At 36.1% G+C, this 60948-nt stretch overlaps 2 protein-coding genes, 2 long non-coding RNA genes and 1 pseudogene across 8 annotated transcripts; 3 read left to right on the top strand and 2 right to left on the bottom strand.

The window, feature by feature from the left end:
• Window positions 1-6144: 6144 nt before the first annotated feature.
• On the bottom strand, window positions 6145-9667 carry LOC114273201 (uncharacterized). The gene is made up of 3 exons (XR_003632970.2): window positions 9111-9667; window positions 8826-9008; window positions 6145-6637 (listed from the first exon to the last, which is right to left on the bottom strand). It is a non-coding gene; the product is annotated as an uncharacterized LOC114273201 (long non-coding RNA).
• Window positions 9668-11549: 1882 nt separating this feature from the next.
• Window positions 11550-16224, top strand: LOC145822070 (MDIS1-interacting receptor like kinase 2-like; annotated as a pseudogene).
• A 5849-nt stretch (window positions 16225-22073) lies between these two features.
• Window positions 22074-24286, top strand: LOC114273200 (uncharacterized). Of its 2 annotated transcripts, none has more exons than XM_082921584.1 (3): window positions 22074-23009; window positions 23104-23287; window positions 23370-23837. In XM_082921584.1, exons 1-3 carry the CDS (start codon window positions 22868-22870, stop codon window positions 23380-23382), a joined length of 339 nt encoding a protein of 112 aa, XP_082777710.1. In that variant the 5' UTR covers window positions 22074-22867; the 3' UTR covers window positions 23383-23837. The 2 variants fall into 2 exon arrangements, 1 of the variants encoding a protein (XP_082777710.1); XR_014364840.1 differs by lacking the exon at window positions 22074-23009 and adding an exon at window positions 24195-24286 and having other exon boundaries at window positions 23027-23287; window positions 23370-24024.
• Window positions 24287-28642: 4356 nt separating this feature from the next.
• LOC145788784 (uncharacterized) lies at window positions 28643-34066 on the top strand. 2 transcript variants are annotated; one of them, XM_082921583.1, is made up of 2 exons: window positions 28643-33183; window positions 33384-34066. In XM_082921583.1, the coding sequence occupies exons 1-2, from the start codon at window positions 30384-30386 to the stop codon at window positions 33407-33409; spliced, it is 2826 nt and encodes a 941-aa protein (XP_082777709.1). In that variant the 5' UTR covers window positions 28643-30383; the 3' UTR covers window positions 33410-34066. The 2 variants fall into 2 exon arrangements, with proteins under 2 accessions (XP_082777709.1, XP_082777708.1); XM_082921582.1 differs by having other exon boundaries at window positions 33338-33997.
• LOC114273176 (uncharacterized) lies at window positions 30168-45155 on the bottom strand. Of its 3 annotated transcripts, XR_014364839.1 has the most exons (4): window positions 44986-45154; window positions 37208-38187; window positions 34943-35075; window positions 30168-32012 (listed from the first exon to the last, which is right to left on the bottom strand). It is a non-coding gene; the product is annotated as an uncharacterized LOC114273176 (long non-coding RNA). The 3 variants fall into 3 exon arrangements; XR_014364838.1 differs by lacking the exon at window positions 30168-32012 and having other exon boundaries at window positions 34745-35075; window positions 37208-39645; window positions 44986-45155; XR_003632965.2 differs by lacking the exon at window positions 30168-32012 and having other exon boundaries at window positions 34745-35075.
• Between the last annotated feature and the right edge of the window lie 15793 nt (window positions 45156-60948).

Below are 60948 nucleotides of genomic sequence, written 5' to 3'. Positions count from 1 at the left end.
TGGTAACCCGATCTCAAGTCTATCTTAGAGAAACAACGGGAACCCTTCAACTGGTCAAACAAATCATCTATACGGGGCATAGGATACTTATTCTTAACCGTAGCCCGATTCAACTTCCGGTAATCAATACACAATCTCAAGGCACCATCTTTCTTTTTAACAAAGAGGGCCGGTACTCCCCACGGCGAAACACTAGGGCGAACAAAGCCCTTATCGAGCAATTCCTGGAGCTGAACTTTCAACTCAACCAACTCTGCTGGTGCAAAACGGTAAGGTGCCATAGAAATCGGCGCCGTGCCGGACACTAAATCAATAGAGAACTCTATCTCTCAGTGAGGTGGCAAACTAACAAGATCTTCGGGAAAAACATCCGAATACTCACAAACCACCCTCGGCAACACAATCTGAGTCTCAACACTCTCACTACTCTCAAAGCTAGCAAGTAAACCACTAAGCTCACTTCGCCCTCGCGAATCATACCCCGGTGGCAAAACACTACCAACCCGGTCTCCCAAGAAATGGAACCACTCCCCGCTCAAGGTACATAACGTGACCCTCTGGCGGTAGCAATCGATAACAGCCCGGTATGATGATAGCCAGTCCATACCCAAAATAACATCAAAACCCTTCATAGGCATGCCAACAAACGGAAAAGGAAGCCTATAGTCGACGACCTCTATATCACATCCTTTAACACCCTGTTTCAGAATCAACTCACCACCCAAAGGCGATACCACACAAATAGGAGATGCTAACTGTGCTAACTCCAATTCCAAAACAGATGCAAATGCAGCAGATACAAAAGAATGAGATGCACCCGTGTCTATCAACACACTAGCAACCGAGTTGCAAAACAGAAAAGTACCTCTCACTACTGATGGAGCTGGTACTAAATCCTGCGCGGTAACAGCATACACGCACCCCGTAGGCCCCTGGTCTACCTGCTCACCTCTCGGAGCAAAAGACTGCTGCACAGACTGGGATGGCGAAGCTCCCGGATTGGCCCTCGAGGCCTGCACAGACTGAGCTGGCTGAAAACCCTGCGTCTGCTTAGAACCAGACGCTCCCGAAGTGGCACTCAACTGCGGGCAAAACCTCTTCAGGTGCCCAGGCTGTCCACACTGATAACAAGACAAGGGCTGCCCCCTGCCCAAACTCTGACTCTGCGGTCTAGCTGAAGAAGAAGCAGCTCTCTGACCCCCACCCTTCTGCGGGCAAACAGAAACCTTGTGACCCAGCTGGCCACACTTGTAACAGGTGAATTCCCCCTGACCACCTCTCCCGGAGCCTGCACTCGGCACTGGGAAGGTCGATCTAGCAACACCACCCTGCGACTGCTGAGGGTTAAAACCCCTCTGCCTCTTGCCATCACCCTGGCCATCTTGGCTCCTCTTGGAACCTCTCTGCCCCTCATCCTCCTCCTGCATCATGAGCTCCATATGAGCTGCAGCGTCCACTAGGTGTCTATACTCTCGGGTGTAAGACCCACCAACCCTCAACTTGAGGCCCCGCCTCAACTTCCGCTCAAACTCATAGCAACGGCGTTCCTCAGACGCCACCAGTTCAGGTGCGAACCTGGACAGACTAGTAAAGGTAGCCTCAAACTCGGCCACTGACAAGCCCTGCTGATTAAGCCGGCTAAACTGATCCCTCAGCTTCTCCCTAGCTGCTGCAGACAAAAACCTCTCCTAAAAAGCATTTATAAACGCCTCCCACGCACCACCAACACGAGTCTTCTCGTACTTCCACCATTGACCCGCATCTCCCTTCAGTTGGAAGGATGCCAAGGTCACTTTCAGTGCTCCGTCCTCGATGCCAAGCATCTCGAACGTCTTACTCATTTGCTCTAGCCACTCATCAGCCTTCAGTGGCTCTTTCGGATCCCCAATAAACTCATCCGGATTAGACCGGAAGAACTCCCTCTTCAAGAAAGAAGGCCCTGCCTCAGCGGCCTGATTCCCAGCTCTAAGAATACCCAAAGCTCCTGCTATCTCTCTGGCCAAGGCACCCATAGCCTGCTGACCCACTGGCTCGGCCACATTGGCCTGGCCAACTCCCTCCTGCACTGCCGGAATCTCACCCTGTAACGGTACTTCCTGCCTCGCAGGTCTACCACGCCTAGCACCTCTTCCTCGTCCTGACATCCTAATAAAGGTAACACAGAACATTAGCACATTCACAAATGTGCCAAAACTAAACACTCATGTCCTAATGTATGGACAACTGTAATTCACTCCACGTAAGCATATAAACACATAAACACTTACGAATTTCATTTCCGGATAATGATAGTCCCGAGGCGTTACTAGAGTTCCAGTTAGAAATAGCATTGATCAAGTGCTTTTCCAACAAGACTCCCAGAAACCCAAGGATCCAATCAACATCCTAGAAATTAAATCCCATACCCACATAGCCACATAAACAAGTTATCAATTAAATACATAGCATATGATACTACATCTAAGTCTCTATCAAGCGAGACAAACCCATTGTGATCCTAATCACTTCCCACGTACCCAAAGTATTCGAACCCGGTATGCTCTGATACCAAGTTGTAACGCCCTCAAAATAATAACATTAAACCCAACAATTAAGACATGCCTTGATATACAAAAGTTCCACATTCTTTCATTCATGAGAGTTTCATTACATAGGTATTACATGTTAACAACAAAAGCGAAATGCCCTACGGGCTTACAGCTTTCCAAGTTAACACTTGGTTACAACAAAAAGAGTACTAACTCATACACCTTAAGCCCTTGGCTTGAATTTACATGTAATACATCAAAAGAACAAAATAACAAAAGTCCGCCTGCCTCTAGCCTCCCAAGCTACGTCCTTGGAGGTGGCATGCTACCTGTACCTGAAAATGATATTCCCATATAGGGTGAGCCACAGCCCAGTAGAAATATACTAAACCAACCATGAACAATGACTAAAATATTAGCAATTGATAGATGGCCAACACCGATACATTCACATAAATCACACATTTATGTCATACGACTTATGAGTCCAAATTACTTTTCATTTTCCCCTTTTCAACAGATAGGCATATAAGCACTACCCACATTCTCATCAGATATGTATAACAACAATATCCACAGATAAGCATATAAGCTATATCCACATTCTACAATAGATATGTATAACCACAATATCCACAGATAAGCATATAAGCTATATCCACACTTCACAAAGATAAGCATATAAGCTATATCCACACTTCATAAAGATAAGCATATAAGCTCTATCTTCACTTCTCTAGACAAGCATATGAGCTGTATCTACGGAGTTCATCCCCTATCTTCTCCCAATACTATCCGGTTTAGAGGTACATCCCCTAGCTTCCCCTAAACCGCGGAGTACATCCCCCATCTCCTCCTCTACACATAACGTATACAAACACATTGGTTCTATATACATTCACACAATACATATAGTTAATGTATTCTATCAACCGTCAAATTCCATGACACATTCCATTGATTAGTTTCCGTTTGCCTAATCATCATGCATTGTCTACAACAATCACGACTATCCTCCACCGATAGCCCAAAGCAGTTATTTCTAAACAGAAAATAAATGCACAATGGATATTCAATCAACATTTCATTTTCCTCATTCATCACAATTAATTATCCCAATTAATTAAACAATGTAATTATGTCAATTCTCATAATTAACATTTCAACCCTTAGGTCCCATTTTCATCAATGACTTAACATTTATTCCATTTCTCTATGCCAAACATGCATTCAGGTGTATTATGAATAAAACCCCAACTTTTGTAAAATTACACAAGAGCCCCCAAACTTTCACAAAATTACCAAACCAACCCCAACATCTCAAAATGCCAAAATTTAAAGACAAAACCCATAGAGAGGAGTAGGATATCCCTACCTCGAAGTTTGAGCCAAAAAGGAGATGAAGACTCGAAGATCAACGTACTCCAAATCCCAACTTTTTCAGATTAAATCAAAGCCCTCAACGCCCTCTATCTTTTTAACAAAAGCCCTAGGCTAGATTTATACTCTAGAGAGATCAATTCTTAGAGAGAATATAAGTTTAGAGAGAGAGGGTCTCGGATCTAGGGTTTGATCAAAAAAAGAGAGTGAAAAGTGATGTTCAAAAACGCTACTGTCCGCTGATATAAAACACGCTCGCTCGAGCGAAGCCTTGGTCGCTCGAGCGACCAGACACAGAAAACTCTCGCTCGAGCCAAGAAGCCCTCGCTCGAGCCAAAAACTCAAAAGTGTGCTCGAGCGAAAGAATGCTCGCTCGAGCCAACAACTCAAACCTTCAGGTCTGCAACCAGAAGCACGCTCGAGCGACAGACCTCTCGCTCGAGCGAAGAACAAACCAGACCGCTCGAGCCAAGAAAATCTCGCTCGAGCCAAGAAATACAACTCTCAGGTCCAGAACCAGATGCAAGCTCTCGCTCGAGCGAAGCCACTCTGGCTCGACCCACCAGACACGAACTCAACTCTCGCTCGAGCGACCAACTCCTCGCTCGAGCGAAGGTCTAAAAATCTGGGCAGCAACACTAGGCTCCCAAACACAACCAACCTGTAACAAACCTGCCCAACACATCCTATAACTCAATACACAAAGTAGAGAGGATGCAAACAAAATAATAAACAACTACCAACATCCACAGACACATGTCCGGATCACTGTTCAACAAGGGTAAACCCGGGATCGCTATATAACAATTCACTTTTAATATCCTCAAATTTATTTAAAATCTTATTTCTAGTAGTATTTCTTGAAAAACTTTGATATTGCGGTGCAAAACTTTCGTAAATCATTTGCACAAAATCAGGACATTCACTAGTAGTAAAAGGTTGTTCTTTTTAAATAGTATAATTAATTACATAATTTTATGCACATATAGGATTATATGAAAATGTTTGCAAATGATGACCAGTTGATGAAGCCCCTAATTGCATTTGATTTCTAATATTAGGTTGTTAACTTTGTAAATGTTTGTTAGCATACCTTCTTAGATGGCTAGTACCCCCTATAAATGCAACACTAAGTAAATATGCACAATATTTACATTTGCTTTAATTGTAATTGTACCATGAAGATTATTTACAAATATTTTTTTGAAATTATCTCAAGCACTACTAGTCGTGCCTTAGATGATAATACAGCTGTTGGAAAAGAGATATTAGGTACATTAGAAGAATCAACAGATTTATGTTGTTTAGTATATGCATCAATATCGACATAAACATTAGGAATATTAAGATCCATAGTAATATAAGTAAAATAATATATAAGAACTAACAATTAATTTAATTAATGAATAAACAATAACAACTAATATATGTTAAGAAATAATTAATGTAAAAAAAATGACTAACTAATAAAAAAAAAATTTCTTACACAATTACAATTGCAATTACCACTTAGGGATGAGATTTTAAAATTAATTGAGAGAGTTGAGAGTTGAAAGAATTTGAGAGAGAGAATTGTTTGCGAGAAATAAAATAGGAGAGGAGGGATGTTTATAGGAGTTTGGAAGGAGGGCGGTATTTTTTTTTTTGGGTGGGTAGAAGGAGGGGGGTCAATTTGTAAAAAAAGTCAATTTTTTTTGCCGTTGGAAGTTAACAGTTATTTGATTGTTTGAATATTATTATTATTTTTTTGAATTGATAGTTAGTGTGGTAGAGAGCCGTTGGGGGAGTGGGTTGTGGGTGGGCCAATAGCCTTCCCGGCAAAGTTTTTTTTGTGTCGGGTCACGCCAATGGACTGGGATGGGCCTCAAAATGACAGTCCAGGCCCAGGGTCCCGATTGGGCTAGAGTTCGAGCCTAATTGGGCCGGGCCCACCCTAGGCCGCTGTTGGACTTCGCGCCACCAACGGTCTACGGACCATTTTTACACCAGTAGCAGTAGCTTCTGGCTCTGTTACAACCGTCATCGTAAATATTAAACATTTGCAGGGAATTTCAAACGATAACTTTCACAAATTATTTTTATTTAGGGAAAATTACACTTTTGGTTACTTTCATATTTCAGCATTAATTTTTTTTTTCTTTCACTTTCACCCTTCATATTTCAAGTTTTTCTTAATTTACTCCTAAAGCTAACTTCTATTCAAAATTAGACAGAAAATGCCACAATAACTGTCACATGACATAAAAAATATATTATTATATTAGAATTTAGAGAGAAATTAGTCTAAGGTCCTTATCTCATTTTTAGTAATGGATAAGGTCCACAATATTATTTTGTGATGTCTAAGGTTCCTTAACCTTGACACCCATATATCACAGAGAAATTCTGGTTGTAATCTTTGTAGCAGTATCCTACAAAGGGGGATAATGGTTTTGAAAGTAGTTCTAGCCTTGAAGATTCAGTAGAGATCTTGAAATCTGAAGGATAAGAGGGCATTCTGAATAGAGCCTTTGAAGTCTGCCTCTGACAACACAAACAAAACCATGTAGTAGTAGTAGGGCAGACCTGCATGGAAGCAGCACACCGGAACAGTTTGTGGCTCAGACTAACTCCATCGCTGCAATTCACACCTTGGCAGAAAAGCATCCTCTGTAGATTCAAATGGAACAGATGCTGAACAATAGCTGCATTGCACTTCTGCTACAAATTGGTGTATGGAGTGGAGCCCGCTGTTGAAGAAAATACAGATTATAAGATTGTATTTAAGAATAAGAAAATAATGTGTGTCAGCAGGAAATATTCAATCAGATAACAAAGCCTGGCACTTCGAAAGTGCCGTGTTCTATAATCACTTAAACATTCAAAAAAATTGTAGACCGTCATTACAACCATGTGTTTGACTTTGAAAGAACCATGCGTCTCACGGGAAAGGATTTCCTCTTGAAATTAGAAGAATATTACAAACACACTAAACTACGGAATGCTTCATCAAGCAGATATTGGATATTGACGATATGGTAGGCAGCCTTGAGTTACTGCTATCAAAATTGTTATAAGGCTCTAAAAGTAGGTACACAACTACTTATCCAAAGGTTGTAATAGTCTTGAGTCAGAATACTTCTTGAGCTACCAGACAACCTTGAAAGTATTTACTTCTACCAAAAAAAATTTGTATAAAATGGTGAACTTTCAAAATAATAACAATGTTTAATTCATATAATATAAACAAACAAAAAACACTAAAATGCCTCTCCACAATTATAGCAGATATAACTCCTTGTCGATGGAGGGGCATTTAAGCAATCAGGTGATACAAGTTTAGTGGAATCCCTGAGCCAGAATGTAATACAAACCAGATTTGGCTCTACAAGGAGCATACATCAAAAGATGCAAACAAAATTCTTCAAATGGTGGCACCAGATGAGAGTGGGGTAGACAAGAGAAAGAGAGGTGGCAGTAAGAAGGCCAGAGGATCATGAATTCCTCATGCTCAAGAGTGGCTCTCCTAGGTGCAATGAAGATCAGCCCATGAAAGTGAGCCCTCTGATATTACATAGTGCCCAACTGGGCTGAAGACAATGGATGATGAGACCTATGTCAAAAAAAGACTACTCAATCTGCCAACCTGCAGTCCTATGTTGTTGGGCCAACAGGATTGGACCAGGCATGTCATTAACAGATGATTCATCATAACGTAGATCATTATTAAGATTGGTATAGGATGATTTTCACTTTCATTGTCCATGGAGATGTCTGTTTTCAATATATAGTTCTATCAAAAGGACAGATCTGAAATCATCAGATTATACAAAAAGCAGAACAACATCATTCCATTACACTGGACATCTAAATATTAGCCAAGAAATTGTTATCAGAGTCATCTCTCTTAAACTTCCATTTTGCAACCTTTGTAAATCAATCCTAGCAATATAACTCTTTAGAAAGGTTTAAACTTGAAACGGGAGAAACAACAAGTTCTAAAGGTTAATAAAATAAATAAATAAAACTAGAATGTTCAGATGAAAGAGTGGTAATGCAACAAAAAATTGAATTATAGGTGAAACAGTTGTGGAAAGAAGCAACAAAGTATGCTGGGGTATGTTCATGGAAAATGTGTTCGCCAGTGAGGAGAAAATATTTGATTCAAATGACAAGAAGAAGAACCAGGCTAATTGAAAATATGGTCTTGGTAAAGCTAAGCAGCAGAAAGGGTTGTGAAGCAATGAACTGTTGTAGTAAGGCTTTCTTACAATTGAGTTTTCTCTTTCTCTTTTTTTATCTGTGAACTCATACTTCTCTGTCCTTTTGAGAATGTCTAATTTTCCTAAACATCCAAAAGATAGCTACAAGGAACTTTGGAAAACTCAATGGTGCCAAGGTTTATGTACTAGGATTTGAGGCATGATAAGGATTATAAGCACTTGCTTGTCAAGCTGATCAAAGTTTGTGGAAGAAGCAGAAAAAAAAAAGATAAACCTCAAAAGCCTATGCTTGCACTGGTTTGATGCTCAGATAAGAATATACCTTAATTTCTGTAAATCAGCACTAAAGCACCTAAAAGGAACAACGATATATGTAAAAATGAGATGAATGTTTTGAGAGGAATCATGCTTTAATTAAGACATGACTTTGAGGCTAGAGCAATTAACAAATCTTTCCTTCAAATAACAGCAAATCTCAATACTAGAATCATCACGATGACCTTGAACAAGAATATGACAATCAAATCAAATGCCTAATTCCAAAAAAGTAAGAACAGAACGTGTAGCTTTCAATTCTCTGGCCCCATGAAAATCCAAATCCCATCATATGCTGAGTGTTAAAACAACTACTAACAATACGATCATCATCATCATCATTAGGCAAATAAAGTCATCATCATTAGGCAAAAAGATTGATCAACAAGAAGAAACTTACAATATGATCACGTGCACCATATGGGCCAATTTTATCAGATTTGCTGGTAGTGGTAGATATGTCACAAATCAACACATCAAAAGACCTGGATCCTTTGCCAATAGCTAAATGCATTTCCTGTGGGGACTATATGGGCACAATAAGAGAAACCAAGGAGACTGGGACCGAATCAACAGTTACAACCTATTTAAAAGTATAAATAGCAAAATGAAAAAATTAATTAATTAATTCCCTCATACTATGATATATGAACAAATGAGATACAAATTTATATAAAATATCGACCTCCTTCAAAAGAGAAAACGGAGTATGATTAACTTTGGAAGACTTCAACAATTCCCCACTATATCCCAGCCAGATCTTCACACTGGGAAGAACAAAAAAAGAAGAAACAAACTAAGCATTTTTGGTTAAAAAAAAAAAAAAACTAAGCATGCTAAAAATGTTGAAAATTAATCTCCTAATCTAATGGGTTCTGAAAACTTTCTTTGACCACAGGAGCAAGATAAGCAGCTTCATTACTACAGACATTGAAAAGATAAGCAATTACATCTGGATTATTATTCCAGCTGAAGCACCATTCTCCAACCCATCAATAACATTTTTATTTTCAAAATAAACATAAATGTAATGCAGCTGTGATCTTATATATGATACCCCACCAGATTCACCTTGGTCAAACACCTTAAAAATTGATAGCCATACACCATTTCCCTCTTATTAAAAAAAAAACACACTATAATCTTCAAGAAGAGTAACAGATTTGCCAAATCATTTTCACGAAGAAAAAAACCAATGGACAAATAGAAAATTAATTAACATATTGACACTGGTCAAACAACTTCAAAAACAGATTGCCACATTGTTTTCCTCTGGTTTAAAAAATAAAAATAAAAAATACGAAGAATAACAAATCCACCAAATCAGTTTCTCCAGGAAAGAAGCCAAAGAACAACATTAAAGACCAATAATAGACATCAATAGACTTGTAACTAAACCAAAGAAAGATTAGGAAAATATACCTCTAATCTTTTGGTCACCAACAAACTCACACAACCCTTCAAAAAGATATCTAAAAATACCAGTGAGATTTCCAAATTTACAAGCCATAATTCGCCAAAAAGAAACTAAACTATTACGATACGAATGTGAATCGAACAAATCTCGTTTTGAAGAACACATGTCCTTTGAAGGAGCCAGGCTACCAGATAGCTTAGCTGGAAAAAATCACTTGGTAATCACACTGGAGACCTTTGATCAAAGCCTACTTCCATCTAGATTTGTGGGTTTTATGGCAGAGGAGCAACCCCCCCCCCCCCTCATTGCCATTAGGCCCAAAAAATATCAAGAAAAAAGATAATAATAATAATAAAGAGTGCAGGTTCCACATTTAGGAACTGAAAGAAGTCCTAAATGAATAAGACATGTTTGTAAGATGTTAAAATTTCATGTTTTTTAAGATCATATCCAGGACCAGAATAAAAAATCCTAAAGTTACATACTGTACCCAAAAAGATATCTAAAACTGAATTAATTAACCAAGTAAAAGAAAAGCAAACTTTTCTTAGAAGACTATGCACATAAATAGTGTTAATTACATCCAGATCAACCATAAAACATAATGAATTTGTAAATACGTTGCTAGAGGATCCAGGGGAGCATCTCCCATGGCTTCAAAGTTAACGAATTTATTAGCAAACGAAATCTAAGAATTAATTGATGTACCTGAGATAAAGAGCAAGAAAGATCGATCTGGTTCAAGAATGATAATGATCTGATCTGATCTAATCTGACAATGAAAAAAATAGAGAGTTAATCAGCAGATTTGACAATGAGAAAGTAGAGAAAACGATAGTTCACACTCGTACACCGATTAAGAGAATGAAAAATGTACCTGAGATAAGGGCAAGAGAGATTGATTTGGTTCAAGAACAGATTGATTTTGGATCTGCAATTTGATGAAGAACAAATCGAGTTCGAGTTCGAGTTCAATGAAGAACAGCTAAAGCAAAGCCTCGAGCGACAGAGATCGATGAAGAACAGCTAGAGAGTTAGATTGTGAGAGATAAGAGTGGTGTGTGGGAGAGAGATCTGTGAGAGGGACTGCAATTGAGCGAGCGAGAGTCAGTTTGTTTGAGAATGAGAGTGAAAGTGACAGTGACAGTGACAGTGAGAGCGAGAGCTACATGTCACGGCCTGGGCGGTTGTCATCCTCCCGAGAAGCCGACTCTACGAGTGGTACTGCGTACCCTTGTGCATTATGCCCAAGGACCAATTCAGGAGATGCGATAGGGATCTACCCTGCCTGCCTTGCCACTCACAAACTAATGCGCTTGCAAGGTGCTTGGTGTAGAACTCGCATCCCCAATGAGGTGGTACGTGACATGCTACCACCGCTAGTCCCTGACACCCTCGTCAGGGGGACATTACCCTGCCTACTTCCATGCTTGTCCGTTCCCCTATCCAAGGGAAACCCGCCCCGCGCAGACACCACCCTCGGTGTGGACGCCATAATGGAGGTGCTTGGTGTAAGTCCTATGTACCGTCCCCATCACAGTGCCCCTAGGCTGGCTCTGATACCACTTGTCACGGCCGGGGCGCTTGTCATCCTCCCGAGAAACCGGCTCCACAAGTGGTACTACGTACCCCCGTGCATTATACCTAAGGACCAACCCAGGAGATGCAATAGGGATCTACCCTGCCTGCCTTGCCGCTCACAAACTAATGCGCTTGCAAGGTGCTTGGTGTAGAACTCACACCCCCAATGAGTCGGTACGTGACATACAACTTCAAATCAAGGGTTTTGGACTGAGTTGTGGAAAAGATAGAGAAAGTGAGAGACATTTTGAAAGAGACAGAGCTTTGGACGGTCAATCAATTGACCTAATACGACACCGTTTAACTGAGATGAGAGAAAAAGGTTTCTTCAAAACGTTGTGTTTAATTAATCTATAATGGTGTTTCATAAACGCCACAAAAGAAATGCTGCAATACACCCTTTTTCCGGTAGTGTGTTTTCAGAAAAGTACCAAAGCTGTGTTATCTGAAACACCTTGTCTGGATGATTGTGATTTGGTTGTTTTGGGTCATTGCATTAAAAGATATGAATTTGTATGTTAAAATTTACAGTTTGGATTAGTGATGATTGCACTTTAGATATTATTTCATAATTTATCTCACAATTTAAGTAAAATGATTTGACATTTTGTTTGGTTCCTAGGGAAAATGTGCAAGTATGGATAAACAAAAAATTTCGAAAGAGAACTTGGGCTTCGAAAAAATTATTATTTTTTGACGTAATTGCTCTTCATGATTTGGATATTTATTTTCTTTTGTTAGGGTTTGCCCTATTTTTCTTGGCAATCAAACAAACTTTATGCTTTATGATTCACTTGAAATCCAGAGAAAAACCAGAGAATTTCTCTGGAAATTCAAAGAAAATCTCTAGACTGGAATCTAGAGAAATTCTCTGAGAAGTCTAGAGAAATTCTCTGGGAAGGTTAACTTTTGCTTTTTTGTGTGCATTGTGTGTTGAAATTGCTGGAATTGGGAAATTTGACGCAAGTATAGTTTTTGTGCTTGTTTGTAATTGTGGATAGTTTTAATTAATTTTGTAGTTTAGATTGCTAAGTGGCAAGCTATGATCAACAATGAGAATACCTCTTTTCTCATTCTCTCTCCTCTTCTTCTCTCTCTCTCTCTCTCTCTCTCTCTCTCTCTCTCTCTCTCTTATCAGGGAAAATTTCTCTAGTTTGGTTAAAACAATTTTCTCTGGTTTAAAATTGTGAACAAACACAGAGAAATTTGTACTAGAATTTCTCTAGATTGGTTAAAATAATTTTCTTTGGTGATCTTATATATCTTGACATATGCACGTTAAGTATTTCTATAAATGTTTACTTTTCTGATTAGTTAGTATTGTTTTCATTGATTTTAAAGTAGCTCCTTTTGGTTTGTAAATGATCTTATGTAATAGTAATCTGCTTGGTGATCTATATGGAATGATAAACAAGTATTAGAATGAAACTGAATTTTGATTTGGATTGTTCATAGAAGTGAATTTCACCTAATTTACGTACTAAAGAGAGTAATTTTCTCGGGCTGGTGATGATAAGGTATTAGAGCTTGAGATTGTGAAGAATTTTGAGAAAGAAGTGTTTTTCTCTGGGAAATCCAGAATTTCTCTAGAGAGTAGGAAATCCAGAGAAATTTCTAGAAATTTTCTGGAGTGGGAAGTCCAGAAAAATTCTCTGAATCGAATTTTCTTAGGATCGATGTTGAGGGACCTTAAGCATTATGAAACTATTAGATGTCATTCATCCTATAAAATCTTAATACTAGGGATCCTAAAAAAAAATCCCCTAGAATTTAAGTTTGTGTTAGAGGTGTGAGTCATATATAATAAAATATTTTTATACTACATGACTGTCAACGTATCAGTTTTTGTCTAATTTTTAACAAAAATTAACTTTAAGAGTAAAGCGGAAAAAACATAAAGGGCCATAGTGAGAAAAAAATAAATTTTAAGGGCCAAAGTGAGAAAGTGACTAAACATAAAGGGAGCAAAGTGTAATTTACACTTTTATTTATTGATGTGATATTTATTATATCATTATTATTAATTGATTTTAAATATTTGTATTCTATCATTAGTAAAAAGATACTACAATGATTTGTTTTGATTTTTAACATATGATTAACTAAATATATTGGTGAGAAGTTCAAATCATTATATAATTTTTTTTTTTTTTATTTTTTTATCCTTGTACTTTTTTTTAAATTTTTATTTTTTTCTCTATTCTCACATATTAATATGAATCGCCTCCCATTATCACTACCAGTGTCAGAAAGTCGCCAATTTGCTGATGTTGAAAAAGTCATCAGTGGCAACCACGAACAAACAAGTGGACAAATAAACAGATAAATAAATTATTATTCTTTTTGTAGACAAAAAAGAACAAAATTTGTGACAATTATCTCAAAAATTTTAAATTTAGAGTTATAGGCCCAGTGCCTTGAAATGAAAACAAAAGTTGTAGTGAACATTAAGTACAAACTCCCAAAATAGAATAAAAAAAACATTATAAGCACCCATAAATTATAGAAGAAATATAATTTTTTATTCTAAATTTTCATGCAGTTTTCAATTTGACCTCAGACTTCGTATAATATCAATTTATTCCCTACACTTTTGAAATTTTGATCAATTTGGCTCCCACCGTTACATTCCGTCTACAATCAAATGTGACTTGCTGACGTGGCACCAAATCTCATTTGGAACTTCATTTTACCCCAAAACTATATCTTAAAAATCAATTAACCCCTAAATATTAAAAAAAATGTTTAATATTTAATTAATAATTTTTTATCTCAAAAATGAAAATTGTAAATAAAAAAATTTGTTGAGTATTCTTTAAACAATAATTGAATTTTAAATTTTTTGTCTCACTCAATTTTAAAATTACTATTATTCGATCAACTCTATTAAAATTAATTTGGAGAATAAACTAGTTACAATTGCATGCCCGCACACACATAAAGTAACCAAGAAATTTTTGGCTCAATAAGTTTCTCGAAGATCTACTGGAGATAATTTAAGACCTATGAAGCACATGTATGGGTATGAGTATTGGTACTGGTACGATAAAAGTTTGTCAATACCAGTACTCATACCTGTAAAAAAAGTAGGGTACGGATACGATTTGATACAAATTTATGTAACCACATTAAATTACTCATATCAGTAGTTCTGGATATTAATAAGTGGGTAAACATTAAATTTTCATTCCTCTTAGGCCTCATTTGGCAATTACATGTTTTAGCCAAAAAGTCAAAAAAGTTACTATAAGTTGTAGCATCACTCTCTCTACTTTTCTGTAAATCTTTTTGTAAAAAATCAAAAAATTACTAAAATAAACAAGGCCTTAGTGATGCTATTAGAAGGTATAATACTTTTTTATTGGTGATTGTAGTCCACAAGTATATATATTAGAAGGTATAATACTTTCTATTGGTGATTGTAGTCCACAAGTATATATATTAACTGTGCTGATTGTTTGGTCACCATTTTTGTCCATGTTTGTTTTATTAGTCTTTTTATTTATTTTTTATTTTTTATTATAGTTAGCTATTTAAAATACTATTTGCATTTTGTATTTTTATACGACTTTTGAGGTTAAAAATCTCACAGGGGAAATACCATTGGAAATCACAAATTTGCAGAGTTTGGAGAATTTAAACCTCTCCCACAATAATCTCTCTGGTCTCATTCCAAAGGGTTTTGAAGATATGAAGGGCTTGGCATTTATTGATATATCATACAATCAGTTGCAAGGTCCGATTCCCATGAGCAACGCCTTCATGAATGCATCAATAGAAGCATTGCAAGGGAACAAAGGTTTTTGTGGAAATGTCAAAGGCCTGCAGCCTTGCAAAGTTCCTTCTGCATTACACAAACACACTCTAGAAAAAAGGACACTTGTTCTTGTAATCGTGCTCCCTCTTAGTGGAGCACTCTTACTTCTAGGTGCATTCATTGGACTTCTCATCATGTTCAATTCAAGAAAGGCAAAGTCATAAGTTGAATAGGGTGACACCCAACCCCCAAGAGAAGATTTGTTATCGATATCAATATTCAATGGAAGAGCAATGTACAATGACATTGTAAAAGCTATCCATATATTGCATTGGAAAAGAAGGATATGGAACTGCCTACAAAGCGAAGTTACCATCAGTTGATATAGTAGCTGTGAAGAAACTTCATCCGTTATCTGAGAGGGCTAATAGGAAAGATTTCTTAAATGAGGTAAGGGCATTGACAGAAATTAAGCATAGACACATAGTGAAGCTTTTTGGGTATTGTTCACACGCTCGACATTCTTTTCTAGTTTATGAGTACCTCGAAAGAGGTAGTTTGGCTACAATTTTTAACAAAGACGAAGAAGCTAAAGAATTGGATTGGCCTAAGAGGGTGAATATTTTTAAGGGTGTGGCAAGCGCTGTCATACATGCACCATGATTGCACACTGTCCATTGTTCACTGAGACATTTCTAGCAACAATGTTCTAATTGATGAGGAGTACAAGGCTCATGTTTCGGACTTTGGCACTTCCAAGCTTTTGAAGCTAGATTCCCCTAACTGGGATGCATTTGCAGGCACATACAGATATGTTGCACCAGGCAAACATAGTTTTATGCTCTCCTAAATTGACATAGAATCTGAAGCATAACAAAACAAGTGCATTACCATGTCTCTCTTATTTTTTGCAGAGCTTGCTTACACAATGAAGGTAACAGAAAAGTGTGATGTCTATAGCTTTGGTGTTTGGAAGTGATCAAAGGAAAGCATCTGGGAGACTTCATCATGTCCCTATTGACCCCAGCTGTTAAGAACATATAGCTAAAGGATGTGTTGGACCAACGCTTTTCACTTCCCTCCCCTGAAGTTGACGAGGTAGTGAAGTGTAAAATTGGCAGTCGCATGTTTGCATGTCAATCCACAATCTAGGCCAACCATGCACATTGTTTCTCAATTGTTATCCACCCGAAAAATTCCGTAGAGCCTCACCTATGTGGATAGAATTGCTGCCCATGAAAATGTATAGAATTGATCCCTTTCTATTCTGCATATTTTTCCATGCACTAATTTTGTGCACTTAGCAAAACTCGAGCCTTGAAGACAGTGCAAAGGTATTTTGTTTAGCAAGAATATGCTAGATATTAGATAAAACCCAATCTTCTCTATCACCTACTAAAATATCCTTTTCATATAGGGATTTTTATTGTAAGAATAAATACTGAAGAGTGAAAATCAATTAAAAGAGAGATGTACCCTTGGAGCTTTTGCGTGCCGTGTGTGTATGGTAGTAACTGAACCACACATGTATGGTATGGCTTCTCTCTTTATTGTCATCTTATTTATTTTATTTTGTGTTGCCTTTATTTTCTTTTTCTTGAATATATACCTACCTTGTGGCACCAAAAATTGTTGGCTTCTTTTATATTGATTTGAAAGAGCAATGTTGCTTTGATGTTGGTGGTGATGAGTTTGTGGCTATGATTCTGGGTTTGATGGTGATTTGAGATTTGGTGACTAGGGAAGGAGGCGGTGGTTGGCGGGGAAGGAGGCGGTGGTTTATGATGGAAGCTGTAAAAGAGAGGGGAGAGAGAAAGAGATTAACATAGGAAGAGTGCATGACAAGCTTGATTCACATTTTCTATTACAAATATCATCATAAATTTCATCAAATGATGTACTGCAAATTTGTCATTATAAATTTAAATCTCTGTTTTTATTTGTTTTGGATTGTGAATCTAAATCTCAGTTTAGTAAATCAATTTTAACAAATTGCATTTAATATAAAGCTTGAAGACTGTAATGAGATTAGTAGAAACAACTATAGCAATACACAAGTATTCTTATATCATCTTTTAAAAGGAAATTGGATATTCTTCTTTTTCCATTTATAAGGGATCTGAAAAATCTGGATACCATTTATTCAACAAGTATAAATTATGGAAAACACTATGGTACACACCTAAGTATGTATCATATGCATCTTGTAACTTAAAAAAGAAAATAGTATAACTTTATACTTTTTGAGACATAACTAAAAAAATAAAAGAAAAATGTTATAACCAAACACAACATTAGGCATAATTAAAAAATTCATGAGTCATAATTAAACATGAGGCATAATTAAAAAATTCATGAGTCATAACTAAACATGAGGCATAATTAAAAAATTCATGAGTCATAACTAAAATAATATCATAACTAAAGAAAAAAATTAATTATTACTAAAGACAAAAATGTCATATCTAGGGGTGCTCTTCAAAAATAGTCCCATGTAGAATTTTATACGGCATTTAGGTCAAAGAAGTTGGTGAATATTTGGGAGATGTGGAAATTGATTATTCTCATTTATGTAGCTATATCTGATTTAGTATACGTGATTTTATTTTGTTGGAATATTTGTCTTTTGAGCAACTATGGCACCCATTGGAATATTTGTCTTTATTTGGGTTACATTGCTAGCATCATGGGAACTCCTCTTTATTTGGATGAGCCTACGTTCAAGAGAAGTAGACTTACGTTTGCGAGAATATGTAATGAAGTGCCAGCAAATAAAGAGATCCCTGAGTCTTTCAAAATAAATCTTGGTTATGGTGACCCATATGAGATTCGAGTTGAGGTTCCATGGAAGCCTCAAAGGTGTGATGTTTGTAAGACTTTTGGTCATACCACTAATTTGTGCCCTCAGAAGCCAAAGACCTTGAACCCTCCATCTTCCAAACAAGAGTGGAGAGTCAAGGAGACTAACATACAAGTTCCAACTAAGTGGGACGTGGTGAAGAAAAAAGGGAGAGATGGTGGGCAAGGTTCAACGACAGTGATAAACAAAGAGGGAGAGGCGCAGCGTTTCACCCCATCAACATCTAATGCCTTTGATGTCCTTGAATCATGTGATATGGGAGAGTTGGGGAATGAAAAATTAAATCAAGAGTTGTTGTGTCAAACCAAGAGCCTAAAAAGTAGAGGGAGTCCATCTCCAAGTGATCTCATTAATGGGGAGACTACAAAGGAGGATAACAGAAGAAAACTCAATGCGAAATTTCATTACTTGAAGAGTGCTAGAAGGAAATTTTGAACCCTTTGTTGTGTATGTTTTGTTTGTCGTCTATAAGCTTAGTTTGTTTCTTTTGAGGGAGTAGTTTGTTTTTTGTTTATGTTTATTCTCCCTACAAAAGATGTGTATTGAACTTCATTGTATATCTTTCTTTTTTGGTTATAATATGACTTACTTATCCAAAAAAAAAAAAACTATGACACCCATAAGTCCGCTTATTTATGGTAATTTACCAAAACCACCACCACCTCCACTATTTTACATCCACATTATTGAGGGTGTAGGTATGGCAACTGATTGTGTTTTGCATACTATTTTACATCTATATTATTTGACGACTTGGAAACTGATCATGTTTTGCATGGAGTCGTGCTCTTCCAACCTCTTCCAATACAGAGCTGCCCCTCCTCAAACTTGTCCTGAAGTTGTCATAGGGTGGGGTGGCGGAAGATTACAGAAGAGTTGGGTAGGGACAGATATCCCAACAGGTTGTGAAAGTCCTAAACTGGGATGGAAGTGTATGACGATAAATCTTATACATAACTGATGTTAGCAGTTAAAATGTGGCTTAATTTAAATTCTACACTATTGAGGAAAAATAAATTTCATTCCACATGGAAAACAACCTTGGACATGGATTGGACATCACAGCAACAGTTGTATACTTAAATCCTTAATAGCAGGAAACTCCTAGCTCCTGCTTCTGCCCTTGCTCCCACTCTTGCTCTCAATCTGAAACTTTTTATTTATGTAATATATATATATATATATATATATATATATATATATTTATGCCCAAACTCCCATAATCGGGTGTTGTTTTTTGGGGTAACCATTGGTTCAGTGGTTATAATCTCGGCTTATTAACCTTGAGGTTATGGGTTCAAGCTTGAGGACAAATTGTACATATATGCCAAAGGTTTCTTATGTACCCAATTTAACCCCTCCAAACACCCATTAATGGGTATTAATTGGTCATTTTTTTAAATCTATATTTATGTTACTATTGTAAGATAAAATTGATAGAGAGAGAGAACAAGTGAATAAATGAAATGTGTATTTCATAGATTGATTTACAAAGGGAGCCTAGCTCTCTTCTTATAGCCTGTGATACATTGGAGAGAGAGCCACCGAAAGCATAAAGCTAAAGCAAGCTAATGCTACACTAATTATGAAAGCTAAAGCTATACTAATTATTCAAGCTAAAACTAAACATAATAATATACATAATATTATACTAACATAATATATTATATATTCTAACATCCCCCCTCAAACTCAAGGAGGATAGGTAAAACCAACTTGAGTTTGGAAAGGAACAAAACATGAAGATAAACTAATACATAAAATAAAAGAGGATAGTAGACACTGTATGGTCGTGTCGGACTGTTGTAGCAGGACAGTTTACGAGGTCATGCCGGACCGATGTAAAGGCTAACCGGAATCAATGTCGGGACAGTTTACGGGGTCATGCCGGACGGTTGTAGAAGCTGACCGGAATCAATGTCGGGACAGTTTACGGGGTCATGCCGGACGGTTGTAGAAGCTGACCGGAATCAATGTCGGGACAGGTTACGGGGTCATGCCGGACCGATGTAAAAGCTGTGGTGGTGCACTGAGGAGGCGACTTAGGGAGTGCGCCATGGGGTGGCTTGGTTGGTTCCCATGGTATATAACCATGCTCACCAGCTTGAGTGGTTCGCATGGTGTGTAACCATGCTCACCATGATATATGTATAACCCCCCCTCAAACTCAAATAGGTGGGAAAATAGAAACCTATTTGAGGTTGAAACAAAGGGATTGAGAAAGTGGAGCAGAAGGTTTTTTTTTTTTTTTTTTTTGTTAAAACAAAACCGTGGCCCAGAAAGACACCAAAACCCACGTGAATCACTTCTGCAGAAACAACATCAACATCTAGCTAATCGGTCCCACGTGAGACTTGATCCACGCATACCAATGCTTACTTTTCGCTTACAAAACCAGCTGGATATATAATGGCCAATATAATATATCATACTATAACAATATAATATATTATAGTGAGGGAGTGGGTCTAGTGGAGAGAAAGGGACCAGAGAGAGAGAGAGACTGGGGAAAAAGAAATTCAACAGTTTGATTTCATGTAATCGAAGCACCACATAAGAAAAGCAAAAAAGAAAGAAAGAGAAGATTGGTTTAAAAATAAAAAATAAAAAAGGTATGGGTATGTGCAAAAGGTGGTGGATGATGGGTTGGAAAGTGGTCAAAGTGGTGGGTGTCCTTGAGTAGAGAGAGAGAGAGAGAGAACCCGTGCATGTCTGTATGCATGTGTCTGGGTGTCTTGCTGCCGTGTGTGCCTGTGTATGCATGTGCCGTGTGTATGAGTGTGTAGGTCAAACAAAACAATTTGATCAGCCTCTCATGACTAGGGAGGACTGAGAGTGAGATATAGAGGGAGTGTGTGGGTATGGGTGTGTACCGTGGTGTGGAAGGAGCTCAGTGTGTGTCTGTGTGAGAGTTGTTAATGGTGTGCATGTGTTGTGTGTGTGCCGTGTGTGATGCGAGAAGAGAACCAGCCCCGGGAGAAGAGACAGATTAGTGCATGTTGTGTATCAAATTAGGACTAGAGTGGAGAGACCGACACGGCGGCTGAAGGAGGCGGCCGGAGAGGATTTTCCGGCGAGCCGGTTGTCGGAGGAGGTGGGTTCGGAGAGGAGAGGTGATGATTTGATGTAGTTGGAGGAGGGCATGATGTGTTTGGTGGTTTTGGAGGAACTAGTTCTGGGAAGGGTGGTGAGTAGTTCATGTTTCATGGTATAGAGAGAGAGATTTTTGGTTTTCTTGAGTTTGATAGTGTGATCAGGAGGCCACTGATTAGTATTAGTACAGCAAACAAAAAAAAAAAAAAAGAAAGAGAGAGAGAGAATTGCTCAAGAAAAGGAGAGAGAGGCCTGGTCTTAGCCCATGTGTGTTGGTGGAGGTGACCAAGATGGATGATGGTGATTCGATGTCGCCATTGATGAACGGCAGTGCTGTGCTGGTTTAAACGGCAGTGCTGGGCAACAAAATATTGGTGGAAGAAAAGTTTCTGATCAGTCCAACCATGTTGATCTAGCTGGTAGTTGCAAGATTGAACAAAACCATTTCTGTACGATATGTGGAAAGGGATTCAAGAGAGATGCTAATTTAAGGATGCACATGAGAGGTCACGGGGATGAGTACAAAACTCCAGTAGCAAGAAATGTAGCAGCGGAGTGAAGGTATGTGTAAAGGTCTGGCGGGCGGCTAAGACGAGGCTGCCGCCCGCCGGTGAAGCGAAATTATTAGGTTCTTAACCTTGCTCTGATACCATGTAAGATAAAATTGATAGAGAGAGAGAACAAGTGAATAAATGAAATGTGTATTTCATAGATTGATTTACAAAGGGAGCCTAGCTCTCTTCTTATAGCCTGTGATACATTGGAGAGAGAGCCACCGAAAGCATAAAGCTAAAGCAAGCTAATGCTACACTAATTATGAAAGCTAAAGCTATACTAATTATTCAAGCTAAAGCTAAACATAATAATATACATAATATTATACTAACATAATATATTATATATTCTAACAACTATGATGAGATTCCACTTCAGAATGCTATTGAACTTTTATTTTTTTTATTCTTCATCTTTTTAAAGCTTGTAAAATACTTGGATTGAGGTGGCCTTCAGCACGAGGAAGATCTATACTTCGAAATAGAATGTTGCATAAATATTGGGATTTGAAAGGGAGATAGGTTAACACAACTTATTGTGGAAAGAGAATATACCTGGTACTTTAAATAGATACAAAACAGGGGGTGCGTTCACAACCCTGCTCTGTACCAGGTTTGTGTTACTCTCTCAAACCATTTATCATCCAATTTGGTTGTCTTCAAGGGGGGAGGGGCAGTACCTGGTAGACTGGGTTGAATCCCATCACTAATTGGGGAACTTATCTCTACAGCTGTTTTCTGGAACTTAGTAGATGATCAATTATTAATTAAGATTGTATTTTGTCTATTCTTATATAAGCTTTATTACATTTCTGGAAATTTTAATTGATATCGCAAGTGTAACGGAATCCTTTATGTGTTGTCTTCTACATCTTAATAAATCATGAATTATTATAATTAAGAAGTTAGAACATTTCTTGAGAGGGGACTTTTTTTACCTGTGAGTTATTATTTTTTATGCCTTAAATTTTCAATCTTGTTTGCTTTTCTATCTTTTCTCTCCACTCTCTTCTTTGACATCCCCGATAAAAGATTCAGGAGTATATTTCTATGTTATACTATTGACTGTTTAATTGCATGTTTGTTTGTTTGTTATTTTTTGAAAACAATTTTAGATACAGGGACGAATACAGGGACAAGGATTACAGGAGGAGAAGTCGCAGCAGAAGCAGGGATAGATATGATCGTGACGGGCACCGGGGAAGGGAAAGAGATTATCATCATCGAAGCAGGAGCCGCAGTGGAAGTCCTGATTATGACAATCACCGTGGGAGAGGCTGATATGATAATGAGAGGCGTAGTTGGAGCCGTTCTTGTGAAAGGTATTTAGTGTTCTCTCTCTCTCTCTCTCCATATTGCTCTTCATTGAATTGTGCTTTTGGACCTTTTATCTGAGGCCATATGGATATTTTGAAGTGTCTCCCCTGCTCATCGTAGCCCCATTCCTCGGAGGAGCCCCTCTCCTCACAAGACACCTCCATCTAGGGGTGGGAGTCCTGATGGACGAAATCACAAAGAACGCTCACGTACTCCAAAAAGTGTTTCTCTGCGTGGTAGACCTGCTGATTCTCGAAGCCCTTCTCGACATTCTGATTCTGATGTAAGTAGTATTGCTCAAATCTAAGGCTGATTGCATCCAGACTTTTGTGGTTTAACTGGTAATTGGCGTTTCTGTTATGTAGGAATAGGGAGTGATATAGTATGTGACGAATCTTCAGCTCGTATTCTACTCGTCATACTGTGTGTAGTTGAAACTGCTCTGGGGGAGGACATCTTGAGATATTCAATGTTATTATCAAATCCTTGAATGCTAGAATTGATTGCTCAGGGCTGATATTTAAGGTTGACTATTTTGTTGTACTTGATGCATCCTTAAGTTTTGATGGTGCTGTTGCACTCCAGTCTTCATGGGTTGGCTGCATTTTTAATCTTTCTTTGTTTGCATCTTTGTCTGGGAGAAGTTAATGTGGCTGACTTGCTGATGATGTAGCAGCTGTTGATGCTGTGTTTATTTTGTGGTTGGTCGATATCATTTCTTGTTGGTTGTGAAGTACGTTGTTTTTACAAATTTTCTCTGATGATGTCATCATTTGTAAGGTTTAAAACTTGCATGCTACTGAAGTCCCATTGGACTCTTGACTTTTGACCTGACCGTCCTTACTTTTGCTGACTTCAAATCTTGGGTCCGGAAGGCAGTGTTGGTAGCTGTGATGACTTAAAATATGGTTGCTACCCACATGCCTTAAGATGTAGCTGATGCAGTTAAACTGCTGGACCAGATATACCGTAGTGCCGATTTTAATATGAACCTGCTTGAGCTGGATATTGTAGCATGAGGTTGGACATGGTGACATAGTCACATACTTTTTACCGATGTTTGGTTAGACTTCCCCTCATTTATTCTTGGCTATTAGACTGTTGCCAATTGATGTGGCATGTATCAATGTGTTTTGGTACATGCACCGGTGAATATGGTTTGAGCTGATACCAGTTGCATATTGTTACAGCACATGAGGTCGTGAATGTATATGTGAAGTGATAGCCCATATCTTCATACATCAGTTGTTGCTGCACTTCTTGCTGATAGCTTTTGAATCTGATCTTACCATTTTTTGCGTTAATGAGTGATGCTTGGTTTGGTAGCTGTGGTGCTCCAGCAGCTGTGCTTTGTTTCATTGCCTTCCAGTACATCTTGCTGATACTGAATTTTAAGTTTTGGTTTCTTAGTCCATTGCATTGCTCTTGAATGTATTTTTTATGCAGGCATCCAATATTTTGTCATCTTTGTTGCCTGTTTCATGCATATTTGGATTATGTATCTGTTTATTTTTTAATTGCATTTTGTTGAATCTGATAACACTTCAATTTGTGTGGACGCTTTTTAGCTACGGCAATTTTATATCATTACAATAATGATGACTTATCCAATAAATATTCAGCCAGGCTCATAACCTTAACAACTCTCCGTCGTCATTGTTTTGTTGGCTTTCAGGCTAGCATTATGGTCTGTGCTTTCCTCTCCTTTCACTTGGGTAATACTTGTTACAGGGGAAATCATTTCCGGGGGAGAAATCACCAAAAAATGTTTGTGTTTACCGGAGGAACTCCTATTAAGGGGGAGGGAAAGGGTTCTGACCATTAATGAGTGAATTTACTAAAATAGCTTTTTGGACTTCTACCAACCAGCTGTCTATTTGGCCGGTCATTTATCAATGTTTTGTAGTGCAAAATTAACTGTTCAGCTTTGTTTTTGTTATTCTCTTAATACTGGTCCTTTGATTGCTGCTTGAGGAAAATATGCCAAGCCTCTTCTCAAATGAAAGGTTGCGTTGATAACCAATACCGATCTCATCTCTCTTCACAGCTAAGATGAGGAGCAAAGCAGAAACAAGCCATTCAACAGGGTTGCAATTTCTTCTCTTTATTTCAAATTTTATTATATTGTACCTGTCTGAGGTCCAAGTTGGAAGTTCACTCATTGAACTGACTTTTTCTAGGAGCAAATATTCTAGGGTCCATTCCTGCATCCCTGTATTGCTTGTGAAATCCTAGTCTTTTCTACACCTTTAGAACAATATATCTGTGATGTTCTTGATCTTGAAGCAATTGGATTTGACAAGCAGTAGGCTTTTTGTCAAAAACCTTGCTGAACTACAATGGGTACCAAAACCACCAACTGGTTTCACCTGAAACGCAATAGAAAACTTTAACTTGTTTGAGGAGTCAATTTTATGAGAATCTATTGACTAGGTTTATCCTCCCTTCTTTCTTTTTTTATTATTTATTTTAAATCAAATTCATCAAATCTCATTCTGCTTGTGTGATTAAGCCCTCTTATCAGAAATCTGACTAGTCCTTGCTAGCTTGACTAATGGAGCAACCCTTTGGGTGATGTCATATCTGCCTTTTAGGTATTTTGAATCTTTCTTTTAGTTAAGTTGGCCTATTCAGTGAGCCTAATGTATGTGTTGTTTTCTTTTTGTTGTTTTTGTTCGCTTTTGTACTCTTGCTTTGCTATGATGCAATGTTATTTATTTTTATTAGCCAAATTTTTGTTTTTTCCAATTTATGTCATGTAAGTAATTTTCCAAACCCATTAAATAAAAATTAAAGCAGACCTATGAGATTTGTGTAATGTAAGACTCCTACTAAGTTTATGTATGGCTTTAATATAGTTGATGTGACAGTCAAAGCCCTACTAACTGTTTGAAACTTGAATTTGGTTAGATTTATGGAAAGAAACTATAAAAAAAAAAATTAGCTTGTAGAAAATTTACATTTTCCTTCTATTTTGTTTTGCCATCTTAATTATTATTATTATTATTATTATTATTATTATTATTATTATTTATTTATTTATTTATTTATTTTTTCAAATTCAAGATTTAGACCGGCTGAAGTTTTTATAAAATTTGGGGCTTGAGTTGATCTGGTGAAATTTGAAGAATCCAAGTAAATTTTGGGTAAAGTTGGGGGTGAACTCTTTGAACTTTTTGCGTCCAAGATGGAAGTGGTGATTACAAAGGGTTGGCGTTGAAAAGTTGGCTAAAATTACAAGAAAATATTTTTAAAAATATTTTGCATCTTTTTGGATGTTTGGTATGACAAATGTTTTTTTGTGATAAATGGAAAATAAGCTCATTTAGAAAGAAAATCTTTCAATTTTTAAAAGTGAAAAATATTTTGCAAACTAAAGCTTTTTCACCATAACCGCTACCACAACCTCTATGATTCGACCATCACCAGTATTGCCATTACCATCCTGCCATCTCCACTACCAGACCATTATCACACCAGCATCACTACTACCACCACCACAACCACACTAGTGCTACCACTACTACAGTTATGGTACGTTCACAAGAAAATGTTATGGATAATGTTTTTAGGGTGCATAGTGCAAATTTAATGTGCTCTAAGTCTTTTATTAAAATATTCATTATGTCAATGACATAATTTTTTTTAATAAAAATTTTACACTAAAATTCTGTTTGTTTTGATGTAAAATGTTTTTGTCAAAAATATTTTATTATTTTTTGTTGTTGGGTTGAACAAGAAGTAAGAAATATTTTTGAAGAAAAATATTTTTGCATTATTTTTTCAAAAATAAATTACTTTCAAAAATTTATAAGTCAATTTTTATAAAGTTGACTTTCACTTGTTACATTTTCACCATATTTAGCATTTTCAAATAAATATCTTAACTCACTAACAAGTCATAAATGATTATTTATTAAATTAAAATTTCTTATTTGGGCAATTAAATATTTTTTATTTCAAGTGTCAACCAAACGCTGAAAAACAAAAATATTTTTTTATGTGTAAAATCAATTTACAAGAAAAATATTACCAAGTTTATTTTTGAAGGACTCAATAATAGTAGTTGTGGAGGGGAAAAAATGAGCCCTGGCCTAAATCCAATTACGTTAGCCCAAGTCAAAAAGTGATAAATCCAAATCCATCCCATACAACCCATGAAGGACAACTAACAAGAACTTGGCATCCAATCAAGGTATGTGAAGGGACAGACAAATATAAAAGATAATAATTTAGAAGGCAAATCTATAAATATAAAAGAGAGGCGTAGGATTAAGTATCATCCAACGGTGACGAGTATAGAATAGACAAGATTAAGACATAGGTTGGACTTAGTAAGAGACAGAGTTGTTCGATAAATTTAATCCTACGAACATAATGCTCAGCAAACTAGCCACTAACATTTAACATCATCCAAGCCGTCCATGCACCAGAGATCTAATGATCAAGGACAAGGCACACTTGGCAAGTTGCCCAACCAAAGCCAGGTATGGGCAAAACCGTTCGATCAAAACAAGATTCGATGAATGAGATTTGAGTCAGAATAACTATAAATGGGTAAGCTAACAAAGTACAAAGGAACGAATAATGAATCTAATCTAAACCAATTAAGGTTGGGTAAAATACCGTCCAATAGACTAAAACTGCACCGATCTGCATCAATTTGCACCGTTCTATTCGCTAACCGCGAATTAAACTTTAAAATTTATAATCCATGTTCTAAACCGTTCTGCTCCACTATAATTAATACATATATATTTTTTAACCTCTAATGAAATATCAAAGTAAAAAATAAGTGTGAAAAAATTTAAGATGTGAAGTTTGTTATAAATTAATAGTTATATATATATATATATATATGTGAAACATATTATGTAAAATTACTTTGTGTTGTATATATAAAAAATATTATGCAAATTTGTATTATATATTATACAAATATTTAATAATTGGTTAAATATTTTTTATTTCGTCAATCCATCCAAAACCACCCAAACCGTTATTTGTCAATCTGTTAATCCGTCAATTTGCCATTCGATTTGTAATTTTACTCTCAAACCATCTGAACCGTACTACGCACACTCCTGAACCCAATCATGCTCAATCTTAATCAATTTCTACTTCAAAAACATTTCCTTTCTTATATTTAAACACTCTGGTTGAATAATGAATCATGAAACATGTCTCAATATAATCTTTTTAATTATAGTGGAAGTGGACAAACTGCCAGTGATAAAAGTTTGATGGCTTTTTTTGGGTGTTTATTTACTTTCTTATTGACTTATTTTATTTTTAGTGAATATTTTTTTAAAAAATTTAGAATTTTAAATTTTACTCAAAAAGACTAATTGATTTTTTTTTTTTTTAAATCTAAAAAAGACAAAAAAAAAAAAACCAATAATAGTAACTATTTTGGCTTTTTATAATTTTTTTAATAAAAAATTTCATATTTTTTTTAACTTTTTAAATTTGTCTACACAAAATATACCTAAAAAGTAAGAAAATTTGATATAATTTTGGAAAAAAAAAAAACTTAAAACCAAAAAATTCGAGAAAAAATGTGTTCCAAGTTATCTCAAATAGTCTCTAAACTTCCATTTCTTTTGTCTGGTGATAGTTTGGTTACATTTGCTTTTTTTTCTTTTCTTTCTTTCTTTTTTGAACTAGTTCTGTTAATTATATTCTGAGATAGCTATGCCTTAGTAATCACATCAAAATTTCATTAAAATTTTCCCTGTTTCAAAAGAAGAAAAAAAATCACATCAATTTTTTTTTCCCTCCTTTTATAATTATATTGTTTGCTGATAAAAAAAAGAAGCTAAAAAACACCATCATTGTGGTACATTTGATAGGTCATTTACATTTGTTGGTTGGCATTGGTAGTCCAAATTTGATAGCTGTGCAACAAGAACATTTATAAACTTCATATAGTTAAATTTCATTTACGAATGACAAAACAAACACAACCTAATCAGATAGACCCGGTCCGGAAGTGACTTTTGGTCAGTCTTAATTTCAAACTCGGTCCAGATTTCTTTCCACAGGGACATGATTCTTTTACAGAAAATAATGTGTTGAGTTGGTCAATCCAAAATTTCCTGTCTCATATAGCACTTTTTCCTAGTAGTTTTATATGATTAAAAGTCATTGACTTGACTGGAGACTACTACGTAGCTACAAGATAAACGAAGACCATTGCCCAAGTCTATACGCCATAAACAAAGACCATTGCCCAAATTTATACGCCGGAGTTAGTGTGCAATTTGGGCAGATTTGATCAAATTGATAGATTGTTTAACTTAACTCGAATTATGTTGAGAATTGTTCAAGTTTACTCCTGCACAACTCAAACAAATTTTCTTATATGTTCCATGTTCGTAGTTTTTGAGAATTTTTTTTTCACCCTTTCTATTTTTAAAAAGTGCAATGAATTGATAAAGACAACTCAATGCACACCACAATAAATTATTTTGTGTTAAATTCGAGCAACTTGAGCTAGAGCTAAAGTTTTGAAATAAACTCAGTGTTCAGGCTTGGATAAGGGAATTAATAAAGGTCGGACTCGAGCCAAACTAGAGCAAATCCATCTACACTTTGGACCGGGCTTGTACAAACCTTTAATCCGACAGATATCCCTAGTACAATGAAGAAAAACACTCAAACCAAAGTTCACATATAACAAAATACAAAATGCCCGATCTGCAATAGAACATCCATGTTTTGTACTAGCTGCTTTAACCATTAGCATTTATTCCTAAAAAGCATTAGAATTGAGTGGAGTTAGGTCCAGTCGAGCAGAATAAACGCTAATGATTAAAGCAGTACTTCCCCAAAGCTAGTGATGGAATGGAAGAGAAGGAACACTTTGTCTTCAGTAAATAGAAGCAATAGACTTGCCAAAACCGCTTAATGAAAAAAAGAAAAAAAAAAAGAAAAGAAAAAGAAGACGAACAAGAAAAAAGAAACATATAACAAAGGGCTGCCCTCCTAACTCTAGAACAGGCTCTTGCGCTAAAAAATAACCCAAAACCTGCTTGTTTAGAGAATCAAACTGTTCTTATCTGGTTTTTCTATTTTTAATTTTATGACTGATACAAATGGAAACTCTTAACATTCTACACAAAGACTGCTTTCAAAAAAATTCAAAATGCTATTGAGAAGAATTGAACCAAGAACCATGTGTAAACTATGCATGTACTGAAGCCACAAAGCTAAAACACTTCTTATTATTACATATGCTCTTCTTTTTACTAATTCTATTGTACATCTGAACAAAAAGACTTCCATTTTCAAAGTCTACTACGACAATAGACCAGTGGAAAAATGTGTATATAAATTAGAGCCTTGAACTACCCATTAGTTCATCAAAGGGAAAAACAATGGGACTGTTAGAGAAACAACTCTGCCTTGTTTCCTTAGTTCTGTTTGTTACACTCTTTTCTTCAACCATTAATGTTACTTCTGCTTCTGCTAAAGAAGCTAATGCTCTCATCACATGGAAAGCCACCCTGCAAAGCACAAACCATTCCCTGCTAACTTCATGGGTCCTTCCACCTCATGATCATATCTCAACAAGTGCCGCCCCATGCAGCTGGTTTGGAGTTACTTGCAACGTCGATGGAAGTGTCGATAGGTTGAACCTCACAAATTCAAGTCTAAATGGTACGCTCGACAACTTTACATTTTCATCATTTCCCAATCTTGCATATATTGATCTCACCATGAATAACCTCTTTGGTGTCATCCCACCTCTAATTGGCTCCCTCTCAAAACTCATCTATCTTGATTTGTCCGTCAACCAGTTCTCGGGAAACATCCCACCAGAAATCGGCCTGTTAACAAATCTTGACACTCTCCACCTAGTCGAAAATCAATTGAATGGCTCAATTCCTCAAGAGATAGGCCAGTTAAAGTCTCTTACTGAGCTTGCTTTGTACACCAATAGTCTTTCTGGACCCATTCCTGCTTCTTTAGGAAATTTGAGAAACTTGGCTCATCTATATCTTTATGAGAATGATCTTTCTGGTCCCATTCCTCCCGAAATGGGAAACCTTGTCAATCTTGTCGAGCTTTACATGGATACCAACAATTTCACTGGTCCCATCCCTTCCACTCTTGGAAAATTGAATAAGCTAACTGTGCTGCACTTGTACAACAATCACCTATCCGGTTCCATTCCACAAGAGATAGGAAAGTTGAAATCACTCCAGGACCTAAGCTTTGAAATCAACAATCTTACTGGCTCAATTCCAACATCTTTTGGTGATTTGAGCTCCCTAACACTCCTACATCTTTGGAATAATCAACTCTCTGGTTCAATTCCTAAAGAACTAGCAAATTTGAAGTTCCTCACCGATTTGGAATTGAGCGAAAATCAACTCAGTGGTCCTATTCCTGCTTCATTAGGCAATTTGTCTACGTTAGAAATTCTTTTCCTTCGTTCCAACCAACTTTCCGGTCCCATTCCACTTGAATTTGGCAATTTGACAAACTTGCTTGTACTAGAAATGGATGACAACCAGTTTTCTGGCAATCTCCCAGAGCTTTGCCAAGGTGGTAAACTTGTAAACTTCACTGTGAACCACAACCAGCTCACAGGTACAATTCCCCAAAGTTTGAAAAACTGTTCAAGCTTAGCCAGAGCTCGCTTTGATGAAAACCAATTCATTGGAAATATATCCGAAGATTTGGGTGCTTCTCCAAACCTGGTCTTCATGGATTTGAGTTACAACAATTTTTCTGGTGAATTATCAGAAATTTGGGGAAGGTTTCCAAATTTGACACTCCTCAACTTAGCGAGGAACAACATCACTGGTAGCATTCCACCGAGGCTTGGAAATTCAATACAACTACATCGACTTGATCTGTCTTCAAATCGTTTAGTTGGGGAGATTCCAAAGGAATTTGGGAAGTTGACTTCTCTGGAGAAGTTGGTTTTATTTGATAACCAACTTTCAGGTAGTATACCTAAAGAACTAAAATCACTAACTGGGCTTTCATATCTTGATCTGTCCACAAATAGATTCAATGGGTCAATACCGGGTATTCTGGAGAATTATCAGAATCTATTTCACTTGAACTTGAGCAACAACATGTTTAGCCAGAAAATTCCATTTCAGATGGGTAAGTTATTTCACCTTACCGAAATGGATTTGAGTAATAATTTTCTTACTGGAGAAATACCATCAGAACTCACAAATTTGAAGAGTTTGGAGAAGTTGAACCTCTCCCACAATAATCTCTCCGGTCTCATTCCAAAGGGTTTTGAAGATATGCATGGCTTGGCATTTGTTGATATATCATACAATCAGTTGCAAGGTCCTATTCCCATAAGCAGCGCCTTCATGAATGCATCAATAGAAGCACTGCAAGGGAACAAAGATCTGTGCGGAAATGTCAAAGGCTTGTTGCCTTGCACAATTCCTTCTGCATTGCCCAAACACACTCTAGCAAAGAGGACACTTGTTCTTATAATCGTGCTCCCTCTTGGCGGAGCACTTTTACTTCTTGGTGCATTCACCGGACTTCTTAGGATCTTCGATCCAAGAAAGAGAAAGTCACAAGTTGAAGGGGGTGACACACAACCCCCGAATGGAGATCTGCTATCGATATCAATATTTGATGGAAGAGCAATGTACAATGACATTGTGAAAGCTACCAAGGATTTCGATGCCACATATTGTATTGGAAAGGGAGGATATGGAACTGTCTACAAGGCGAAGCTACCATCGGGTAATATAGTAGCTGTGAAGAAACTTTATCCATTATCCGAGAAGGCTGACAGGAAAGGTTTCTTAAATGAGGTAAGAGCATTGACAGAAATTAGGCATCGAAATATAGTGAAGCTTTTCGGGTTCTGTTCGCATGCTCAACACTCTTTTCTTGTTTATGAGTACGTCGAAAGGGGTAGCTTGGCTGCAATTTTCAACAGGGATGAAGAAGCTAAAGAATTGGATTGGCCCAAACGGGTCAATATTATTAAGGGTATTGCAAGCGCTTTGTCGTACATGCACCATGATTGCACACCGCCAATTGTTCACCGAGACATTTCTAGCAACAATGTTTTGATTGATGAGGAGTACGAGTCTCGTATTTCAGACTTTGGCACCGCTAAGCTTTTGAAGCTAGATTCCTCTAACTGGAGTGCACTTGCAGGCACATACGGATATGTTGCACCAGGTAAACACAGTTTTATGCTCTTGTAAATTGATGTAGAATCTAAAATGTAAGAAAACAAGTGCTTGATCATGTGTGTGTGTGTGTGTGTGTGTGTGCATGTGTGTGTGTTTTTTTTTTCATTAATTTTTTTGTTTTTGTTTTTGTTTTTGTGTAGAGCTTGCTTACACAATGAAAGTTACTGAAAAGTGTGATGTTTATAGCTTTGGTGTGTTGGCATTGGAGGTGATCAACGGAAAGCATCCAGGAGACTTCATCACCTCTCTGTCAACCTCAGCTATCAAGAACATAGAGCTAAAGGATGTGTTGGACCAACGCCTTGCATCTCCCTCCCTTGAAGTTGAGGAGGTAGTGATGTTTAGTGTAAAATTGGCCATTGCATGTTTGCATGTCAATCCACAATCTAGGCCAACCATGCACATTGTTTCTCAATTGTTATCCACCCAAAAAATTTCGTAGAGGCTCACCTATGTGCACAGAATTGCTGCCCATGAAAATGCACAGAATTGATCCCTTTCTATTTTGCATATTTTTCCGTGCACTAATTTTGTGCACTTAGCAAAACTCGAGCCTCAAAGATAGTTCAAAGCTATTTTGGTTAGTAAGGATGTTAGATATTAGATAAAACCCAATCCTCTCTATTACCTGTTGAAATATACTTTTCAAATACGGATTTTTATTGTAAGAATAAATACTGAAGAGTGAAAATAAAAAAAAAAAAGAGAGATGTATGCTTGGAGCTTTTGTGTGCCATGTGTGTATGGTAGCAGCCGAACCACACACATACGATGTGGCTTCTCTCTTTATTGTCATCTTATTTATTTAATTTTGTGTTGCCTTTATTTTTATTTTTCTTGAATATAAGCCTACCTTGTTGCACCAAAAATTGTTGGCTTCTTTTATAATGATTTGAAAGAGCAATGTTGCTGGGATGCTATTTTCTATTGAATAATTATGTATGAATTACTAAAATGGTTCAAATTGGATGTTGGTAGTGATGACTTTGTGGTGGTGATTCTGGGTTTGATGGTGATTTGAGATTTGGTGAATAAGGAAGAAGGCGGTGGTTTATGATAGAAGCTGTAAAAGAGGGGAGAGGGAGAGAGATTAACATGTTAGGAAGAGTCCATGACAAGCTTGATTCACTTTTTCTATTACAAATAACATCATAAATTTCATCAAATGATGTACTACAAATTTGTCATTATCAATCTAAATCTCTATTTTTATTTGTTTTTGTTTTGTTTTGGATGGTGAATCTAAATCGCAGTTTTAGTAAATGAATTTTGACAAATTGTATTTAAAAGAAAGTGATATACAAGCCCATTTTCTAGATCCATTTTTTAAACCCAATGATGTGTAAGTGATATGACTGGTTAATGATTAGAGAAGATATGAAAGAGAGTATTGCTTTTAATATCCTAATTGAATGCCACATCATTGGGCTTGAAAATTAAATTAAATTTTTTTATCTTGAATAGCAATGCTTTTAATATAAAGATTGGAGGTTGTAATGAGATTATTAGAAACAGCTATAGCAATACACAAGTATTCTTATATCATCTTTAAAAGGAAATTTGATATTCTTCTTTTCCATTTATAAGGGATCTCAAAAATCTGAATACCATTTATTCAACAAGTATAAACTGTCCATCTATAAAAACTGTAAATTTAATAATCTCAAGTCTTTTTAAAGTAGGGATAACCAAATGATAATTTCAAACATGTAGAGATTTATCACAAGAATATTATTTGTTATTACCTGGCTATGAGGTTGAGATTCTGAACGTGGTTTGGACAAATTCATCCAAAGAGTCAAAACGACATCGTTGTCATAATAAATTGGTGAGCTTCTCTTGTAGCGTGGTAGTTTCTGGGCACACATTCTGCAAATGCTACAAACATTTGGAGAGGATCCAAACACATAAATTAATAAGTGTCGTAAATTATTTTTTATGTATTAATGTGATATTTATTATATTTTTATAATTAATTTTATTTTAAATATTTGAATTTTATCATTATATGTTTAGAAGTGAGTAAAAAAAAAAAGGACAAATTATGCAAATGGTCCCTGTAATTTACCTGTTTTATCATTTTGGTCCCTGTTGTTTCAATTTGATCAATTTTGTCCATTAATTTTACGGATTGTAACATATTAGTCCAATAAATAACGGCGGTTAAGTTTGATGGACGGAAAATCAAATGATGTGTCAAATTGGTCCCTGTAGTTTACAGGATGTGTAAATTTAATCCCTATAGTTTATAGGAAAGTCAAAACAACAAGGACCAAATTAACACATCCTGTAAACTACAAGGGCGAAATTGACACATCATTTAATTTTCCGTCCATCAAACTTAACCGCCGTTATTTATTAGACTAATATTACACAATCTGTAAAATTCATGGGCAAAATTGATCAAATTGAAACAACAGGGACCAAAATGATAAAACGGGTAAACTACAAGGACTGTCGCTGTAATTTGCCAAAAAAAAAAAAACAACGCTTTGTTTTGATTTTAAAGATATGGTTAACTAAATATATTAGTGAAAAGCAATGTTTTGAAAACCGGACCAGTGAGAGAACTGGAAAAAGGACCGGTGGACAGGTCCCCGATTCAACCGTCTGGTCAAAACGGTCAAACTATGACGTCATAATTAATATTATATAATTATAAATTATAAATAAATAAAAATATATATAAATACTCAAATAAAAATAAAATTTGTTGCATAGTATTTATTAATAATATTTAAAAAAGTCATAATTGATAAGAAAAAGTCACTTGTTTTAAAGAAATTAAATTTTTTTAACATTCCCTCCAAACAAATAGATTGAATGCTAGATTTAATAAGGAAATGAAATTTTCAACTCTCCCTTCAATCAATATGATTCAAATAATTTGATTGAATCCCACATAGAATTTTGTAAGTTCTCTTTGAAAAATCTTTTCCTATAAATAGCAATAGACTTTCATAATCTCCTCAAGCTTCAATGAGACTCCTCCTTTAAAATCTAGAGACTTTCATAAATTCTTCTTTAAATAGCTAGAAACCCATTAGCCATAAAGCCCAACAATCACTATAAGAAATAGCCAAAACTCGAAAAGAAATAAACTACATACAACTCTGAATATAATCAATCTTTGTCATTGACTAGTATGGACTCTCTGGACATTGGAGCGTGGTTCAATGGTTTAGTAGCCACACCTTAAGGTGTAGTGAGTGAGAGGCCAAGGTTTTGAGCTAATAGAGTAGCGACAAATCGTTTAGTTGTAATCTAATTGTACTAACATACTAACGCTATCTTTGACCCAAAACAAAAATACTAGGATTGACCCCTGTGATCTCATGAATAGACGTATACAAAAATGGCCAATTAAGCTATCACAATTGGGTAAAATTCTACAACCCACTTGTACCAAAAATAACTAGATATTGTAATTAACTTTTTTTTAGTAACTTTTTATTTATTTTTATAAAGTGAATACCTAGTGTTTGACTTTTTTTTAATGATTTTTCAACAATTTTTTTAGTTTATTGACTTTTTAGCCAAAAAACTTAGGTAAATTACAACGATGATCCTTATTTGTGTCAATTTAGTCAATCTACTTTCAATTGCATTAATTGGAATAATCACACTTTTTACGCTCAGAGTTTGATCTAAAATTTCACTTTAGTTCCTATAGTTTCAATTTAGACAATTTGATCCCTTCACTTAATTTTACTTTCAATTTAGTCTGTCCGTCTAAATTAAAGTTAAAATTAACAATTTTTGGACACTTGTCACTCTAAGTCTAGTTTCAATTTGGTCCTTCCATCTAAATTAAAAGTTAAAATTAACAATTGTTAGACACTTGTCAATTTTCTAAGGTGCATACGCAGACAAAATTAACAAAAAATTAAACAGAAGAACCAAATTAAAACTAGACTAAAAGTGTAAGGACCAAATTGTTCAAATTGAAACTATAGGCACTAAATGAAATTTGGGTCAAACTACAGGAATAAAAAGTACAATTAACCTACATTAATTTTACCCTTGAACTTTGGTTGTTGCTTGTAAGTATTATAATTGCTAATTGGTTGCAATTTTTGACCCTGGATTTGTTCTTCTGAGTTCTTCACAACAATTCCACACCTTTGCATATTGTTCTTGATGACTGCATCTGTGCTTTCCTCTTGGCTCTATAAAGGTGACTCCTCAACACCGCAGCTTTGTGATCCATCTGCTCAACTCCTTTATCATAGTAGGATAAACTATCAACAATGCTTGGTAGTCCAAATTTTCATGGCCTGAACGGCTCGAATGTCTCAAAACGACGTCGTTTCGGGGGTAAAATGACGTCATTTTGATATATTCGAACCACACAAATTCGGGTTACCAATCATTTTTCATTAACTATCAATGACACATGGAAGTCAAAAGTATATAATTTAAAATTTTGATAAAAGACAATTTTAATCCTTTAAGTATGAATTCATTGTCATAATTTTAATTTTATCATTTTGATTCTCAAAAGTTATCAATTTGAGTCAGATTGGTCCAATTCCAAACGGTTGCATAAATCATTAATGAAATAATTATAATTTCAATTAGGATCGCCAAAGTATATGTTTTGTGTCATTTTAGTCCCTAAAGTATTAATTTTGTCAATTTCGTCCTTGAATATTGTAAGGTTATATTTTATTTTCTTCATCAATGTTTCAAGACCAAATTGACAAAATTAAAAACTTTACAAACCAAAGTATACAAAACACATACTTTAAGAACCATGTGTGGATTTTATTACCATTCTGTTAACTATTTAGACGGTCTGTTTAGAATTGGACCAAATGGACTCAAATTTAAAATTTTAAGGACGAAATTGACAAAATTGAAACTTGAAGTTCCAAAGTGACAAGAAATGCATACTTTAAGGACAAAATGTATTGTATCCTCAAAAAAATTGGACAAACTCTGAAAAAGAAATTAGTTTTCACAACGAGTCTCAGTAACAAGCCCTTGCCTGCAAATAAAAAATGAAAGTGGGTGAAGAGTTACAAACTTACCTTTTTTTTTTCTTTTTTTTTTTTTCTTTTGAACAGAGAGTTAGCAAGTTACTCAATCACACTAACTAGAAAAAACATTGCTTGGGGTTCAACTGTCAATTCTATCATGGAAAATACTAATCATATTCATTTATGAAACATCACAAGAATGATGTGACAATACTATTTTGATAAATAAATGCTATTTTTGCTGGTGTTTTGTTTTAAGGTAAATGGTTTACATTGAGCCACATCATCAAAATTATCTATAGAAATTATCTATGAATTTTTTGTTTGTATATCATTTCTCTTCTAGCATAATTGTTTTTAAAGATATGAAAGAGCGTCTATAAATTATATTATAGTTGCTATTTTTTGTAACTAGTAAAATAAACATGTTTATTTATTTATGTTTTAATTTTATTTTTTATTTTTTACTTTTATGTATGTAGAAATTAATGATTTAGTGCGTATTTTTTAAAAATAATAATAATTAGTATATACGTTCGCACCATCCTAAGTACTTTTCTCAAATATAAACATCACTAACTTGATAATATACAAAGACCAATTCCCAAGTTTACAAGCCAAAATTAGTTGTTCAAATCCAACTCAACTTATGTTGAGAGTTGCCTAACTCCACTCAAACTTGATTGTTATTCAGACTCATTTGCTTAAGCCTAGGCCCGACTCTACTTGTTTATATGACAATAACAGTTTAGATTATTTTAACATCATTCAACAATTAATAATTTATATGTATGTTTATTTAGAAGCTTTAAGTCGCTCAGGTTGCCTAGTGCCTCTAGGCAAGCTAGGGCTGAATTTTTACCTAAGTTTGTACCGAATTAAAAAAAATATATATATTTGTTGCTCGAACCATAAAAGGATTTTGGACTGTTGAGTCTGCCCAAATTACTCCTCTAGTCAGAGCCAGAATTCAAAAGTATTATCATCACCTAATAAAGATAGGCGTGCCAACTTGAGCAACTTGAGTTTAACTATAAAAATTTGAGAGGTCCGGTAATGTGATTTTAATTTAGTCAAGATTTGGATTAAAATTTGTCAATTCCAAATTAATTTCAATCAAAACCTAGGTAGAGACTATGAGCTCGATCAATCTAAATTCTATTTTTAAAATATATAATTACATATAATAAACATAAAAGATACCCATAAAATATTAATTATTTTTATACAGTTAGATTTAATCTATTGCAAGGAAATAGATTCTACTGTTTGGTGTGTATAACTCAAATTAATTTTCTTATATGCTCCCTATTTGTAATTTTTTATTTTTATTTTTAATAGAAAGTGTAGTTTATTGGTTTAGGACAACTCAATGCTCAACTCAAGTTAAAATTTTTATGTTAATTCAAGAAAATCCTTATACACTTCAAGCTGAATTCGGTCAAGTTGCAGCACTAAGTAGAAATCTGCAAAAGCAGTAAAAAAATGTGTAAGATCACAAACTTCTCTAACCAATAACCCAACCACAACAATGACAAAAAATTGAGAGGAAATTTTAGTTCCCCAAATTATCACTCAAATTAATTCAACCTCTATCCTTCTAATTATATCAATTTTTACATTTAAATTATTCGATTTTGGATCAATTTGTGTAGTATAGATTTTTACCCACTCAATTTTCAACGTACTACTAATCGATCAGTCCTATTGAAATTTATCCAGGGAATAAACTAGCTGCAATTGCTATGAAAGAGAGAATAAATTAGGAACCGGCTCAAGGTAATTGGAGGCTTAAAGAGACAGTTTTAAATAAGGCTTTCTATATTTTTTTAATATTTTTTTGTAAAAATTATTATTTAAAATTTATTTATAACAAATTATTAATTAAATATTTAAATTTAAGTTTTCTAATATATTCAAGGGTCTAATTGATATTTAGAGATAGTTTAGGAGGGAAAATAAAATTTTAGATAAAGTTTCGATGCCGTGTTAGCAAATTCTATCTAATTTAGACAGAAGCTAAAGGTAGAGGTCAAATTGATCTAAAATTTGATAGTTTAGGTGTAAAATTAATATAATTAAAAGGACATGAGTTAAATTGATTATTAAGTGATAGTTTGAGAGGCAAAATAAAATTTCTTTTAAGCTTCAACAAAAGCAAAAAAAAAAAAAAAGGTGTCTAAAGTAGTTATTTCTAGATTTCCACACAAGCTCTTTTTCTTCTATTTTTCAGTATAATATTAGGTCTGTTCAGCATTCATGTAGCTAGGTTCTTTCCAAAAACTTCCCCAAAGCTAAAGATCAAAGATAAGGGGATTAGTTTTTCTTCACTAATTAAGACACAAAGATCTTAACCTTAGCATGTGGAACGGACTCAAGTCTACCATCATTTTACCTTAAAAAAAATTACATATATCGGACTTAATTACGAAGATGTCCAAGTTCAAAGTCTATATAGCATCAATGAAATGGGAACCAGTAGAAAAATTGTGTATAAATTAGAGCCTTGAACACCCGTTAGTTATCTACCAAAGGAAAAAAGGAAAAAAGAAAGGCAATGGGACCTTTAGAGAAACCACTTTGCCTTTTTTCCTTAGTCCTGTTTGTTACACTCCTTTCTTCAACCATTAATGTTGCTTCTGCTTCTGCTGAAGAAGCTAATGCTTTCTTCACATGCAAAGCCAACCTGGAAAGTGCAAATGATTCCCTGTTAACTTCATGGATCCTTCCACCCCATGATAGTGGCTCAACAAATGCCAATCCTTGCAATTGGTTTGGAGTTTCGTGCAACCTTGGTGGAACCGTCATCAGATTGAACCTCACAAATTCAAGTGTAAATGGTACGATCGACAACTTTTCATTTTCATTGTTTCCCAATCTTTGCAAATATCGAGCTTAGCATCAATAAATTCTTTGGTGTCATCCCACCTCTAATTGGTTCCCTCTCCAAACTCATCTATCTTGATTTGTCCACCAACCAGTTCTCAAGAAACATCCCACCAGAAATCAGCCTGCTAACAAATCTTGAAACTCTCTACTTGTTCGATAATCAGTTGAATGGCTCAATTCCTCAAAAGATAGGCCAGTTAAAGTCTCTAATTGAGCTTGCTTTGTACATCAACAGTCTTTCCGGTCCCATGCCTACTTTAACCAATTTGAGAAACTTGACTCGTCTATATCTCTATGGAAAAGATCTTTCTGGTTCCATTCCTCCCGAAATGGGAAACCTAGTCAATCTTGTTGAGCTCTACATGGATGGCAACAATCTCACAAGTTCTATTCCTTCCACATTGGGAAACTTGAATAACCTAATTGTGTTGCACTTGTTCAACAATTCCCTATTCAGTTCCATTCCCCAAGAGATAGGACAGTTGAAATCACTATTGAGCCTAACCTTTCAAACCAACAATCTTACTGGCTCAATCCCAACATCTTTAGGTGATTTTAGCTCCCTAGCTCAACTAAACCTCTGGAATAATCAACTCTCCGGTCCAATTCCTAAAGAACTAGGGAACTTTAAGTCCTCATTTATCTAGAATTGAGTTCGAATCAACTTAGTGGTCCCATTCCAGCTTCTTTAGGTGATTTGACCAATTTAGAAATTCTAAACCTCCACTCCAACCGACTATCCAGCCACATTCCATAGGAATTTGGCAATTTGAAAAAATTGGTTGAGCTGGTACTGGATGAAAATCAATTTTCTAGCAATCTCTCAGAGCTTTGCCAAGGTGGTAAATTTCACTACTTCACAGTGCACCACAATCAGCTCACAAGTACAATCCCTAAATGTCTGAGAAACTGCTCAAGCTTAGCCACAGCTCGCTTTGAGGGAAACCAACTCATTGGAAATATATTTGAAGATTTTGGGACTAATCCAAACCTGGTCTACCTAGATCTGAGTAACAATAATTTTTATGGCAAATTCTCAGAAAATTGGGGAATATTCCCAAATTTAACACTCCTAGTAAAAGCAAGAAATAACATCACTCGTAGCATTCCACCAAGGTTTGGAAAGTCAACGCAGTTAGAACGACTAGATTTATCTCCAAATCGTTTAGTTGGGGAGATCCCAAAGGAATTTGGAAAGTTGACTTGTTTGGAGTGGCTAATTTTGGCTAATAATCAGCTTTCAAGTCGGATACCTCAAGAACTCAGATCACTAAACTAAGTTGTCGAAACTTGATCTATCCACAAACAAATTTAGTGGGCCAATACCAGGTATTTTGGAGAACTATCGAAATCTGTTTTACTTGAATTTGAGCAACATGTTCAACCAGAAAATTCCATTATAGATTGGTAAGTTATTTCAACTGACCGAGATGGATCTGAGTAGTAACATTCTCATAGGGGAAATACCATTGAAAATCACAAATTTGCATAGCTTGAAGAAGTTGAACCTCTCCCACAATAAACTCTCTGGTCTCATTCCAAAGAGTTTTGAAGATATGCGTGGCTTGGAGTATGTTGATATCATACAATGAGTTGCAAGGTCCTATTCCCATGAGCAACACTTTCATGAATGCATTAATAGAAGCACTGCAAGGGAACAAAGATCTGTGTCGAAATGTCACGGCTTGCAGCCTTGCAAAATTCCTTCTGCATTGCACACACACACTCTAGAAAAAAGGACACTTGTTCTTATAATTGTGCTCTCTCTTGGTGGAGCGCTCTTACTTCTAAGTGCATTCATCGGACTTCTCATCGTCTTCGATCCAAGAAAGAGAAAGTTATAAGTTGAAGAGGGTGACACCCAACCTCCGAGTGAAGATTTGTTATTGATATCAATATTTGATGGAAGAGCAATGTACAATAGCTGTGAAGAAACTTCATCTGTTATTCGAGAGGACTGATCGAAAAGATTTCTTAAATGAGGTAAGGACATTGACAAAAATTAAACATCGAAACATAGTGAAGCTTTTTTGGTTCTGTTCGCATGCTAGACACTCTTTTCTAGTTTATGAGTACCTCGAAAGAGGTAGTTCGACTGTAATTTTCAACAAAGATGAAGAAGCTAAAGAATTGGATTGGTCTATGAGGGTGAATATTACTAAGGGTGTGGCAAATGCTTTGTCATACATGCACCATGATTGCACACTGGCCATTGTTCACCGAGACATTTCTAGCAACAATGTCTTGATTGATGAGGAGTACGAGGCTTGTGTTTCAGACTTGGGCACTGCCAAGCTTTTGAAGCTAGATTCCTCCAACTAGAGTGCATTTGCAGGCACATATGGATATGTTGCACCAGGTAAACATAGTTTTCAGCTGTCCTAAATTGGTACATAATCTAAAGTGTAACAAAACAAGTGCATGATCATGTCTCCCTTTTTTTTTTTTTGCAGAGCTTGCTTACACAATGAAGGTAACTGAAAAGTGTGACATTTATAGCTTTGGTGTGTTGGCACTGGAAGTGATCAAAGGAAAGCATCTGGGAGACTTCATCACCTCCCTGTTGACCGCAGCTGTTAAGAATATAAAGCTAAAGGATGTGTTGGACCAACGCCTTTCACCTCCCTCTCCTGAAGTTGAAGAGGTAGTGATGTGCAATGTAAAATTGGCAATTGCATGTTTGCATGTCAATCCACAATCTAGGCCAACCATGCACATTGTTTCTCAATTGTTATCCACCCGAAAAATTCTCTAGAGCCTCACCTATGTGCACAGAATTGCTGCCCATGAAAATGCGCAAAATTGATTGCTTTCTATTATGTATATTTTTCCGTGCACTAATTTTGTGCACTTGGCAAAACTCGAGCCTCATAGACTTGTGCACTGACAGTGCAAAGCTATTTTGTTTAGTTAGGATATGTTAGATATTAGATAAAATCCAATCCTCTCTATTACCTACTAAAATATACTTTTTGTATAGAGGTTTTTATTGTAAAAGTAAATATTGAGTGAAAATTAATAAAAAGAGAGATGTAGCCTTGGGGCTTTTGTGTGCCGTGGGTGTATGGTAGTAGCCCAACCACACACACATGATGTGGCTTCTCTCTTTATTGTCGTCTTATTTATTTTATTTTGCTTTGTTTTATTTTATTTTTCTAGAATATAAACCTTGTAGAACCAAAAATTGGTGGATTCTTTTATATTGATTTGAAAAAGCAATGTTGCTGGGATGCTATTTTCCATTGAATAAATTACGTATAAATTACCAAAATGGTTCAAATTTGATGTTGGTGGTGGTGAGTTTGTGGGGGTGATTCTGGTTTTGATGGTGATTTGAGATTTGGTAAATAGGGAGGGAGGTGGTTGTTGGCAGGTAAAGAGGCGGTGGTTTATGAGGGAAGCTGTAAAAGAGATGGGAGAGGGAAAGAAATTAACATGTTACAAATAACATCATAAATTTCATCTAATGACATACTGCAAATTTGTTAAACTAGACACAAATCTAAATCTCTAGTACATGGTGTGGTTTATGAGTGATAACCAATATATTTGTGCTAAGCCCCCAGTATTGTCACTATAAATCTAAATCTCTGTTTTTTATTTGTTTTTGTTTTGTTTCGGATTGTGAATCTAAATCTCAGTTTTAGTAAATGAATTTTAACAAATTGTATTTTAATATAAAGATTGAAGATTGTAATGAGCTTAATAGTAGAAACAGCTATAGCAATACACACAAGTATTCTTATATCATCTTCTAAAAGGAAATTTGACATTCTTCTTTTCCATTTATGAGGGATCTCAAAAATCAATTGCAAAATTAATCTCAAAGCTTTTGACAGGAAACCCTAAAATTGGGAAAACCAAATGATTAATTTCAAGCATGTAGAGATTTATCACAAGAATAATGTTGTTGTTACCTGGCAATGAGGTTGAGATTCTGAAAGTTGGCTCCGTAATCGATGAATTGTTGACGAGCAGCCCATTGGAGTTTCCTCAGGATTAGGTGAACGATTCAATGAATAGCGATGATGGATGCAGCGTGTTCTCTCTCTTCTAGGACTAAAAGCATCCCCAACAACAGTACCCTATCATCAATTTTTAGCTATTTTAAGGGGTGAAAATTCAAAAAAATCATTCCCGACAGATTCCGGTCTTTTTTGAAAACAATTTAAACTTTCAAACTTTTAATTTATTTTAAATTATATTTTTAATTTACTTTCAAACTTTTAATTTACTTCCAAACTTTTAATTTATTTTGAAAATTCAAAAAAATCATTCCCGACAGTGTGTTTGGTTTGAGTTTTCTGGATTAAGTTTTTTAAAAACTGACTTTTTTTGTTTTCGTATTTTTTTGTTTTTAGTGAATATTTTTTAAATTTTAAACTTTTTTTTAAATTTTTTTAGATGCACCTTACTTAGATATATCTAAAAAGTAAAAAAATTTTAAAAAAATATTTTAAAAAATTAATAAACATATAAAAATATAAAAAATGTACTGAATTCTTATATTTTTTTTGTATTTTTGATATTTAGTGAATTTTTAAAAGATTTTTTTTATAATTTTTTTACTTTTTAGGTGTATCTATGTTAGATGTGTCTAAAAAGTAAAAAAATTACTTAAAATATTAAAAAAATTCAGTAAAAACAAAAAAAAATACGAAAAATAAGAAAATAGAATTTTCTGAAAAGTATTTTTTGAAAAGTGAAAACAATTTTTTTATATTATATATATATATATATATTTTTTAAATATGTTAAAAAATTAAAAAATTATTTTTTAAACATCTTTTCAAAACATCCTAAAATATTCATTCCCTAAACATATAACCTTTTTTCCTCTTTACTCTATCTAATCTAACACTATGATGTAACAACATCCTTTTTTTCCTCTTTACTCTATCTACTTATATTTTATCTTAAAATATTATTAAAAAATTCATTCTCTATTTTAAAAATCACTTTTTCATTTATTTTTTTCAACAAACTCCTTATTCTTTCTCTATTCTAATAAAATATTATTTTTAAATATTTTATATTTTATATTTATATTTTTGGAGATGGAGATGCTCAAGAACTAATAATGGTTGAATAAAAAATAATTTTATATTTTTTTGGAGTGGACAGTTACTCCCTACATTCAGGGAGCAATTGTAGTATTTCTTATAATAAGAAGTTGCTTTTGGAGAGTTGTTGAGGTTGATTTTATGAAGAAAGACTCTCTAAAATAGGTAAGAGATGGATTTAGAGGTTCTAATGGGGATGCTCTAACATTCTAAAAAACAAAAATTTGTTAGTATATATATATTTTTAAATGTAACATTCTAATATAACATTCCAACAAATAATAAAAATTAAGGAAATTATGATATTAAATGAGTTATTATATATCTAAAAGGACTAAATAGATCACACACAAAAAAAAATATGAAACTATATAAATCACAAGCCCAAGATATGAGATTTATTGATCAATCTCTCGAAAAATAAGTTTAATTGAATAAAAATAATAAAATAATATTTAAATAAAATATTAAAAAAATAAGGTGTATTGTTAAATAAAGTAATTAAAAAAGTGGTCACCTAAAATAGGGAAGGCATAATTTGAAGAAAATATAGGTAACATTGTTTTTGGATAAATTACATTCACACCCCTTGAGGTTTCTGTTTAATATAGATCCCTCTCACATTTGAAAAGTTACATTTCCCTCCCTGAAGTTTGTAATCTCATTACAAATTACGCCTTGAATTATTGAAATCATACTCTAAAATTTCTAAATGACCATCTTATTATTTTTCCTACCATGTCTTCTTCTTATCATCATGACTACATTTTACAACTTTTCATCATTAAATTCTACCTGAAAATATTCTTATTGAGTGATAATATATAAATATAAATTTTATATAGAATTTTCAAACACAATGATATAATTTAATGGTAACCTTTCACTTTAAAACAAAACACCCATAAACATGATTTATATTTACAATAATATCACTATTACAACATTTTTATGATATTTTTTTGTATAAATTTTTATATATGAATATAATTTTTCAATTTTATTTCCTCCATTATATCTAGATTAGATCAATCTAATCTAGATATATTTAAAAAGTATAAAATTTGTACAAAAATTTTTTAAAAAAATATTGAATACAACAAAATAAGATAACATATTGATTTTTTGTATTTGGTGAATTTAAAAAATATACAAAATATTGTACTTCTTAAGTATATCTAGATTAGGTGTATCTAAAAAAATTTAAAAAAAAAAATTGCTTAAAATATTTAAAAAAATTCAATAAAAATAAAAAATCATAAAAAATAAAAAAATTAATTTTTTGTGTGAGTTAAATCAAAGAAGATGATTGTTATTTCCCTTGAAATAACATGAACAAAATATCTGTATTATTTTATTATTTTATATATATAAAGGCTAAGGGGCAAATATGTCATTTTTATTTAAGAAGGGATAAGTATAATTTTTCAAATGTGAGAGGGGGATTTGCATTAAACAGAAACCTCAAGGGGTGTCAATGTAATTTACCCTTGTTCTTTTTAGATTGAGATATAGGTAATATTGTTGGAGATGCTCTAAATCGGTGGTGCGAAATTTCAGATAAACTGGATGAACTTCTATTAAATACTCTTCCATTTAAACTAACGACATCGTTTGGGAGATTTCATCCAAAGCGACAAAATGACATCATTATTGGACTAAATTGGGGTGAGCTTCTCTTTGCAGCGCAGCAGCTAAGGGTGTAAATATGGCTCGGCCTGGGTCAGCCCATGATGGGCGTATGGGCTCCTGCTCTTTTTTTTTTTTTTTTTTTTTCAGGGCTCGGCAGCGACTGAAAAGTGGGGCCTAGGCCCACTCAAATTAGGGCCTTGTGCTTGGGCTTAGGGGCCGGGCCTTTTTTTTTTTTTGTTCTCCTCAAAAAATAAACGATAAATATATTATGTATATAGATTATTTATAAGGGATAAAAAAACAAAAGAAAAATTATACTAAAGTATTTTGGTTAAGATTAATGAGATGTTTGGTTATGTTTCATGTATGATGGTATTTAATTAATTATGTATGACTTATTTTTTTTGGTTATGAACTTATGACTAAAAAAGTATGAAATTATGTAATTTTCTTCTTCTGAAATGAATAGTTTTATATATATCAAAATGAAACTTTCAATATTACAATCATTAAATTAAATAGATAACATTTATTGAATGAAAAATTTTTATTTCAAAATGAAATAAAATATTACAAAAATTTATATCAATAAATAAAAATAAATGTAGATTATTGATGATGGTAGAACAATTGCATCACTATAGATCAAGTACATCCCAATTAGGTTGGCACCTACTAGCCTACCAATTATTTGCATTATACTTCATCTCAATAATCTAATACAAAAAATAACGAAATGAAATAGTGAAAAACAAATTGTTGATAATTCATCGGAGGAGGCAAATAATTCACTCGCATTGCCCGAGGATGTCATCCAAATCGCTTTGAATTCTCTCATTTTTACAATAATTTTGTCTTCTCGTAAGCGCATGCATACAATCTCTGGATATCATCAGTGCCTCAATTATTTGGGGTGAAAGCCTGCTACAGTAATCGTTCAACACCTATCTACTTACATTAAAAGCTATTTATGAAGCAAATGTAGAAATAAGAACTGTGAAAGTACAGGCCACATAGTTTCATTTTGTTTCCACCAATCCAAAATGTCAAAATTTTTGAAATCATTCATTGTTGGGCTTTCCAAATAACGTTGTAGTTCATAACTGCTTACGCTTGTATATTGAGATATTCTTCTACTTTTTATTGCTGAAAAAACACTTAATCTTTCGCCTCGAGATGAAGCTATTGGTGTAGTGTGTATTGGTGTACTTGCAGATGCAGCTGCCTTGTATTCTTCAAATAATGTTTTGCATGTTTGCATAATAATGGTAAATTATTTTTTATCAGCGAAAATACATTCTAAAAATTCTTGTAAACCAATTTTTTTTACTTGGGATCAATTATTATGACTAAACCTAAAAGATGAGGCAATGGATCAAAAAATTTATCAAATTTTTCTTTCATTGTAGTAATAATGGTTACATAATATTTATTATCCATATATTTTACGAAAACTTTCATTATTTCTGCTAACATATGTAAAACAAATGGTGAAGTAGATATATATATATATAAGAAAATCATATTGTTGCAGTATCAAAAACTTTTAGAAAATATTTATATAAGGTTACTTAACGCAAATTAAGTTCTATGAAAGTCAATACTCCTCTTATTGCTGTTGTTGTAAAAAATAAATTGATTGTTTTTCTTTGTTTACAAGCTCTTTTTAATATATTATACATTGAATTCTACCTGCTGTTTACATCTAAAATTAATTTTTTAAATGACATACTTTTTCATTGACAAATTTTCTTGTATTCCAAAATTCGATTAGTAGAGGACATAATAGTAACAATCACATTTTTTATCACCAGTATAGAAGTCTCATATGCATGCATAACTTCTTTAACAATCAAGTTTAAAATATGGGCACAACAAAGAACATGAAATAAATCACCACCAACAAGTAATTGTAAAGTTAATTTCAAATGGGTTATAGTCGGATTGTAATATGTTACATTATCTAAACTAATAGTAAATATTTTATTTACAAAGCCCACTCATATAATGCATTTCTTATTTCTATGCTAAGTGAATGAGTAATGTATGGAAGTTCAACTAATCTAAATAAAATAATTCTTTTATTTAATTTCTAATCATTATCAATAAAATGTGCAGTGATACATTGATATTGTAAACCATTATTGGACCATAGATCAGATGTTAAAAAAACTCTTCCATTCAAATTTTTGAAGATGCCAAATAATTCACTTTTAATATCCTCAAATTTCTTTAAAATCTTGTTTCTAATAGTATTTCTTAAAAAACTTTGATATTGCGGTGCAAAACTTTTGTGAATCATTTGTACAAAATTGGGATATTCACTAAGTAGTAAAAGGTTGGTCTTTCTAATAATATAATTAATTACATAATTTTATGCATGTATACGATCATATAAAAATGTTTGCAAATGACGATCAGTTGATGAAGCCCCTAATTGCATTTAACTTCTAATATCAGATTGTTGATTTTGTAAATGTTTGTTAGCATACCTTTTTAGATGACTAGCACCCCTATAGATACAACACTAAGTAAATGTGCACAATATTTTCATTTTGCTTTAAATGTAATTGTACCATTAGGATTATTTACAATTTTTTTTTGAAATGATCTCAAGCACTACTAGTCGTGCCCTTAGATGATAATCCAGCTGTTGGAAAAGGGATATTAGATACATTAGAAGGAGAATCAATAGATTCATGTGGTTTAGTATATGCATCAATATCGACATAAACATTTGGAATATTAAGATCCATAGTAATGTAAGTAAAATAATATATAAGAACTAACAATTAATTTAAATAATGAGTAAACAATAACAACTAATATATGTTAATAAATAATTAATGTAAAAAAATGAGTAAATAATAAATTTAATTCAACTAATTAATCGACTGGCGAATGTGATACAAAAATTAGCTTCTTTTGATAAAAGTTTCTTCTTGCACAATTACAATTGCAATTGCCACTTAGGGATAAGATTTCAAAGTTAATTGTGAAAGTTGAGAGTTGAGAGATATTGAGAGTTTCAGAGAGAAAATTGTTTGTGAGAAAGAAAATGGGAGAGAGGGGATATTTATAGGAGTTTGGAAGGAGGGGGGTCTTTTTTTTGGATGGGTAGATATAGCTCGGCTTTTTCGCACCCCCTTTTGGAAACTCGAAATAAGCCCTACAGTTCGGACTCCCACAGTTCTGAATCTAATCTCACAAATGCAATGCGAAATTGATGAATACCAAAGAGTCCAAATCCGGCAAATCTTTTGGAAAATCGATTTTGAATCAACTTGCTAAAAATGGACTGCTTTGCCAGATATAGAGTCGCCACCTAAATATTTTATTTTGGAGAAATTTAGGAAACCCATGACTCGTGCCAAAGGCCACGTGTCCGTCATCACCAAAGTTGCCTCGGCTTGGGAACTTAAATACGAGAGGGGAAGGTCATGAATTGAGCACCCTCGCTGTCTCGATCAAAGATTGGCCTCTACTAATCATGATATGATTTTTATGTACATTATGTGCTCTTGTTCTGGTTATTAGGCTAGCTTTACTATGTGATGCACACAAGCAAGTATAGACTAGTTTGCTCAAGTTAGAACAATTCAATTTCATGTTTGTTTTCCGAAAAGGGTTTGAATTTGCCACCTCAAGTGAGCTTAAAGTTTGTGAATTTGCCACTCAACAAAGTGGGCTTAAAACTGTGAATTTTTCACTAGACATAGTAGGCTTAAAACGTGCATTCGTTGAATCGTTCCAATTCAAGCAACAAGCCTTCATCCATAGACATTCAAGCAGTTATAGCAAGTACGCATTTAGCCTCATGGTAAGCATGCTAGTCATGGCAATCACTCACAATCATGCAAGTATGCTAAAGCACTAAAAACTCACCTAGTACTCTAAGCTAAGAAGATATGAGTTAGAAAAATATGCATGATTCCTAATTATGCAAAATGTCTAATGCAACACATGCGAAGAATACAATTAATAGGCTTAGCTACTAATATGGCATATGAATTGATTTAAATAGTATGCGGTCTAAGCACGTATTCAAAGAAATATTAAAATGACAATGTAGTTTGAATGATGTGCCGAGCTTCGGTGCATGCAATATAAGATGAATAGATGCAAGCATAAGCTATGCTAATTGAAACATGTTCCTAATCTAACCATCAAAAGCAATTAAATAAAAGGGAGAAAGACATGGGGTTGGAAAACATACACATTATTACATTTTGCTCTCACGAAGGAGAGTTTGAATGAATAGGCTAACTAGCTAACTATGCTAAACTAATTAAGCTAATTATTACAAACCAAAATAAATAACTAACTAAACTAATTAACTAATTATTACAACACTTTTAACTTAACTAACTAGTAAGCTAATTAAATTATAACACAAATGCAAGTAAGCTAAGTAATTAAAGTATTTTACTACTCTGCCTCGGGAAATGGAATATGCACTTGCATGCTCGGATATCACCTGAAAAGACCTCCGTTTCGCTCCTGAAAACCTCTGTTTGTAGAGTCGAACACTTCTAGAACCATTTTGCTCCACCTTGCCAACATTCTACTGAGGTTTGCATCAGTGGCCAGCCGGCCATTGGTAAAGACTGCCGGCCACTGATGTGCTGGTTCCACTTGCTGCAATAGAGAACAAACAAAGCAAAAAGAGGGTATTACCACAGATTGTTTGCACAACTCACCCCTCATTTTCATGAACAAATCCAAGGAGTTATGAACTTAAGCCACAAACCACCAATTTAAGCAATTTCATTGCATGATGGCTTATGATTCAAGATATGCAAGTTCAATAAATGTAAAAATAAGACACAAACCTGCTCACTTTCATGAAAGATCAAGGAAAAAAGTTGACTTTGGAGACTTGGATCATTTCATCACTATCAAGTATGAAATGGTCCAAGTTCCATGCGTTCAATTAGCGTCCGATTGAACATACCAAGTTATTATCTTGCTCATCTTTTAGTCCCAGGTTTTAGTTACTCATTTTAACTTACCAACCATTCTTTAATCCAATTAAGTCCAAATGGTGAATTAAAGTCCTCTAATGGAAAGAGGGCTCAAAACACAAGTTGCTTTGGGTATGAAAGAAGTCTCATACCGTTGGTAATGAACCCCCTAAGGGATTAAATCATTAAGTATGAAACCTCAATTTCATACTTAGGCACACAAATGTCTTGAAACCACTTTCAAAGCAAAATGAAAAGCCAAGAAAGGAGGGAGGTTGTAGAGATGATTAGTGCTAAAATTAAGTGTGAAAAGCACCAAAAACATGCAATCAACTCAAACAAGTGGTATCTAAAGGCCTAAAACACTAAGCTTGTGAGGACTATTACACTACAACTATGCAAAACAAAGCTCAAATGCAATAACCAACACAAAATAGAGTTAAAACAGCCTAAATCAGAGGCTAAAACATACTAGAATTAAGCTATAACAAGTTAGCAAAATAAGCTAAAGCATGGCACCAACTAAGCTAGCAAACAAGACACAAAGAGAGAAGGCTAACCCTCCAAATTTGGACTTCAAAACTTAATTTTTACCACTGAAAATACTCTGAAATTCGGTGGTTAAAAGCTTGAAAAAAGATAGTTTGAAAGCGGGAAACACAAGTGGGAAAGCCTTACAAACAAGGTACAAAGAATGGTGAATCACCCCTTACCTTAAAATGGTTTCAAACCACAAATTTCAACCCACTTTAACAGAGTTTTTATAGTCCAAAAAACAACTAAAAAATAGTGGGAAAAAGATAGGAAAATAATTATACAAAGTAAGCTAACAAAGCAAATATTATACCTCTTGAAGAGAAGAGTGATTCTAGGCAATAAGTCAAGCCAAAGCCAACTTTAAAAGCTCCAAGAAGACCCCAAGGAACCTCAGCTCAAAGGTGATCAAGTTTTGTTAAGGAAGTATAGGCAAGAGTGTAGTGTAAGTAGGCAAAAGTGTACAGAATTTGTAGAGAGAGAGAGGGAGAGAGAGAGAGAGAGAGAGAATTGTAGAGAGAGAGGGGTCCCCATATATAGAAAACATGAAATCTATACAAAGAGATCCAGCCCTTCACGTGTGGACAGATGCAAGCATTTCTGCAACAGTTGGCACAGTTGGCATAAAATATCAACAGAAAACACTGGTGGCCAGCCAGCCATCACTGATAACCGACAGCCTCCAGGGATGGCCAGCAGGCCACCAGTGATTGCAGGATGGAAAGACCAAGGCATGGTCCAAAAATGAGACAAAATGGATGCAGGGTTTGAAAGGCTCAAAGTTGTGGCGTTCTGCTGAGGACTTCAAGTGCTCGGCGAGCAGACAGACTCATCATCGGGTGTACCTACAAGAACATCCAAGTCTTAAAAGGCCATAAAAAATGGAGTGTCTATAGTTGCCCCTCTTTGACAGAATTCGGAGTCATGAAATGACGTGAGTGAATGTCAAAGCCCAGAGACGACCCTTTTTGACAAGGCCGTAAGACTTGGACAAACAATCAAGACAAAAATAAATGGTTGCATCCGCAGGCTACCTACGTATCCATTTGCAAAGAATCAAACCAACATAGTTCTGAAGTAAAATGCAAATGATATGCATGATGTAAGAACATAACTTACGATCATGCAATGAGGCTGTGCAATGAAACATTTTGAATGCAAATGCAATACAAAGAAAATGACACAGTAACTGAAACAAGGTACAGCAATTCCAATCATGAAAAGAAAACTATGCGCCTCACGCGAGAAACACAAGCCAAACTACATTTCATGTAGAAAGGATGTAAGAAAATTAAAGCTTAACTACGTGACACGCAGGAAAGGCGAAAGGTGATGTACCCGTTGGGCACACCCGAGGTCTCAACTGAGATTCTAACGCGTTGCACGCGGAAAGAGAAAAAGGATGGTGTGAACACTGGGTGCACCCAAATGTTTTTAACCGAGAGAGGTGGTATGAACACTGGGACGCACCTGAATGTTTTTAACCAAATGGGTGGTGTGAACACCGAGACGCACCCGAATGTTTTTAACCGAAAGGGTGGTGTGAACACCGGGACGCACCTGAATGTTTTTAACCGAAAGGGGGTTGGTATGAACACCGAGACGCACCCAAATGTTTTTAATCGAATGGGTGGTGTAAACACAGGGACGCACCCGAATGTTTTTAACCGAAGGGGTGGTGTGAACACCGGGATGCACCCAAATGTTTTTAACCAAAGGGGGTTTGGTGTGAACACCGGGACACACCCGAATGTTTTTAACCGATGGGGTTTGGTGTGAACACCGGGACGCACCCGAATGTTTTTAACTGAAAAGGGGTTAGTGTGAACACCGAGACGCACCCGAATGTTTTTAACCAAAGGGGTAAACAATCCTAACTTGTCTCACGCGAGAGGAGGAAGAGTGGAAAGATTCGATTTGAAGGGCATAAAAGATTTTACTTGGAACTCCTCTGAATGAACCGTACATACAATATCGTGCATGTGTAGGAAAGAGACTTAACAAGTGCGATACAGTACGAATGCATGTTCTATGCAAGACAAACAATCAAGATACAATGTTAATGGCATGTTCTATGCGAGAAACAAACAATCGAGAAGCATATTCTATGCATGATTGATAATAGGAGCGTATTCTATGCATAAAAGCGGATGCAAATTCCATGCATGATTCAAGAGCGAATGCACATTCTATGCATGATTCAAGAGCGAACGCAAGATGCGCATACAATTCCCGTGAGATGCACATCTTATAACAACATATGTGAAGTGCATATTGTATGCCACAAAGTGAAGTGCATGTTTCATGCAACAACGAATAAGAAATGTATGTTCTATGAAAGATACCAAAGCATGATTTGACGAAAACAAACTCAGTAGCAACTTCCGATTCACCTCTTGGAAAAGTTACAATATGTTTAAAGGATACACCTCATTCATGTTGACAAGTGACAAACATCGCACACCGAAAACACAGTTTTGAGCTTCTATAGAGACAATTTGAACCAAACAGTGAACAATACCTTCAATTCTTGACAACCAAGGACACAAAACATCATCAGGACCCCAAGAGAAGTCGCCGGCCACCTGCCGGCCACAAGGGAAGGCCGCCGGTCAGGTGTCGGCCATTAGTGAGCCTTGTCGGCCATCGATGAGCCTTGCTGGCCATCGATGGCAGTGTGGGGGCAAATGGGACTTTTTAGCTCGAGTCTTTAATAGGGCTTATTTCCTTACTTCTTCTTGTCCAAAATCTTCCTCCCTCTCTTTCAAGACACTCCTCTCTAGATTTGCACTTTCTACGCGTTTTCCAATGCCCCACACAAATTTGATTCGCTAAACCCTCTTTCTTTCCTTCACTTTGAACTGATTGAAATTTGATTTCGGTGCTTCTTTTCTCATTTCCACCATTTCAGGCTTGTTCCCTTCAAGTTTCTCTCGAGTTCGGTGCACTTTTCCTGGCTTTGACTATTTTCTCCATTTTCTCTCTCCTAGGGTTGACTTTTTCTAAGTTTACCCCATTTCTTCATTTTTCTTCACTTTTCATCCATTTCGCACATATTTTTAGACGGCGGATGAGATTCCTCATAACGGGGCTGCTCCCAAGATTTCCCTAGTAGTTTCACCTGTTCTCGAGATAGAGGAGCCAGTAGCTGAGCTTGAGGTCGACCTAGAGGCAGAGTTCGAGCCTGAGGCTGAGCCAGAGCCAGAGCCGCTACCACTGAGGGTACGGCCATTCAATCTGGTGAGATACCACCCACAGACACATATATTGCCTACTTCCAGAGGCATCAGACGCTTTACTAAGTTTGCTCGCGGTGCACCGAAGGACCTCTTGCTGAGGGAGTCAGATTCTCACTTGTCAACCATTGCTATTGAGGTATGAACTCTGTTTTTATGCATTTCTGCCTTTAGTTACTTGCATTTCCTGTACTGCCTTTATCGGATTCACCTGACTGCATTTCATACATTGCCTTATATCCGTTGCATTTCATACACTGCTTCATATCTGATTGTATTTCATACACTGCCTTATATCTGACTGTATTTGTTCTTTACCATAGGGCGAGTCTCACGCCTTCAGAGGCTACGGTGCTACGACCGCTAGAGACTGGTATGACGAGCTCCCAACTAGAGTTTGCGACATCATTGACGAGGTGAGCTTCGGCTTCTTCTGCTCTGGCTTGACTTAGGTCACCATGAGCCGCCCCCTCCTAGGAGCACTTGTGGAGAGGTGGTAGGATACCACCAACTCCTTTCACTTTTCCACTGCAGGGGAGATGACGATGACTCCTTACGACTTTGCCATGATCACTGGCTTAGGCGTAGGGGGCGATTCGATCCCTCTTGATACAGATATGGAGAAGTGAGAGACGACTTGGTTCGAGCCGCTAGGGGCACATTTACCTATCTATCGGACGTGCATGGTCAGATACACATGGGTCGTCGAACGATTTAGAGGAAGCGAACCCTAGACGATAGAGGAGATCGAGCAGTACGCCAGGGGCTTCTTGATGTTCATCTTCGGTACCATCTTATTTTCGAACAAGTGGAACGTTGTAGGCATGTGTTTGCTGAGTGCCCTAGTGACCCTTCCTCGGGTTCATTTTTACGATTGGAGTGGAGCCGGCCTCACCACGCTATACGGATACATGACCTCTACCTCTCGTCTGATGGGAGACTTGATTGGCGGCTACTGGCGAGCTTGGGAGGTACACATCTCAACTTCCTTTTAGTACCTTATAATTTCTTTACAGTTTTTGTTTTACATCTATTTCAACACATGCTTTCTGCTTCGCATTTTTGAATATGCTCAAACACTGTTCATACACTGTGCTTTCTATTTTGTACTTTCTGTATCTGCTCGACGCTGTACTGATCACATACCACTACATTTTCCCTATAACTATGGCTATATGCATACTTTCCAACTCTCACCCTAGAGCATGTAGAGGAGCTTCCATTGACAGTCCCATATTCGCGGATATATGACGGTCGGCTCCGCCGTAGGACCCGTGAGCCTTTCATATTCTTCAGGCATTACTTCGACACAGTAGCCGCCCATGAGGTAATCTGAAACACAGTCATTTTTACTTTGAAATTATTCATTTAGCAACTAACAGCAACTAATAATTTGTACAACTTATGTTTGCAGATCATGTGGCAGCCGTGGGCCACGATGTCAGCGGGGGTTCGAGACCAGTTCACCAGCGCCTGGGCCACCTCCCGCTACCGTATTCTACTCGAGGGCCCAGTCTGCCGGGCTTGGTTCTTAGGTGAGCACCTTGTGTGCCAGATTATGGGTTTGCTAGACCCGATTGTCCCAATGGCTCCACCAGAGTCCATGCGATCCACAGAGAGCCTATCTGTTGAGGAGGTCATCCAATTCATGGTGGGCCTGGATGCTAACTTCTTCCGAGCGAAGTGTGGCTATGCAGCTTTTATCCAGACACACTTGATGCCGCCCCTGACCAGTGTTCGTAGAGCTGAGGAGGCGAGAGCTCTTGCCGCGAGAGCGAGGCCAGAGTGACCCGAGCAAGCAGAGCCCGTGGTAGAGGGGCTTCCTAGGCAAGGCAGAGGGCTGATTGGCCAGAGCTTCTTACCACGTTGACTTGTTGGCGACATACCGGGGATGCCTACCAGGTTCCGATTGAGCTTGCAACGGTTGGTCATGAGCTTGTCGGGGTCCGATGCTCGACTCCAATATAAACCACACTTTAGCACTTACACACCATAATTCATTTTCGATATATCTATGGCAGATACTAATCATTCAAATACATTTGCAGGCATCGATCAAGTACACATGAGGTGTCCTCAAGCTGATAGCCTCGCTGATAGGGATGGTACAGAGGAGAGAGGCGCTGCTCAACCTCTTCGGTATTCAGGTAATTTCTTCAGTTTTACATTCCAGGCATCAAATTTCCACTGACACACTAACACTGATATTTCAACTGAAAACTTCCCAAATTGCACGGATACACTGCATCTGACATACTACACTCACACACTATATTCATATACTGTATCTGACTTCTGCATATATTTATTCTGCATACTATGCTTGCATCTAATACGCATATTGTAACTGATATGTGACAACTGTCTTTTCAGATTTCATCCATACCAATGGCACCAGTAGTAGTTACAGCACCAGCACAGCAATACCTCTTCCGGCAATAGAGAGGAGAGAGAGGCAGGCTCCAGCATGAGGCCAAGGCAGAGCTAGAGGCACCCGAGCCGAAAGCTGCACTTCAGAGCCTATTCTAAGTGATGATGATGTTGAGACGAGCAACTCTAAGGAGGCAGCGAGTTAGCATTCAGATTCATCTGAGAATGAAGGTGATGACATCGGCTCGGGTTCCTAGGAATGGCAACGGGGCGGGCCAGGGCCGGGGATCACTCCCCCCATTCCCGATCCCTGATGGTAGAAATGTCCCCGTCCCCGGCCCCGATCCCCGATGGGGAGCCTATCACCGCCCCCACCCCCGCTCCCACCCCCGCCCCTAGCGGGGATCGGGTTTCCCCGACCCCGAAAATTTCCCATCCCAAAAAAAAAAAAAAAACCAACAATACAGTGTACAACTTACAGATCAAATACAACATCAAATATAAAAAATATATATATATCATCAACAGTGATAGCAGATCGGAGGCAGATCTATCGCCGTAGAAACAGATCGGAGGTAGATCCACCGCCGTAGAAACAGATCGAAGTCTGTGGTCTGTGTATAACTTACAGATCAACACAGATCGGAGGCAGCGGAGGAGGATCGAGGCTACGTTGCCTCCGATCCACCGTCGTACCATGGTAATGATGGCGGATTCACTGCTCACGAGGTCACGGATGGGTGAAGTGGACTATGGGGAGGAGGAGAAGAGGCGATGAAGGACGGTGGTGAAGGGGAGGAGGGAAGGAGGCAACGGAGGGTTAGACCTTCGCTTCTTTCTCATCTCTCAGTCACACAGAAAGTAGAGGGGGGAGAAGAATGAGAGAGAGAGAGAGAGAGAGAGAGAGAGAGAGAGAGAGTGGTTGAGATAAATAATAACCCAGCCACTAATTTCTAAACATATATATCTATATACACACGGGGACTGATCGGGGCGTGCTCGGGCTGGGGCCAGGGCCGAGGCATCTATCACCGTCCCCCGCCCGAAAATCATCGGGGATCTATTTTTTGCTACCAGCCCCGGCCCTATGGAGAGTAATTTTCAAGAAAAACCCGATTTATCGGGATGGGGCGGTCCGGGTCCCCGTCGGGCCAGGTTCAAATTGCCATCTCTACGGGTTCCGAGAGTGGAGGTGATGTCGAGGCAAGCTTTAAGGCGGAGAGTGGTGATGACACCGGCTCGGGTTCCGATCCAGGTTCAGACAACGGTGCTGATGGAGATAGTGCCCTAGAGTCTTCTCCCCTGAGGAAGAGAACGAAGAGGGCTTCTCGAGCCTGAGGCGACCAACGCTGATTTTTTGTATTTTTGCTTAACTTCTTTTTGTTTATAGTTTTAGCACATTGTGCAACTTCAGACAAGTTTTATTTGCTTTAAAAACTTGTACTGCACTTTTATAAAAACAACCATGATTGGAATGAAAGCCAGTTTTTATGAAAAAGTGTTGTGTTTTGCATCATGAGCACCATATAGCATGGAAATGAGATTGAATTTGATAATGAAAACTGAACACTTGCATTGGCACAACATTCTTAATCGGGTAATGAACTGACCAATAGCTGAAATAAAAAGCAATATACAACTCGATAAACAACACAATAACAACTTGACAAAAAAAAAAAAACGATGACAACTCGATAAACAGAACAACATACAACTCGATAAACAAAACAACGCAACAACAAATGAATAACAAACTTGCTAAAACCAAAAGGACTTAAAAGAAGACCTTAAAACAGACTAAAAGCAGAACAAAACACATGCTTCCAGCATTGTTCAGCACAAAGGTGGACAACAGGTCAAAATGAGAGACTATCGGCCACAAAAAGGGGTTGCCAACCACATGCCGACCATGACAGGTGGCCTGCCGGCCATCAATGCCTCTTGCCGGCCATCAATGCAGATTGTTGGCTACCTGCCGGCCATCAGTGTACAGGACCTCCAAATTGTTGACACCTGGCTTCCACTCACTGCCTTATCTTCTACAAAAGGTTGAACTTCATAGTTTCTTCATTTCAGCCGCA

This window comes from Camellia sinensis, chromosome 3, assembly GCF_055761805.1.
Source record: "Camellia sinensis isolate YWXY chromosome 3, ASM5576180v1, whole genome shotgun sequence".
NCBI lineage: Eukaryota > Viridiplantae > Streptophyta > Magnoliopsida > Ericales > Theaceae > Camellia > Camellia sinensis.
Note: the sequence above shows the minus strand (reverse complement) of the source record. Positions and strands in the feature narration are given on the sequence as shown.

Excerpts from the sequence above, each read along its gene's own strand:
- LOC145788784 (XM_082921582.1), top strand. The coding sequence starts at position 30,384 with ATGGGACTGTTAGAGAAACAACTCTGCCTTGTTTCCTTAGTTCTGTTT. Across the intron at positions 33,184-33,337 it reads ATACGGATATGTTGCACCAG|AGCTTGCTTACACAATGAAA; the intron begins GTAAACACAGTT and ends GTTTTTGTGTAG.
- LOC114273200 (XM_082921584.1), top strand. The coding sequence starts at position 22,868 with ATGATCGTGACGGGCACCGGGGAAGGGAAAGAGATTATCATCATCGAA. Across the intron at positions 23,010-23,103 it reads TGGAGCCGTTCTTGTGAAAG|TGTCTCCCCTGCTCATCGTA; the intron begins GTATTTAGTGTT and ends GATATTTTGAAG.